This window comes from Rutidosis leptorrhynchoides, chromosome 6, assembly GCF_046630445.1.
Source record: "Rutidosis leptorrhynchoides isolate AG116_Rl617_1_P2 chromosome 6, CSIRO_AGI_Rlap_v1, whole genome shotgun sequence".
NCBI lineage: Eukaryota > Viridiplantae > Streptophyta > Magnoliopsida > Asterales > Asteraceae > Rutidosis > Rutidosis leptorrhynchoides.
In genome coordinates, this window is record NC_092338.1 from 404,300,216 (window position 1) to 404,372,304 (window position 72,089).

At 34.6% G+C, this 72,089-nt stretch overlaps 6 protein-coding genes and 1 pseudogene across 8 annotated transcripts; 3 read left to right on the forward strand and 4 right to left on the reverse strand.

Annotated features, from left to right (window-relative positions):
• The first annotated feature begins 17,599 nt into the window (after positions 1-17,599).
• LOC139851427 (RGG repeats nuclear RNA binding protein A-like) lies at positions 17,600-21,780 on the forward strand. Its single transcript, XM_071840461.1, has 7 exons — positions 17,600-17,987; positions 18,335-18,674; positions 18,773-18,838; positions 18,937-19,066; positions 19,857-20,015; positions 20,100-20,156; positions 21,362-21,780. The coding sequence occupies exons 1-7, from the start codon at positions 17,807-17,809 to the stop codon at positions 21,542-21,544; spliced, it is 1,116 nt and encodes a 371-aa protein (XP_071696562.1). The 5' UTR covers positions 17,600-17,806; the 3' UTR covers positions 21,545-21,780.
• A 1,837-nt stretch (positions 21,781-23,617) lies between these two features.
• LOC139851339 (pentatricopeptide repeat-containing protein At4g16835, mitochondrial) lies at positions 23,618-25,740 on the forward strand. The gene has a single exon (XM_071840355.1). The coding sequence runs from the start codon at positions 23,634-23,636 to the stop codon at positions 25,593-25,595; it is 1,962 nt and encodes a 653-aa protein (XP_071696456.1). The 5' UTR covers positions 23,618-23,633; the 3' UTR covers positions 25,596-25,740.
• A 1,030-nt stretch (positions 25,741-26,770) lies between these two features.
• LOC139851340 (monooxygenase 2-like) lies at positions 26,771-30,560 on the reverse strand. 2 transcript variants are annotated; one of them, XR_011760596.1, is made up of 7 exons: positions 30,249-30,560; positions 29,997-30,143; positions 29,401-29,466; positions 29,147-29,309; positions 28,817-29,045; positions 27,789-28,368; positions 26,771-27,004 (listed from the first exon to the last, which is right to left on the reverse strand). XR_011760596.1 is itself a non-coding variant. In XM_071840356.1 (6 exons), exons 1-6 carry the CDS (start codon positions 30,467-30,469, stop codon positions 27,848-27,850), a joined length of 1,347 nt encoding a protein of 448 aa, XP_071696457.1. In that variant the 5' UTR covers positions 30,470-30,560; the 3' UTR covers positions 27,634-27,847. The 2 variants fall into 2 exon arrangements, 1 of the variants encoding a protein (XP_071696457.1); XM_071840356.1 differs by lacking the exon at positions 26,771-27,004 and having other exon boundaries at positions 27,634-28,368.
• Positions 30,561-31,815: 1,255 nt separating this feature from the next.
• On the forward strand, positions 31,816-39,681 carry LOC139855075 (pentatricopeptide repeat-containing protein At4g16835, mitochondrial-like; annotated as a pseudogene).
• A 233-nt stretch (positions 39,682-39,914) lies between these two features.
• Positions 39,915-42,474, reverse strand: LOC139851706 (monooxygenase 2-like). Its single transcript, XM_071840841.1, has 6 exons — positions 42,159-42,474; positions 41,897-42,043; positions 41,682-41,747; positions 41,431-41,593; positions 41,102-41,330; positions 39,915-40,679 (listed from the first exon to the last, which is right to left on the reverse strand). The coding sequence occupies exons 1-6, from the start codon at positions 42,377-42,379 to the stop codon at positions 40,159-40,161; spliced, it is 1,347 nt and encodes a 448-aa protein (XP_071696942.1). The 5' UTR covers positions 42,380-42,474; the 3' UTR covers positions 39,915-40,158.
• Positions 42,475-43,093: 619 nt separating this feature from the next.
• On the reverse strand, positions 43,094-46,371 carry LOC139851373 (monooxygenase 2-like). Of its 2 annotated transcripts, XM_071840400.1 has the most exons (6): positions 46,294-46,371; positions 46,034-46,204; positions 45,220-45,285; positions 44,972-45,134; positions 44,660-44,888; positions 43,094-43,724 (listed from the first exon to the last, which is right to left on the reverse strand). In XM_071840400.1, exons 2-6 carry the CDS (start codon positions 46,078-46,080, stop codon positions 43,204-43,206), a joined length of 1,026 nt encoding a protein of 341 aa, XP_071696501.1. In that variant the 5' UTR covers positions 46,081-46,204; positions 46,294-46,371; the 3' UTR covers positions 43,094-43,203. The 2 variants fall into 2 exon arrangements, with proteins under 2 accessions (XP_071696501.1, XP_071696500.1); XM_071840399.1 differs by lacking the exon at positions 46,294-46,371 and having other exon boundaries at positions 46,034-46,227.
• A 1,506-nt stretch (positions 46,372-47,877) lies between these two features.
• LOC139851372 (putative glycerol-3-phosphate transporter 4) lies at positions 47,878-56,296 on the reverse strand. Its single transcript, XM_071840398.1, has 5 exons — positions 55,977-56,296; positions 53,523-53,526; positions 50,364-51,072; positions 48,925-49,464; positions 47,878-47,918 (listed from the first exon to the last, which is right to left on the reverse strand). The coding sequence occupies exons 1-5, from the start codon at positions 56,294-56,296 to the stop codon at positions 47,878-47,880; spliced, it is 1,614 nt and encodes a 537-aa protein (XP_071696499.1).
• Positions 56,297-72,089: the final 15,793 nt, after the last annotated feature.

Sequence of the window (72,089 nt, forward strand, 5' to 3'; positions counted from 1 at the left end):
TGGATGTATACTACACTAGACCGTTTGAGGAGTTTCTACTCTCAATATTCGCGATTAACTGCAACACCCTCGTAAACATCAATCCTAGGATTCAATACTTTGAGGTACACAAAATTATTGTTGGAGATTCATCTCATCTGGAGTCGACCATTCTTTATAACCCATGATTCGCGTTCTTTTCGTCCGCACATAAATTTAAGAATATGGATGAATCCTAGATTTCCTCGCTCATTGTACCAGGAAGTTCACTCTCGTTGAAATATCACGCCTTTCGTACGTCTTCCTTTCGGAAATGTAATGAAAATTTACTTTGAAGTCCATGATTCTCCTTATCTCCTTTGAGAGAATTGCCTTAAATATCTATGCCACCGATGTGACTACTCGATATATTTCTTCTTTCATTGTTGCAACTATATTTCATTCATCCCAGTTTGTCCCCTTGGGGAGCTCCTATTTTGTTTGTTAAGAAGAAAGATGGTTCGTTCCGATGGTGTATTGATTATCGCGAGTTGAACAAGCTCACTGTTAAAAAAAAAAAAAAACCGTTACCCTCTTCCTAGAATTGATAATCTGTTCGATCAGCTTCAAGGTTCGTCTATTTATTCTAAAATCGATCTTCGTTCCGGTTATCATCAACTGCGTGTTAAAGAATCTGATGTTCCGAAAACTGCCTTCCGCACCCGTTATGGTCACTACGAATTCCTTGTTATGCCGTTCGGATTGACAAATACACCTGTTGTGTTCATGGACCTCATGAACCGTGTGTGTAGACCCTATCTGGACAAATTCGTCGTTGTTTTCATCGATGACATCCTTTTTTATTCCAAGAGTGTTGAAGAGCACGAGGAACATTTGAAGTTGGTGCTTGATTTATTGAGGAAAGAAGAGTTGTTCGCTAAGTTCTCTAAGTGTGCTTTCTAGTTAGGAGAAGTTCAATTCCTTGGACATGTTGTAAGTAAACAAAGAATAAAGGTTGATCCTGCCAAGATTGAGGCAATTGTGAAGTGGGAAATTTCGAAGACTCCTACTCAGATTCGTCAGTTTCTAGGGTTGGCAGGTTACTACAGAAGGTTCATTCAAGATTTCTCCCGTATAGCAAAATCTCTGACTGCTTTAACGCACAAGGGGAAGAAGTATGAGTGGAAGGATGAACAAGAGACTGCTTTTCAAACTCTGAAGAAGAAGCTGACTACCGCTCCAATATTGCCACTACCTGTGGGTAATGATGATTTTGTTGTTTATTGTGATGCTTCGCGTGATGCAGTGAAAGAAAGTCATTGCTTACGCGTCACGTCAGTTGAAGATTCACGAGCAGAATTATACAATCCATGATTTAGAGTTGGGAGCTATTGTGTTTGTACTCAAGACTTAGAGATATTATCTTTATGGGGTCAAAAGTACAGAGTACACTGATCACAAAAGTCTTCAACATATTATTGATCAGAAACAGTTGAATATGAGGCAACGAAGATGGGTTGAGACATTGAATGATTATGATTGCGAACTTTTATATCATCCGGGAAAGGCCAATGTTGTGGCTGATGCGTTAAGTCGTAAAGAAAGGGGCTGAACCTCGCAGGTTTAGGGCCTTGATTATGACAATTCGAACAAACCTCGCTAAGCAGATTCTTGAGGCATAACAAGAAGCCTTGAAGGAGGAGAATTTTGTAACGGGAAGGTCCGAGGCTTGAGTAAACAGTTATAGGTACGAACCGATGGTACTCGGTATTTTGCGGGGCGCCTTTGGGTTCCGAAGTTTGGTGATCTGCGACAACTTGTTCTAGAGGAGGCTCATAGGTCTAGGTACTCTATTCATCCTGGTTCAGGAAAGATGTATCATGATCTTAAGGAGCTGTATTGGGGGCCTCATTTGAAGGCTGATGTGGCTACGTATGTGGCTAAGTGTTTGACCAGTGCTAAGGTTAAAGCTAAACATCAGAACAGTCAGGACTTTTGGTGCAACCTGAAATTCCCGAGTGGAAGTGGGAAGGTATTACGATGGACTTAATTACGAAGTTACCAAGAGCTGTGGGTGGTTATGATACCATTTGGGTGATTGTTGACCGACTCACCAAGTCAACTCATTTCTTGCCAATTAAGGAAATAGATTCAATGAAGAAGCTTATTCTTTTGTATTTGAAGGAGATTGTTTCGAGACATGGTGTTCCCGTATCAATTATTTCGGACCGAGACAGTTAATTTACATCGAGGTTTTGGCAGTCCTTACAAGATGCTTTGGGAACTAAGTTGGATATGAGCACCGCTTATCATCCTCAAACGGATGGCCAGAGTGAAAGGACCATTCAAATGTTAGAAGACATGTTACGAGCGTGTGTTATTGATTTTGGTAATGGGTGGGATAGGTATTTGCCACTAGCTGAATTTTCTTATAATAACAGCTATCAAGCAAGTATTAAAGCCGCACCGTTTGAAGCTCTGTATGGTAGAAAGTGTAGGTCTCATGTCTGTTGGAATGAGGTTGGGGATGCTCAACTCGCAGGCCCAGAGATTATTCATAAGACTACCGAGAAGGTCGTACAGATTAAAGAGAGATTGAGAACCGCCAGAAGTAGGCAAAGGAGTTATGCCAATAAGAGAAGGAACGATATTGAATTGTAGTTCGTTGATCGGGTTATGTTAAAGGTATCACCTTGGAAGGGCGTGATACGTTTTGGTAAAAGGGGAAAGTTGAATCCTCGTTTTGTTGGACCGTTTGAAATTAGTGAGAGGGTTGGACCCGTGGCTTATCGTTTGAAATTACCACAAGAACTCAGTGCTGTTCACGATGTTTTTCATGTGTCGAATTTGAAGAAGTGTTTGGCCGAGGTCGATGAGACCATTCCTCTTGAGGAGCTGCATGTTGATAAATAACTCCATTTTATCGAGGAACTTGTTGAGATTATGGATCGAGAAGTTAAGACTCTCAGGTAGAGTAGAATTCCTATCGTCCAAGTTCGATGGAACGCCAGACACGGTCCCGAGTTCACTTGGGAGCGTAAAGATCAGATGAGGTAGAAGTACCCGCATTTTTTCCCAGATGCCGAGTCAACCCCTGCACCTGCTTAAATTTCGGGACGAAATTTCCGTAACGGGAAGGTACTGTAACGACCCTACTTTTTCCGTTATCTTTTACCGTTAATTATTTAACGTCTGTTAATTGTTATTCGTGCCACGTCATTTCTATGACCTATATTATTATTTTTGTAATAATATATTAATTATTTTGTGTCGTATGAATATTTGTGTTCATATTTTAAGTTATACGTTTCTACGTGTCGCGGATTTCTATCCGGCGAATCTTTTCAGTTTTCAAACCAACGGTCAAGCTTTTAGGATTTTTAAATCTCAATTATTTTAAATATGATATTTTTATGTCATATGTTTATATATAGTATTTATATATTTTATTTGTCGCGTATATGTTATCTCTCCGAATATTTAATCGCGTAGCGGTGTTTTCGCGTTTCGGGTTTCGTTCGAGCGTTCGGGCCACAAGGTTTCTTTCATTTGTCAACTTAGACCACTAAGGGGCCCACCCCATGCCTAATTCAACCGAAATTCCCATGGGGGGGGATTGGTTTTTCCATTTTGTCAAATTAATCATCCTTAATTGCATTTTTAGACTACAAAACCTAGAACCTAATTACATTTCATTATTTTTCCACTTCTCCTTCTCCTCCCTTTCTCCTTGGACGTCACCTACAGCACCAACATCACCATTATTCATCAAAAATGGTTGTTTGGAATTTAGGGCTTTCAACATAATCGGATTCATCTCTTCGATCTCTACGCGTTCATACTAATCAATTCTTGATTAGGGTATAAACCCTAACCCTAGCTTTTTCAATTTTTATTATTTTTACTGATTTTTATATGTATGATGATGTTATAGTACTTGTGTATTGTTGTATTGGTGATTTGATGCGTAGAAATACTCGATTTGTTATGTTTTCGGTTTGATTTGATTGGGACAGCAGCCTTTTCATGCAATTCTGATATTTTGACTGTTATAAATGTTAAAATAAAGTGGTTATATGAGTTCCTCTCATCAAGACATTAATTTTAGACTCCGGATTCATATCGTTTCGATTTTCGGAGCCCTAGATATGATCAAAATGGTATTTTGTTAAGATTGAAATGGGATATTGGTATGAACCAGGTTTGGTCCGACTTTGTGACCATATTTGGTGACTTTAGGGTGTGTTAGTGTGTTAGGTTTGATGGTGAGACGAACTTTCATGTTCGGGTCATCTAAAATCGAGCCACGAATCACCCGTTATGTCTAAAACACGATTTTGATTGAATTGAAGTTCCAAGTGGTGTCATGTCTGATCACCACTGTAGTGACCCGAACTTTTCCATGTTTATATATATTAATTGAGATTGATATTTACATGATTAAATGTTTCCAACATGTTAAGCAATCAAACTTGTTAAGACTTGATTAATTGAAATATGTTTCATATAGACAATTGACCACCCAAGTTGACCGGTGATTCACGAACGTTAAAACTTGTAAAAACTATATGATGACATATATATGGATATATATATATAGTTAACATGATACTATGATAAGTAAACATATCATTAAGTATATTAACAATGAACTACATATGTAAAAACAAGACTACTAACTTAATGATTTTTAAACGAGACATATATGTAACGATTATCGTTGTAAAGACATTTAATGTATATATATCATATTAAGAGATATTCATACATGATAATATCATGATAATATAATAATTTAAAATCTCATTTGATATTATAAATATTGGGTTAACAACATTTAACAAGATCGTTAACCTAAAGGTTTCAAAACAACACTTACATGTAACGACTAACGATGACTTAACGACTCAGTTAAAATGTATATACATGTAGTGTTTTAATATGTATTTATACACTTTTGAAAGACTTCAATACACTTATCAAAATACTTCTACTTAACAAAAATGCTTACAATTACATCCTCGTTCAGTTTCATCAACAATTCTACTCGTATGCACCCGTATTCGTACTCGTACAATACACAGCTTTTAGATGTATGTACTATTGGTATATACACTCCAATGATCAGCTCTTAGCAGCCCATGTGAGTCACCTAACACATGTTGGAACCATCATTTGGCAACTAGCATGAAATATCTCATAAAATTACAAAAATATGAGTAATCATTCATGACTTATTTACATGAAAACAAAATTACATATCCTTTATATCTAATCCATACACCAACGACCAAAAACACCTACAAACACTTTCATTCTTCAATTTTCTTCATCTAATTGATCTCTCTCAAGTTCTATCTTCAAGTTCTAAGTGTTCTTCATAAATTCTACAAGTTCTAGTTACATAAAATCAAGAATACTTTCAAGTTTGCTAGCTCACTTCCAATCTTATAAGGTGATCATCCAACCTCAAGAAATCTTTGTTTCTTACAGTAGGTTATCATTCTAATACAAGGTAATAATCATATTCAAACTTTGGTTCAATTTCTATAACTATAACAATCTTATTTCAAGTGATGATCTTACTTGAACTTGTTTTCGTGTCATGATTTTGCTTCAAGAACTTCGAGCCATCCAAGGATCCGTTGAAGCTAGATCCATTTTTCTCTTTTCCAGTAGGTTTATCCAAGGAACTTAAGGTAGTAATGATGTTCATAACATCATTCGATTCATACATATAAAGCTATCTTATTCGAAGGTTTAAACTTGTAATCACTAGAACATAGTTTAGTTAATTCTAAACTTGTTCGCAAACAAAAGTTAATCCTTCTAACTTGACTTTTAAAATCAACTAAACACATGTTCTATATCTATATGATATGCTAACTTAATGATTTAAAACCTGGAAACACGAAAAACACCGTAAAACCGGATTTACGCTGTCGTAGTAACACCGCGGGCTGTTTTGGGTTAGCTAATTAAAAACTATGATAAACTTTGATTTAAAAGTTGTTATTCTGAGAAAATGATTTTTATTATGAACATGAAACTATATCCAAAAATTATGGTTAAACTCAAAGTGGAAGTATGTTTTCTAAAATGGTCATCTAGACGTCGTTCTTTCGACTGAAATGACTACCTTTACAAAAATGACTTGTAACTTATTTTTCCGACTATAAAACTATACTTTTTCTGTTTAGATTCATAAAATAGAGTTCAATATGAAACCATAGCAATTTGATTCACTCAAAACGGATTTAAAATGAAGAAGTTATGGGTAAAACAAGATTGGATAATTTTTCTCATTTTAGCTACGTGAAAATTGGAAACAAATCTATTCCAACCATAACTTAATCAACTTGTATTGTATATTATGTAATCTTAAGATACCATAGACACGTATACAATGTTTCGACCTATCATGTCGACACATCTATATATATTTCGGAACAACCATAGACACTCTATATGTGAATGTTGGAGTTAGCTATACAGGGTTGAGGTTGATTCCAAAATATATATAGTTTGAGTTGTGATCAATACTGAGATATGTATACACTGGGTCGTGGATTGATTCAAGATAATATTTATCGATTTATTTATGTACATCTAACTGTGGACAACTAGTTGTAGGTTACTAACGAGGACAGCTGACTTAATAAACTTAAAACATCAAAATATATTAAAAGTGTTGTAAATATATTTTGAACATACTTTGATATATATGTATATATTGTTATAGGTTCGTGAATCAACCAGTGGCCAAGTCTTACTTCCCGACGAAGTAAAAATCTGTGAAAGTTAGTTATAGTCCCACTTTTAAAATCTAATATTTTTGGGATGAGAATACATGCAGGTTTTATAAATGATTTACAAAATAGACACAAGTACGTGAAACTACATTCTATGGTTGAATTATCGAAATCGAATATGCCCCTTTTTATTAAGTCTGGTAATCTAAGAATTAGGGAACAGACACTCTAATTGATGCGAATCCTAAAGATAGATCTATTGGGCCTAACAAACCCCATCCAAAGTATTGGATGCTTTAGTACTTCGAAATTTATATCATATTCGAAGGGTGTCCCGGAATGATGGGGATATTCTTATATATGCATCTTGTTAATGTCGGTTACCAGGTGTTCACCATATGAATGATTTTTATCTCTATGTATGGGATGTGTATTGAAATATGAAATCTTGTGGTCTATTATTATGATTTGATATATATAGGTTAAACCTATAACTCACCAACATTTTTGTTGACGTTTTAAGCATGTTTATTCTCAGGTGATTATTAAGAGCTTCCGCTGTCGCATACTTAAATATGGACGAGATTTGGAGTCCATGCTTGTATGATATTGTGTAAAAACTGCATTCAAGAAACTTATTTTGTTGTAACATATTTGTATTGTAAACCATTATGTAATGGTCATGTGTAAACAGGATATTTTAGATTATTATTATTTGATAATCTACGTAAAGCTTTTTAAACCTTTATTGATGAAATAAAGGTTATGATTTGTTTTAAAATGAATGCAGTCTTTGAAAAACGTCTCATATAGAGGTCAAAACCTCGCAACGAAATCAATTAATATGGAACATTTTTAATCAATAAGAACGGGACATTTCAACCACGACTTGTGGACTGTTCTTGGTGTGTTCTTGAGTGTACCAATGTGTCGGGTGGTTTGATTAGGCGGAGATATATATAAAACTCGCCGAAAACCGACACCCGGGGCTCAAGATACGACCCGATGAACTTTTGATTTAAAACTTATGATTAATTATTAAACTTATGATATAAATAATGACTTTCATTATTATTTAATTACTTATGATATAAAAAGTAATTATTATTATTTAAGACTTATGATATGTATTTATTATATCATTTATTAATTAATCATTATTCAATTAAACTTTAATTAAACTTATGGTTAATAATACTTTTATTATTAATGAAAAATACTTATGATAAGTATTAAACTTATATTATGAGATTTTTATTATAAGACTTATAATAAGGATTAATTAATTATTTAATTATTATAAGGCTTATTTATTATTTAATTATGATTTAATTATTAAATATTTATGATTTAATAATTATAATTAGAAACTTAGGATATGATTAATAATTCATTGTTAATTAATAATACTTATGATATGATTTAAAATTTATTATTAATTAATAATACTTATATTATGACTAATATTTAATTAATTAATTAAATACTTATGTTATAATAATTATATCAATTAAACTTATGTTAACTTTAATAATTCATTTTAACTTAATTAAACTTATGTTATGACATAATTATACATGTTTAACTTTAATTAACATTATAACCTATGTTATTATTACAACTTACACTTTTAAAATTTATGTTGACTATGTTTGACCAAGGTTGACTTTTGAGTTGACTTTCGGTTGACTTTGACTTTCAATTGACTTTTGTTGACTTTCTAATTAAGGAAATTTTCCTAACTTATAAACTTTCCAAAAATAGCAACTTTCTAAAAATAGAAACTTTCCTAAAATAGAAACTTTCCAAAAATAGAAACTTTCCAAAAATGGAAACCAGCTAAAAATAGAAACTTTCCAAAAATAGAAACCTGCTAAAAATAGAAACTTTCCAAAAATGGAAACCTGCTAAAAATAGAAACTTTCCAAAAATGGAAACCTGCTAAAAATAGAAACTTTCTAAAAATAGAAAGTACGTGTCCTTACGCTGTTCCGATCAAACCGAAGCATACTGAGTGTTGTTCTATGTCTACTTGCAACAAGTACTATAGCTATCATACTAAGACTTGACCTAAGTTAGTTATTTATATCGACCTGCTTTATTTATAGGTCGGTGTTGTGATCATTCTTGATCACTTTACTTCACTTGCTGTTCGCATATTTGTCTGGTTACTTCATTTGCTTTAAGGTGAGTTATAGTCCCATTTTTCTATTTTTAATCTTTGAGATGAGAATACATGCAATTTATTTTATATTTTGGACAAGTGGAAGTTGGTTTAAATTATTCATTGTGAGTTGAACAAAAATATTCCCTAGTCTGGTAACTGTAATCACTGGTTTCTACTGGCGAACGCGAATCCTACGGATAGATCTATCGGGTTTGACAACCCCATTTCGAGCTAGTCGCGCTAGCAATTTATAATCGGAATGTTTAGTACTTCGCATTTTGTTGTAGATACACTTGTTCGGTGTATATTATTTATTGTGTTTGGCAAGGGTAAATAAATGGTTAAGTGGTTACCAGGTGGCTCACGGAAAATGGAATAATGTTTTATTATATGTTTTCTAGCATATAATTTTTTGGTCCAAAAAGGAGTTTTTATGTTTGCAAACATAAATTTTTATTGTTTAAATTAAATATTGTTTGCAATATTAAACCTATAATTCACTCAACATTTTTGTTGACAGTTACTCGCATGTTTTATTCTCAGGTTCATGATTGATTGCTTCCGCTGTGCTTAGAGAGTCTGCATATTTATGATGGCAGCTTTTGTTAAACAATAACTTGCATTCTATTTTGATACATTTAATAGTGGATGTTGTTGACTTTGTTTTGGTCAACTGTTGGTTAAGTAATAATGTATGGTTTTTCTAAACTTACATATTTTGGTAGATTTCCTTTATAGGAAATCATTTTTAAACAAAGAATGCAAGGTTATTTATTAAATTCATATAGAGTTATGATCAAGCTGTGGGACCAAGATAACAATGGTCGTCAAGTGTACTTTGACGGGTCGTTAAAATTTATTAGCTCACACGCACGGTTGGACACCTCACCCGTACGGGTGAGTGTCTCACTCGCACGGTTGAGCAAGAACAGCAGCATAACTGCAATTCTAGCTTTTTCCATCCAACATAAAGTTTGATTTAGTCTTTTAAAACCTTATCATTAGAAGCTACTCCTCAATACAATTCCAACGATAGTTGATTCATCAAAAACGGAGTTACGGTTTGAAAGTTATGACCAAAACAAGTTTCCACAATTCTGACTGGTGGTCACACGTGTGGCTGAGGCCTCACTCGTGCGAGTGAGTCCTCACACGTGTGGTTGACCCTCAAAAGTGTGGTCACTCGTGCGGGTGACCTGTCACTCGCGTGGGAGCTGAAGAACAGCTCCAGCACGCTGTTTTTCGCGTTTTTGACCCAAAAATTCGATTTTTGCTTGTTTTGGTCGATCCAAAGGCTCAATAATATCACATAACACTTATGTAAACTATTCCTAACATCAATCAAGCAAAACAAACACATATACTCAAGAATCAAACTCAAAATTCATCAAAACCCATTTTAACCCAAAACCCACTTTTAAATTCATCAAATTCAAAGATATTTACCTTGTTTGATTACTTGAAATCACTACAATCTGATGAACGAAATTACTAGCTTCGATTTGAACTTCTTGATTTTAAGGATTTGAGAGCAAAAAGGGTGTTTAGGGTTAAGTTCTTGCTAAAAATGTCAAGGAAATGAACGTACAGTACATATATGTTTAATTTAGGTTTCTTCACACTAAGGTAAGCTCTTCCGTCTAACACACGGGTATTTACCAGTTATCTAAAACCCAAAATCTTTAATAACTTATTCATTCTAAGTCCAATTCACAAAAGGAAATATATTATGTGACCCTTGTCACAAAACGCACATTATCCCATACACAATAATTATAAAACACATAATTATTAAAATCACTATATTAACCCGCAAGGGTAAATGTGTCATTTCTACTCGGCCCAAAGCGAGGCTATTACAATTTTAAATGTGTGTCTTTCAAATAATATGTTACATCATATTTTGACTACCACAAATAACAAAGAAGAATCAATAAGACTAGAATGAAATGGACAAATAAGTGTTGGAACCAAGTTCATAATTTAGAGGTTAGAGAAGTACAGTTGGTCACATTCATACTTTAGAAGTTCGAGAAGGAACATACATGTATTTTATGATGCAGATTTATAAACCACTCTTATCAACCTTCTCCAACAAACAAATTTTGTATAAAATTTCTTCTTTGACGTTATATCTCCACAAACAAATTATGTACTCCCTGCGTCCCAATTCTTTTCACTTTAATTACAATAAATAAATAAACAAATCTTTAATTAATGGTTGTTCTTAGAAATAAAAACGTCCACGTGTCACCGTTTTCAATGTGCTCGGACGATCGTCGAAAGCTCTTAAAAATGACGCATTTCTAGTATGTTAGTATGTTTCGTTGGCAAAACGCGACTATAAATACATACATGTTTCATATTGCGTGTAGTTGCAACAATAAAAAATTGCTCGAGTTCTATCAGATTTTAGAAATCGGTTTAATATAATTATGTAATGTCATAATTTTACTAATACAGAGTAATACGTTACGATTCCCTCAAAATTAGTATTAAAAATTGTTTGGTAGCTTTTCTTATGATTTTATATGAACAAATGTGTGTATGAATATACTATAATAATAGGACATGTGTGTATGAAAAAATGTGTGTAATTTTTCTGATGATCGTAGTAGTATATAGGAGTATGGATGAAATATGAATTAATTTGTGTATAATTGGGTTTAGTGAATTTTCTAAATTAAATGGGTACATATGGTAGTTTTAGTATTTAAATTGGGTATATATGATATTATGTGATTTACTTGGGTAAATATGTGATTTACTTGGGTAAATATGTGATTTTAAAGGTTGATAACGGTATATATGAATAATTGTGACATGTGAAAATTACACTTAGCTTAATATGCAATATTTAAGGAGCTAGTGATATTTAAGCTAATCAAACTTTACCTATTATTTCGTAACCATATCACCACGGCTACGAAATAATAGCTAATCAAACCTCCGAAAAATACCATTATACCAGTTACAATGTGACGTCAACAGGCTCTGGTGACGGCGACGTAGAGCGGGTGACGCCGGCTAACGCCGCTAACGTGGCGTCAACGGTGACGTAAGGCCGGCGTTAGTCAGTTGCGAAACAGAAAAAACAGCGGTGTCAGATGTGATGTGTCGGCTTCTTATTGGTTTGATTGGTGTAAATGAGTATGACTTGATTTGATTTCATTCGTGTTTGATTTATTTTAGAAAATAATGGTGAAATATGATGTTTATAAGAAAAAATGGTGAGTAGGAAGTCTCGAAAAAAATCATGGATGAAGAACAAGAAAAATAAAAGCTACTATCGCAAAAATAATGGTATTTGGGTTTTTTTAGGTAAAAAAATTTTGAATTATAAAAGTAAATAAAATTATAAAACCTACATGAACAATGTAACTAACTTAATTTTATAATGTGTTTAATTTAATGTAATGTAATGAACCCATCCTTGTGGTCCAGTGGTTCACCCCTTTGCACTTGTGCATTGGGATGGGGGTGTGGAGGTCTCAAGTTCGAGTCCGTCATCTTAAAAATATTCGTGTGATTTATTTCCTGAAAGCCGAATTGCCCCAGGAAGGTTTTACCGATCCGTATTCAGGATTCAGGTCCAACCCCCTGCTCCTCGGGATGGTATAAGGTTCAGACCCTGTAATGCGGTTCGGGTTTCCTGCCCGAAAGCGCGTGCGTGCGTGGCAAATGAGAGTATTCGATGCCAACAACTTGCCTTTCAAAAAAAAAAAAATTGATGTAATGTAATTAACAATATAATTCAATCAATTAAACAAATAAAAACCCAAAATTTGTGAGTTCTTTTTGGCATTTACTCACTAAGATATCCCAACTTAGACATTTGCCACCTTACAGTAAGTAGTTCAAAAAGTATACTCTTCGACTCTCGTTAGCGTCAACAGGCTACACTGTTGGGAATGGTTTTAGGGGCACATTGCCAATTATTAGAAAGGTATATTTGAGACGACCCATCCTAATCCATAAGGACGAATACAATAACATATGATTACATCGCGAGGTACTTGACCTCTATATGATACATTTTACAAACATTGCATTCGTTTTTTAAAAAAAGACAAACTTTAATTACATCGAAAGTTGACGACATGCATACCATTTTATAATATATCCAATTATAATTGACTTGGTAATAATCTTGATGAACTCAACGACTCGAAAGCAACGTCTTTTGAAATATGTCATGAATGACTCCAAGTAATATCTCTAAAATGAGCAAATGCACAGCGGGAGATTTCTTTCATACCTGAGAATAAACATGCTTTAAAGTATCAACCAAAAGGTTGGTGAGTTCATTAGTTTAACATAAATAATCATTTCCATCATTTTAATAGACCACAAGAATTTCATTTTCAGTTCTTATAAATATACGTCCCATGCATAGAGACAAAATTTATTCATATGGTGAACACCTGGTAACCGACATTAACTAGATGCATATAAGAATATCCCCTATCATTCCGGGACATCCATCGAACATGATAAAACAACTCGAAGTACTAAAGCTTCCGCTACAACGGATGGGGTTCGTTAGGCCCAATAGATCTATCTTTAGGATTCGCGTCAATTAGTAGACTGGTTTACTAATTCTTAGGTTACCAAGCAAAAAGGGGTATATTCGGCTTCGATCATTCAACCATATAATGTAGTTTTGATTACTTGTGTCTATTTTGTAAAACAGTTATAAAAGCAGCGCATGTATTCTCAGTCCCAAAAGTATATATATTGCAAAAGCATTTAAAAATGGAGTAATGAAACTCACAATACTGTATTTCGTAGTAAAAATACATATGACGTCATTGAACAAGTGCAAGGTTGGCCTCAGATTCACGAACCTATATCATTTGTATATTTATTAATATACATAGTTGTAATCGAACAATATATACAGATTTGTTAGTTATATACTTTTTATATTAATAATATATATATTTCATATATTTATTTTGTTATATAAAATATTACTTTTTGTTATGTTATATGTATTAAATATATTTTTATATATGTATATATTATTTGTTTGTTAAAAAATAGTAATTTTAGTAATACTACGATAAAAATGATAATAATCTTAATACTTAATATTACTAAATAAGGTATTATTGTTAATAATTTTATTAATGATATTAATAATGATAGTTATAATAATAACTGTAAAATATAAATTTTTTGGTTAATGATACTTAGGATAATGACTTTAGTAATTTATATATTTAGTAGTACTCATTATTATAAATAATCTTACTTATAATGATAATAATAATAATAACAATGATTATGATACTTATAATGATAATTGTAATACTAATAATAATTATAGTACTAGTAATAATACTAATAACAATGTTATCATTTATAAAATGATACAAGTATTAATTTTACTGAAACTAATAATAAATTTTATTATTTTCATAGAACTATTAATGATAGTAATAATAATCATAATCCTAATATTGATAATAATACGATATTAACATTAATAATAATAATAATAATAATAATAAAAATAATAATAATAATAATAATAATAATAATAATAATAATAATAATAATAATAATAATAATAATAATAATAATAATAATAATAATATAAATGATACTTATTAATACTAATGATAATAATATTTGTAATACTTATAAATATAAATGTGATAATAATAATGCTAATAATAACCATACCAATTATACTAACAACAATATTAATAATAATAATAATAAAAATTTAAAAATGAAAACTACCTCAATTTGATAGGATTAAATAAAAATATGCCACCAGTAGGGCTCGAACCCGAGACCTCTCGATAACCCAAACAATACGTCCAACCATCCCTCTACCATCTCATTTCTGTTTTAAACCCGAATTATAACTATATATCCTATTTCGTCTGCCTTTCCTCAAGCTTCCATCATCCCATCATTATATCACGATCACTTTATCATCATTTTTAACGTTTTCAGTTTCATCATCATCATTCTTATTCCACAATCATCATCTTACACTTCATTATCAATCTATCATCATTTCATGTAATCATTTCATCATCATATATTATAATTATGTATCATATCATCCTAATATCATCTACATCCTACGTTCATCACATCATCATCTAATTATCATCAAACTATCATCGATCTTAACATTAGTTTCTAATCATCTTGGCCATCGTTCTTCATAACAACAAAAGAGGTTATAGCTTTTGAACACCAAATCATTTGAGACTCATTCCCAAGCAAAGCCCAAGATACAAAGTTACTTAGCCCAACTTGTAAAATCAAATACCCATAAATTGGAACTCTTAAACTCGTGGTCTGTAGCCCAATAACAATTTAATCATGTCCAACCGAATTAATATCTAGTATATGGTTCGTTTAAATGAAAACAATGATGATGGAATAAGGATGTATGTGGGACAAGAAGGTCGACCAAATAAATAAAAAATATATATATAACAGTCGACTATCTAGCTGGTAACCATTCAATTCCAAACCCATCATGTATTATAACTCTCTAGTCACTTTATTGTTTCCCTTTATTTACGGTTTCTAGAAGAAAAAAAATAGAATACACCTTGCAGCAGAATTTCGTATGTTTTGTGTTTAAACAATCATGATATTGAGCTGTAACAGGAGGCGTATAGCATCAATTTAAATCGAATTCGATGGTTGCAATGTTGGCTCGAAACATGAACAGAAAATAGAATAGTAATGGTAGCAACAAGAACAACGAAGAGAGAAAGAAAAAAAAATATAGGAGGTGGTGATGTTCGTTTAAATGGGTCTCGATGGGGTGATTCGGTTAAGGGTGTATATTGGGTTCACGATAACGAAACAGAAAAATAGGGAAGAGATAGGTGATGGGTGGTGGGTTAATGTTTAGAAGGCGATGGTTTATAAGTGTGGTGAAGGTGTGGTAGTTAAATGTATCGGTGGTGGAGATGATGATGGGTGAGATGGTTGTGATGGTGTCCGTAAGATGATTCAATGGGTCTTGAAACCGAAGACATAAGTTGGTGCAGTGGTAACTTTGGTTTAGTAGAGCAAACATCAAATGGGTTTTACAATAAGAGGTGATTGTGGGTTTGGTGAGTGATTAAACGAAGATGGTGATTGTGGTTGTCGGGTGATGTTTGATGGTGGAGTTCGGCTTATGATTATAACAGAATGATAGTATACAAACTTGCATTAGCAGCGTGACAGTTTTTCTTGTTTGGGTTTGATTTCTCTCAAACGAGAGAAAAATTTGATTGGTGATAATCATTGTAGATGATGATGTCGAGCAGAATAGTTATCAGAAAAGAGATGAACAATGGTTATGGTATTATGGTTGTTTGAATAAGAAAGAAGCATAAAACAATCTGAGTTGCATAGAGACGCTTGTGGAGATTGTTTGATATCGGTGATGGTTGATAAATAAACAAGAAGAAAAATAGTGTTGGATTTCAATATAAGCATGCAGTGTATAAACATGTATGTGCTCCCATTATAACGTGTAGCTATATCTTTTATACATCGAGATAGAGATATAGATATTTGATGGTTCACAAACAAACACAGGATATATATATATATATATATATATATATATATATATATATATATATATATATAATATTCAGAAACAAGTAGTGGATAGGAATTGAGAAAAGGAAAGGAAACGGAATTCATAAGTGGGTGTAATGAAACAAAATAGAAAAGTAGTAATAGGTACAATCAAGCATAGTAATATAATTGAATCACGTAAATTAACCGGTTTATATTCTACCGACAGTTTTCACGGATTATTATTTTGTACTCCGTTGTTACTCAGTGGCGAATAAAAAGTATTCAGAAAAATCCCATATTTTTAAATTAACTATATTTATTTATTTTAGTCATTATGGTATAAAATTTGATTATTAATCACTAAATAAAAATTACATTAATTATTCACTCCTAACCCCAAGTAAAATATAAAAAGTTTTAAAATTTAACAAATAGCTCCTAAATACATTTTTTAGTAAGCCTAAAAATTATAGAACTCATTTTCGGATCACCATTTATTTTAAAATCATATAAGTTCGAATTAACTTCTCTAAATAATAATCGAAACGTCCAACGAGTATTACAATTATTAAATAATTATATTTGATATACCCTCTCTATATATTTTAATAACAATTATATTGAATATTATTTTATATTTTCAGTTCTAACGATTAAAGCGTATATTATTATTTTAAGTTAATATATATATATATATATATATATATATATATATATATATATATATATATTTATATTTATGTGTATACACATTTATTTACAATTAATGGTTCGTGAATCGTCGGAGAGAGTTGAAGGGTAATTGCATATGTGAAACAGTTCAAAATTTTCAAGACTCAACATTACATACTTTGCTTATCGTGTCGAAATTATATAAAGATTAAGTTTAAATTTGGTCGGAAATTTCCGAGTCGTCACAATATTTGTTTGATTTATATGAATAGACGCCTTATATCCATTTCGTGGGATTAGTTGGTTCATGTTTTTGTTTCGCATCATTTCAAGAAAAAAAAAATAAACTTTTCATTATGTGACTACAATGGGCTGGACTTATTCACTTGGCCCAATAATTTAAGCTTCAGAATCCAAATACAACCCAACCCACAAATTTTACAAAACCTTCTTGTAGGGTTTTAAAACCAACATTTACACTCTAATTTCATTTCATCTCTGCCGCTTTGGCTAGGGTTTTTAATTCACACCGAAGAAACACAATACATAAAATAGTTAGCATCCAGTCACTAGTTTTACATACATCTGTTGTTAATCAGTTAATTCAATTCATGGACGCTAAGATCAGTTTATAGGTTTTCGATTTTGTTATTCGTTAATTTTTGGTTACTGATATTCATTTTCATCGTTTTTTGTTGAAATGGCATCATCGAATCCGTTTAATCTTTTGGTTGATGATGATAATGATGACCCTAGCCAGCTCATCTCTAAGTTGCCGGAGATTGCCGCTGCTGCTCCGGGGAGTAAGAAGTTGCCGGCCGGTGGTTTGACTAAGCCTGCCGCTAAACTTCCGTCCAAACCGCTTCCACCTGCTCAGGCTGGTAAAACGTTTTTTAAATTTAGTTGCCTTCAATTAATTTTATTAATTATTAAATATTAAATATATTTAAAGGATGTGGATAAGGTTCTAGTTGTTGCTTACTAGTGATTATGTGTATGCATGATTAATATGTTCCGATTTAATAATTTATAGTTCGAATTTTGTGATGAAATGTTTTGGAGAGTGCTTTTCAGATTACTTAATTTATATGTGGTTTTTTTGGATTTTATGATTTGTTATAAACCGAGGAATGTATGATTGAATATGTATTCTTATAATTTGTTAACATATGGATTATGTGTATGGTTATGTTGGATGTTTGGCATTACGTGTTGGTTTTCTTTTTAGTGCAAGAGGCCAAGGCTGATGGTCAGAGGGGAGGTGGTCGTTTTGGTGGTCGTGGTGCTAATGGTGGTGGTCGTGGTGCTAATGGTGGTGGTCGTGGTGGACGTGGCTTCAACCGGGATTTCACTAACAGGGAGAACTCGAATGGATCCAACAACGGTTTCAATAGAGGTTACAAACCATCAGAAGATGGGGAGTCTGAGAGGTCCTTTAGTCGTGAATTTATTAGTGGGCCCCGTGGTGGTGGATATCGCGGTGTCCGTCGTGGTGGTTACTCTAATGGGGATGAAGAAGGTGAACGCCCGAGAAGGGTGTATGATCGTCATAGCGGGACTGGTCGTGGGTAAGCAATTACATTCATATGCTCATTTTTATCTAATGTATAAAAGAAACCCATTATTTATTGATTGCTTATTTACTTGTATTCTTTTTCGTATGCAGTAATGAGTTTAAGAAGGATGGTGCTGGTCGTGGCAATTGGGGAACTGCCACTGATGAGGTTCCTTTGTAAGTTGTAGTTTTTAGTTTTCATATTTATAGTCTTTTACTCTTTACTTATTTTATTTTTATTAAATTAATTTTTTTTTTCTGTTTTCTTAATCTAGGGAACCTGAAGAACCTGTGGTGGATGGTGAGAAGAAAATGGAGTCAGAGAAGCCAGCTGGACAGGAAGACGGAATTGACACCAAGGAGAATCCCGCAACTGAGGCAGAGGAAAAAGAGCCCGAAGTAGAGGTGACTATCTATTAGCTTATAATATGTTCTTTTCTGATTATCTTTTTTTTCCATGTATAGCTATTGCACATTATGTCAAAACACTAGCTGGTTAACTGTATTTTAGTGGGTGTATGATATGTTTGCATAATGATATATGAGTTTTGTTTAATTCATAGGTGGTGTTTGTTTTTCAGTCTGCAGATCTTATTATGTCTTGTGTCTGCGGGCGGCGCGCATACATTTTTAGTGCAGACTGTATTGTTTTGAAGACATAAGATAAAATATGGAGTAATGTCTTATTCTGTCTGCAGTCTCGTAGAATTAGAAATATGTTTTTAAGTGTTGCAGACGGGATTAACTTATTTTGCAGACATAAAAACAAACGGTCTTCAGTATTCAATATACAGACCTTTGACCTTCACAACTTCTTTACAGAAAAACATCTTAAAAAACTAACAACACTCTGCTATTAAGAGTATTAGATCGTCTATGAGATAACATTGATTATCTCATTAGTTTATGGTGAAATCGTGTTTTCTTGACGATTATCTAAAATTACCTTTCTCGAAACAGACAATTACATAATGCATCGTCGCTTTATGCTGCATTCTCAAACCTTTGTTTATTCGACTTCGTCAGCCTCATCTCTTGTCGAGATGAAGATTCATGTGACAATATAATATTTGATTAGGTAGATGGATGATTTTTTCATAATTTCTAAAGTGGTCAAATGCTTATTTGAGATCTAGTTATGCTGGTGTGAGGTTTGGTTCTAAATGGTTCATTGGCTGTTATCTGTATGCTACAGGAAATGACTCTGGAAGAGTATGAGAAGGTGCTTGAAGAGAAGAGAAAAGCTTTGCTGGCACTCAAGTCGGAGGAAAGAAAGGTCGGACTGGATAAAGATTTAGCGAAAATGCAGTTGCTCTCGAACAAGAAGAGTGAAGAGGACATATTTGTGAAACTGGTAGATATTCGTTTGCACTGCGTTATCTTTTATGGTTATGTTTTTTGTTGTTTGGTATGTAACTGTTATATATTTCACGATTAGGGTTCTGAGAAGGATAAGCGCAAAGAGGCTACTGACAAGGAAGAAAAAGCTAAGAAGGTGAGTTTACAAATTAGTTCAATTTTTTATTCTTATTACCATGTGCATAAAGGCTGCAAATTGCTCGTGATGGCCTGTTTGTGATACAAGTCAATTTTTGATTTTCCTTACAGTAAACATTTGATTTTTTTAATATCTGGGTCTCCCTAAAACATACATTCATGCTTCTTAATGCGATATGCTGAGTGATTGCAAAAGTGTGTTTTTCTTAATTTAATTTTTGGTTAAACGTACTGGCTGGCTGAGTTCTACATTTTTTTCTTATCTACTCGTGTCTTGAAATTTAATTGACTCTATTCTCTATGTTCAGTTCCTTTAACTAAAAACCTGATTATTTCTGATTAATTTTTGATTAATCCCCGATTACTTCTTTTTAAGAACAGACCAAACCAATTTACTAAAATCCTTTATTCAAAATTTAATTTGTTGGTCAAAGTTGTCAAATTCAAAGTTGTTCAACATTTTAACACGAGTATAAACTAGAATTTTAGAGTTTTTGAGAAAATGGACAATTAAGTTTATGCTATTAAACAATTATTTTAAAGTTCATGTTTATGGGTTTCTTTTATTTCTACACATAATTTTGAAATTTATTATTGTAAATGTATATAAAAAGTCCAATCCGATTAATACTTGAATTGCTGATTACTCCCTCCAAAGTCTATACCCGAGTACTCCCCGAGTAGCGAGTTTTGCAGCCATGCTTAAGTTACTTGTGTAAGTTTGTATTGACAAATCGTGACTATTGTCTTAGACCAGCTGATGGGCCCTATTTTTTTCGTTTTTGTTTGTAGAGATTAATTATGACTAGCAGCGACGGAGCTTGAACGTCAAAAATGAGGGGGCCATAATAATTAAAAAAAAAAATCGTATACAGTATGCTAGCGAGGTTGGTGGGGCCAATACTTAAATTTACCATGTCTAGTCCCTAAAACTATAGAATTTGCTATTAAGGACATATTGTTTTGGGGGGACCATGGCACCCCCCTGCCCTACAGAAGCTCCGTCGCTGATGACTAGTCTTTTCATTCGTAATTAATTGGGTCATTATTGCCACCCAATTGAGAACATTAAATTTTTTCCTACACCGTATAAATTAGTTTGTTGGTTTATTTCTTGTTTGTGTGCAAAATGATAAATACCAATAGACTCATGTATTTATGTTTCTGGAGAAGTTTCTTATTGGTTTACATTTATTACAACAGTCCCTAAGCATCAATGAGTTTCTGAAGCCAGCTGATGGGGAAAAGTACTACAGTGGCGGTGGCCGAGGTAGGGGCCGTGGCCGTGGGTCTAGAGGAGGATATGGTGGTGGAAACCGAATTAATAACGTTGCTGCACCTGCCATTGAGGATGTGGGCCAGTTCCCATTGTTGGGGGTCAAGTGAGTTAGACATTTAGTGTGGGTTGTCGATGATGTTTCTTTTTATCTACAAACTTAAAATGGTGTTATGTTTAACTTGTGTAAATTGTCTCTTATGGCCTTGGTTGCCTTTTTGAATCATGACTTGGTTTTGTTCACCATTTGGTGAATATTGTAGGTCATTTTGAGGTTACCATTTTTATAGCCTTGAATACTTCGAGTTTTTACTCAATTATCAGTTTTGATATGGTCGTTTTGGTACCCCTTATGTTTTTGAAACTAGTTATCTACTGTCTTCTGCATGCATACTTCTAAGAATCATAGGATCTTATTAGAAGTCAGTATGATATATGATGTCTGGCTGCTGTCGTGCTGTCTATTGGATATCACCTGTTTATTCATTTCATCTGGAACGAATTAGCTGCTGCTTCTATTCTGCAAAACTTACTGTTGAGCTACACGTTAGTTCTGTAGACGAGGCCTGCGCAAGTTCTGTAGACGAGGCCTGCGCATTGTTGAACACTCTTGACAACCTCATATATAACGATATTTCAAAAGTTATTGTAAAGAAACTGAAAATTTGAGTTCAAACGAGGCGAGCATTGTTGAACAACCTTGACCACCTCATATATAACGAAATTTCCAAGCCATCTGACAGTTTTTTAAAGTTCACAGCATACTATTGATATTTTTGAGCATCTCCAGAAAACCATACAATTCTAGATGTTTAGATTGTAAATATTGATGATGATATGCTTATTCGATCCGTATCAAATAAGTCTTATTTGTATAAGACTTGTGTAGTTGTGTGCATTTAAACAAACAAAATCCTCTCCACGTTTAAGGAGCCGTGACCAGTTAGAAGCAAGATCCGTGGTGAAAAGAACACAAGACAAAAACAAATCGGTACTATAACCGTCTACTGGATAGAAGACACGGGCCGTTTAGAAGTTAACCTGACAGATAGTATCAAATAAAGCTGCGACGTATATATCGTCTAGAAGATTATCCGAATTGAGGATGCTGTGAAGAAGCACTTAAAGACTTAAGCCTGTGTTCGCATATAAGTCAAACAAAGTCGCGAATTATATGACGTCTAAAAGATTATTCGAATGGAGGATACTGTGAAGAAATGCGTAAAAGATTTAAGGTTGTGTTCACACATAGGCCCTTTGAACTTAACAAAGTGTGTAGGCTACCCGATAGTCTGCACACGAACATCAGGATATCTGGGCCATAACACACAAGTGGTGTGTCCACGTCACGTCAGCCCATGATTTTAGGAAAGTTTGTTACGCCAGTTTGTTACAACAAAGTTTGTTACGCCAGTTTGTTACAACCATGAAAGGAACATGTGTCACGTCATCATTCCCTCTAACAAACTTTTGATACCTATAAATACACCCGTCGAGTCATCCATTAAAAACGACACAAACACAACATTACTCTACTAAAATGACATCAGACAACTAACTGTCAGTAACACTTCGATTGAATCCGGTCAATCACCGGAGTTCAATCCTCTTAGATATTAGTTTACTCAATTCAATTGATTAAATTAATTCGATTGATCGTTTTACACCCCCCGTGAATTCAAATTCCAATCGAGTTTGTATGACTGACGAAGTTAAAACGATCTATCACTCACTTTTTTCCCAAATGAAGCGCTCAAACTTTTTACTATCAGTTTTAGGTTTGATCATTGGACATATTGAATTTTTGATTTTGCAAATACTTGTGTCGATTGTAAGTGAAACACTTTTACAAAAGTTGTTTAAACTTTGATATTGGTTTTACGTAATATGATTTACTCCTCCTAAATCGTCTTCTGAAGTTATCTTTCAACTACGTTGCAAATCATTCATGATTGGCGACGGCCACCCGATCTCTAGCTATAAATCTTTTGGCGCTCTTGGTCCTAAAGGTTCAGCCTTCATCTTGTAAACTTTTAATCTTATTCAGCGTATCAATAAGATTGATATAAGCCATTATTGCTTTGATTTCTTCGGTAATGAATTCGTCGATAGAATCATTACATTTAAAAAGATGTAAACTGTGAATTAAAGGGAGGATTGTTAACACGTTTCACTATCAAACAATATAAAAGCTTTAGCATGATTCAATGCCGTAGAATACATCACGTGTTTCCATTTCTCAATGTTATCTTGCAACCATTGCATAGTTTGTTTCCCACTTCGACAAGATTAAGTCACGTGATTACACATTTGAAATCTAAACCATTTCCCTTAAATGTAACAAACCGTTTTTACTCAACTGAGTTTGACTCGGTTAAGTTACAGAACAGGTTAATTAATAATTACATCCGTCAAGGTGATCTTAATTCAGCTTACAATGTATTTGAAAGCATGTCAATCAAGACTACTGTTACCTGGAATTCAATGCTAGCTGGATATACAAAGGTATCGGGGAATGTTAAACATGCACGCCAACTGTTCGATAAAATACCTGAACCAGATATTGTTTCGTATAACACTATGTTGAATTGTTATATGCATAACTGTGGTATCAAAGCTGGTCAGGAGTTCTTTGATCAAATGTTAGTTAAAGATACCGCGTCTTGGAATACAATGATCTCGGGGTTTTGTCAAAACGGGATGATGGATAAAGCTTACGAGTTCTTCGAAAAGATGACGGAGAAAAATAATGTTACATGGAACGTGATGATATCGGGTTTTGTTGGTGTTGGTGATTTGATTTCGGCGGGAAAGTTGTTTAACGATGCTCCTGTTAAAAGTGTGGTTGCTTGGACGGCAATGGTAACAGGTTATATGAAGTCTAGGAAGGTTGATTTGGCGGAGAAAGTGTTCGATGAAATGCCTGAGAGAAATCTTGTGACGTGGAATACCATGGTGTCGGGGTATGTAGAAAACGGACGAGCGGGTGATGGTTTGAAACTTTTTAGGACGATGGTTGAAACAGGGGTTAAGCCCAACCCGTCAACTATGAGTAGTGTGCTACTTGGTTGTAGTAATCTTTCTTCGTTAAAATTAGGTAAGCAAGTTCATAACTTTATGATAAAATCTCCACTTTCGTTACATACTATGGTTAATACATCGTTAATTAGCATGTACTGTAAGTGCGGTGAGTTAGATGCAGCCCGGGAATTGTTTCTTGAAATGTCACGTAAAGATGTCGTTACATGGAACGCAATGATTTCGGGGTATGCTCAACATGGTGAAGGTAAAAAAGCTCTTTTATTATTTGATAATATGAAAAAAGATGGAGTTAAACCAGATTGGATCACATTTATAGGAGTTTTAACGGCTTGTAACCATGCTGGATTTGTTAATCTTGGGATTAAGTACTTTGACTCGATGCAAAAAGTCTACATGATCAAACCCAAGCCCGATCACTATACTTGTATGGTTGATCTTCTTGGTCGAGCAGGTAAGCTTCTTGATGCTTTAGAAATTATAAATAGTATGCCTTTTAAGCCCCACCCGGCTATATTTGGAACCCTTTTAGGCGCATGTAGGGTCCACAAGAACTTAGAACTAGCTGAATATGCTGCTAGAAATTTGCTAGTTTGTGACGCGTCAAGTGCAGCTGCATATGTTCAACTTGCTAATGTATATGCAGCTATGAGTAAATGGGAGTCTGTTTCTAAAGTTAAAAGATTAATGAAGGATAATAAAGTTATTAAGTTTCCAGGGTATAGTTGGATTGAAATAAAGAATTGTGTACATGAGTTTAGATCAGGAGATAGAATTCACCCTGAATTGGGATTAGTTCATGAAAAATTGAACCAACTGGAGAAGAAAATGAAACTAGCAGGTTATGTTCCTGTTCTTGAATTTGCATTACATGATGTGGGTGATAAACAAAAGGAAAAACTTCTGCTATGGCATAGTGAGAAATTGGCGATTGCGTATGGTTTGATTAAAATGGCAATAGGGATTCCAATTAGGGTTTTCAAGAACTTAAGGGTTTGTGGTGATTGTCATGAGGCCACCAAATATATATCCGCAATAGAGAAAAGGGAAATTATTATGAGAGATAACTCGCGGTTTCATCATTTTAAGGATGGAAAATGCTCTTGTGGTGATTATTGGTGAACTTGAAGCTCACAACTGCCTCTGTTTTCTGCCTTTCAAGCCACCCAATTTCAGATATCCATATGATGATTCGACCGTTGTAAACAGACTGATGATTGCTGGAGATCCAAGAATCGTCAATGTTTGTTACATCGTAGTGTGGTCAACGTGCATCCAACTGCCTTCACTTCCTCAAAAACCGCCGATCAAAGTAAGTGGATACAGTCTCGTTGTTGCACTTTGACTGAATGATTTATAAAAGTATTGACAATCAGTACTTTATCAAGTCTAAGCAATCAATACATTTCTCCGGCCTGGAACTAGTCAAAATTGTCTCAACTAGATACAAAACATTAGCATCATAAATTAGACTAAGTTAGATCAAGACCATTACAAATGTAGATAGAGACTTTTAATTATGAACAGATGAAGGTGTCATATTCAGCAAGTAAATTGCAGTTAAGACAGCATTCAGTTAGACTAAAATTTGAGGCACACAGTATCCATATTCAGACCATCTCTACTCATTTTGTTAAGATCGACCCAAGTCCATCTGGGCCTCCCCTACAACTGAGGGTGCGCAACGTCGCACCGTGCGCTCAGGGGTGCGCCCTACTGCGCCGTCCACCACATCGGGGCTATGACCTATCTCTGATACCATTTGTTAAGATCGATAGCCAAACACAATGTCCTGCAATATAAGCCCAAGAGTCCATCCTTTTCTAAAACCAATTGGTGATAGAGGGACTTCCCCTTAGAATTATATACATACATTTGTTTTATCCCATGACCGATGTGGGACTTTGGTTTGCACCCTTACACATTTAGACTAAAATCTGACTTTTGCTGCTTTTCCTGAACCAAATCTTTATCTTACTATATTCTATCCATATTGTTTAAAACGTTACCTAAGTATTTGTCATAGGATGATAATTAATTAAATAGTTTTGGTTTCATTATTATTTGTCGTTCTTTACTTAATTATTTCATCATCGCGGGTATTACCTAAATAAATTGCAGTATGCAATTTTACATGAACAAAACAAAAACGCCTATTAATATTAATTACACATATTAAGGAATTGGTAATTATACAATACGAGCTGTTGATTATGTGTACTAATTATTCAGCGCGAACTGTTTTTTTTTTTTTTTTTTTCTTTTGAACGGCAGTATCGACATCACCCGGAGGGAACTTAACCACCTTCGCGATCATATGCCACCCACACACGTGTTAGGAGGAAACCTAAAGCGCAACAACCCTGGCAGTACGGTTGAAGGTTGGGAAAACCCCCTCCGAGAAGCTAATTGCTGGCGGTACCGATTAAATCCCGGCCCTTGGAATCGAACCTGCACCTACTCGTTGATGATAAACAGGCTGCCCCCTCGTATACTACTCAAGCAATGCCTCAGTTGTTATACAATACGAGCTGTTGATTATGAGTACTAATTAAAACGAATATGATCCTCAACAAGTATATTCATCAATTACTCTTTTGTACATTCTTGTATCAAAGGGTCTTTGTCTACCGATATATGTGATTTATGTTTGTGTATATTTAAGATATAAGTTATTTATATAATAAAGATAGTAAATAGTAAAATGGACAGAACTAACATATTGAGTCAGGGGAGGTATTCACATTATTATTATTATTATTATATTATTTCTTACCATATTAAGATTCACAATTACTTGTGTATGAAAAAAAATAAAATTACTAGATTACTAACCATCACCCATGAGTAAAACCCCTTTAAATTTATTTGTCTGACTCTTCTTAAGATGGTAAATAAATAGTTATAGATAAAATGTAAATTATTAGACTATATGTATATGATTATATAGTTAGTTAGCAAGTCCAATATCGTTTATGTAAAGCTGCCCATGTATGAATCAATGAAAAAGGATTATTCATTGAAAAATATTCGTCTTTATGGTATTAGAGCCATAATTCTTTCTCTTGATTCCCTTTCCATAATACTTTTTCCTCATTCCTGAAACTTTCCTTAGTTTATTCTTTCTGCCTCATGGTGCAACCCTAACACCGTGTTTATAAATGACCATAATTTGTGTTAAAAATTTCTTTACCTTCTGAAAATAAGATTTGGTTTATATAATTACATTCTTTTTTTTTTTGTACAAAAAGAGATGATACAAATACTTGCTAAATGGGGTATTCTATACTTGATATAGATTATACGCTTTATTACCTGCTATATCATCAATGGCTTCCTTCTTAACCCAGAAAGAAGAGGATATATTTCATTCTTTAAATTTTAGTTTGTAGTAACGGCTCTAATTCAAAGTTGGTATGTTCCAACATTGGTCCGAGCCTAACCAACTTAGGGACAAGTACATTGTCCCTAATTGCACAAACCACTGGGTTCTCTAACTGCAAAACAGCACCAATCACATTAGCCCGTATGGTCATTGAAAAGATTCGTGTCCATCTCTCATTTTGGTACGACCTCAGGGCATCTTCAATGACTGTGGGTCCAGCCTTAAGTGCAGGCACGAGCTTTTGCACTAAAACAACGGCATCTTCTAAAGCACAACAACCACCTTGACCAAGATTAGGAGTCATTGGGTGCCATGCATCACCAACCAGAACGACCCCACCTGATGATACCGGTGGGCTCAGTCCTGGCCACAACCACCGGTCAGCTATTGGGGTCCGGATGATAGTGTCGTCTGGGGTGGCGTTGATTATATTTTGAAACTCCGAGGGCCATTTCTTGATTAGTTCCTTGGTTTGGTTCTTTAAGACTAATGGATCCGTAATCTTTGGACCTGCCACCTTATGTTTACACAACTATTAGAATAACTAAGACTGACCAGATAGAAGGGTCGGATGGGTTTGGTGATGGGCCAAAATGGGTTGGGGGTCAAACAGGTCCTTTTCTGTATGTGTTGAGACTGGCCAATTTTATTCCATTTGTTAAAAATGATTTAGTCACTAATCATGATTACAAAGACAATTCGTGTAGTAATGAGTACTTGAATCTTTGAATAGAAACTACAGTATATTTTAGGAGGTATGCATCAGAAATAGACTTTAAATTCAACTGACCCAACCCATTCGGACACATATGAACCACTCCCTTTCACATAAAACAGAACCCAAGTTGACTCATTCATAAATAAATGGGTTGAGACAGCCAGTCTAGTTATAATTGGGCACAATTCATTTCCTTTAGTGTAAAAAGACTAAACTACCCTTTATATAGTGACGTCGTACCTGGTGCTGGGCTATTGAAGCACACGAACCAATAAACTTTTGTTGGTGAAACTGGGACATAGCCAGCTCGTAAGCCTTGTCCATAAATGTAATTTACCCGCGACTCATAAGGTTGTCCATCAGGGTAGTCTGCAAGCCCACGAAACGCACAATATCCCACATATTTAGGCTCAGAAAAACCCATCCATTTAGCCACCGAAGACCGAGCTCCGTCACATCCAATTACCACCTGTTGATATAATGTTAATCAATTGATTAACTCTTTAATTCACATAAAACTTTAACACATGAAATTGTTCTTTCTGCAAAGTGTTCAAAACTAATATCTACCTTGGATGATATCCGAGTACCATTAACAAGTTCAAGCAAAGTTTCACCATTTTCATGTTTTTCAATCTTCGCCAACTTTGAGGAGTAAGAAATGGAATCAACTGGTAGTTGTTTAGCCAAAGTTTCCAAAAGGGTTCTTCTTTCAACTGCGCGAACCTCTTGACTGTTCACATATGCACCAAATACAGATTCTGGTGACATAAACATGACATTGATATATAGATATATAGAAATGATGCTGTTAATATTCGTACGTTTGATCTTCTTCTTTGAATGTGAATGAGCGTAACACTATTCCTTTTTCTGTTTTTAACTCCATCCTGCAGCGTTGATTTCATGAAAACATTCATAAAGGGAAGTAACATCAAAATCAAGCCAGAATTTAGAAGACTATGGAGGTAACTTAAACAGTGTTTTATCGAGTCAATAGCAAGCGTCGATTTATTGGCGAATTGGCTATCGCTTAGAGCATAAATTGAACTTCAGACAGGTTTAAAACACATGGAAATTTGATTATACCATTTCCATGGCGTCTCACTTTTTTTTTTTAACCTACTTATTGGTCGGAGGTCCATTCAGAAGCAATCTCTATCCGTAGAACATTGAGAGACGACTTTCTCTACTATTGGGGTATCTCACTCCGGGTGGAGGAATGACTTCTTTTTATTCTAGGATAGGGGAAAGATTGTCTACATCTTACCTTCCCATACCTCACTTACGTAGGATTGAGTTTTGTTATTGTTGTATCAATAATCAGGCTCACTTATGTAGGATTTAGTATTGTTATTGTTGTATCAATAATCAGGCAGGATATAGTAATTCAAAAAAAAGTGTTAAATTACAAACATACCCTTGAACCTCAAGGTATTGAGATCTAAGTTCATCACCAACTCCCAATGCATCCAAAATCTTCCAACCATTCTTGAACAAAGTCAGTGAAGTTCCTCCTGTTCGCAATGTCCCCGCCTGCTCCAGCACCAACGATCGGACCCCCAATCTTTACACGATAAAAAACTCTCAACGAAAGTAATAAAATTTCTTGATATCTTTTTTATATAAACAAAAAAAAAAAAAAAAAAAAAAAAAAACATAAAAAACTAACTTGTGTAAAGAAACTGCTGTGGAGAGGCCTGCGATTCCAGCTCCTATGATGACTACTTCTTCTTTTCGGATATCCGATTGTGCACTATTGATTGTTAGAGAACCTGGTTTGAATGTTTTTCGGTATCTTTTTCGAGGGTAATTGGTGAGCTGAGTATCAATGGTTTGTTGATGAAGAGATGGAGTGTGAAAAATTAAGATGGATGAAGAGATTGCAGCCATATTTGTGAGTGTCTTTTGGGATGGTTTAGAGATGAAAACTGAATCATGATTGTGTGTGTGTGTGTGTTTTGTGACCACTGAATTGAGTGGTGACAAGTTAACCAGGTGAGGAGTGGGGGTTTTCCCGGGAAACTTTATAACAGTAAATAACCGAATAGATTGTTCATTTGTTAGTAGTTATAAAAAGATGTAATTTCAAATACAGGTCATACAGGTATAGATTTTAAAGTTTCAAATAAATTTTAAAAAATTGTGTTACAAACGGTACATGCATACAATATTCGCATCACAAATTGGTGTCATTTTAACGTAGTCTCTAATCATTACATGGATGCGTCAAGATTCCATTCGAACGTAAATTAAATTTTCAAACGAAACAGATTCGGGTTTCCATTTCGAAACCCTAGATCTACTTCAACAGTACCCGGATATAGCCCAAACATATTGTTTCACAAAATTCAAGATATAAGAACCCTAATTTCAATCCCAAACTCTAATTTCAAAATCGAACGAAACAAGCGATGATAAAATGAAAAAACAACTACTATAAATGAATAACAGTCCCCGCAGCTTTGGCTCAGTGGACATGTGGTGGTGCCTAGCACCCCCGCCGGGCTAGAGGTCTCAGGTTCGAGCCTCGTCACCTACAAAGGATATTATTTGAAAGAAATTCCTTGAGGGTGGCCCAAAGGGAAGGTTTTACCGACCCGCTCCGGGACTAAGGTCCGGCCCGCCTGCCCCGTATGGGATGGTTTAAGGGTCGGATCCCCTGAGTGTGGTTCGGGTTTCCTGCCCGAACGCTTGTGTGTGTGCAAATGATGACTAGGCTTCGGTCCGGACTGATGCAAGCTTGCCGTTCAAAAAAAAAAAAATGAATAACACCACTTCTGTCGAATCAATTTAAGTTCACACGCACAACACTTACACCCCTTAACTACTAAACTAGATAAACTTGACCCTCCAACTTAAGTATAAATACAACACATCCCAAAAATAACATGAAACAACCAAACAAAATAACTAACTATGAACTTTAACAATACATAATTAGATTGATATATTTAACAACAAGATTATATGCTTTACCTGCCACACCATCAAGGGCTAATTTGCAGTAACGGCTAGAATTCAGAGTTGGTATATTCCAACATTGGTCCGAGCCTAATCAACTTAGGGACAAGCACATGGTCCCTAATTGCACAAGCCACTGGGTTCTCTAAGTGCAAAACAGCACAAGTCACATTAGCCCGTACGGTCATTGAAAAGACTCGTGTCCATATCTCATTTCGGTATGACCTAAGCAAGTTCATCAAGTTCTGAAAAAATCTCCGCTTTCGTTGCATACCATGGTGAATACATCGTTAATTAGCATGTACTGCAAGTGTGGTGACTTGGATGCAGCGTGGGAATTGTTTCTTGAAATGTCACATAAAGATCTCGTCACATGGAACACAATGATTTCGGGGTACGTTCAACATGGTGAAGGTAAAAAAGCTCTTTTATTGTTTGATAATATGAAAAACGATGGGGTTAAACCAGTTTGGATCACATTCATATGAGTTTTGTGTTGGAAAATTTGGTTGGAAAAGTATGTTCCACCAATTTTTGGACACAAATTAATATATAATAAAGTGATATATATTAACACCTATGTAGTGGGTTTTGTAGCCACTAATGAGAGCTTTAAAAACGAACTAAAGTGTGTCCAAAAACGGGTTAATGGTGAATGAGATATCGCGTCTCAAAGTTGTTAGTTTAAGTGCAAAGTAAGAAAATATTTGATTTATCAACCAAGTATTTTGTAAATCTTTTCTTAGATTTTGTCAATCTTTTCTTTTCCTTCTAAGATCCTAAAAGATTTGACTTGTGATTTTGTAAATCTTTTGTTATCAATTTAGATTATGTTTGCACTATAAATACCATACTTTGGTATTTAGAAAATATGAATCAACTAACAAACACCTTTCCATAACCTTGGAGCTTCTTCTTCTACAACTTCGGTCACCCCGCTTCCGGTTACCTTTCAGGCAAGTGTTCAAGTCCGGTAGTACGTTGCTTCGGACCGGTGTACCCTGGGAACAGACGTCGAATCTGTTTAAGGGAATTGTGTCAAACACAAGCCTGGTTCAACCTTCAATTCGGTTAGATCGTTCTATCTTTTCATTCTTATTATGATTACATGATCGTTATATGAATATTATGTTTGTGTAATCTATATGTTTCAGTTTCGTATATGCAAATATTCCTACAAACTTAAACAGATTCGATATACGAAATTAATATGTTAATAATCCGATCATGAAACTGATTAGTAATCTTGTTATTATTGTTTATACGGAATAATATTCCTGCTAGTTGATATGTTATATTTGGTGGCACATATAATCAAATTAGTGATTTTTATTTTTTTTTGATGACACGCATGCATATGTTCTTGTATTCATTTACTAATCTTGTATACCAATGCTCAAGATATATTTTTTTAAATAAAGAATAGTGGATCTTGTTTAACTCTCATGAAGACTAACCCAATCGTTTATGTTACTCCGTAATAAATTAGGAATATCAAATAATTTTTCTGACTAATGGGGCAAATACAGAATATGTTATGGTGTGTTGGAGATTCCTTTCCTAATTTAAATATGGGGCCATATAACATATTGTGGAGAGCATATATTATTATAATACATGTTATGTGTCAATGTGTCATATGCTGTATGTGATGCTATGTGTGTGCTATTAATTTGTTACTTTACAAACTGATTATGATAAAAGCTACATACATACATATTATAATTTGGTGGCATAATTTTGCTGAAATCAATGTGTTATTCATAATATTCTTGTTCTGAATGCGGCTATGAACAACTTGTAAGATCGCATAGCCCAAACACAATGTCCTGCAATATAAGCCCAAGAGTCCATCCTTTTCTAAAATCAATTGGTATTAGAGGGACTTCCCCTTAGACTTATATACATACATTTGTTTTTGTCTCCCTCCTATGTGGGATAGGTTTGCACCCCCAACACAACTTATATGTGTTGAGTTTATAATATGTTTGTGTTCAGAGTTTAAATAAGCTAATGATAACTGACGTGTTCTTTAAATCCTTTTATAGAAGTGATGCATATTTATTTTGTGTGTAATTGCTATATCAATTTGATTGTGGTTTCTGTTAAATATTAATTGTTTGATACAAGTGCCATAAAAACCTTAAAGCACTTTAAATATTATCTCGATCGATCAAATAAGTAGAGCGTTGGCCTGAGTTACACTTTGACTAGTTCAAACCCCACTTTGACCAACACTTATATTATATGGATATTTTATTTAACCATCTCGAAGTCCTGAAATAGCTTAGTAATTGTGTTTTAATATGTTGATAGTAGAAAACACTTGCTATTGATGCTATGTAAACGGATTGCCTTTTCTGGATATTTATAAGGCTACTGGTATTGTTTTGTTAATGATTCATGTAAGTTTATATCTATGAAGTATGTATGCTCCGTAGCCATGAGATATAAGTTCATAGAGTAATTTTGGTGCAATTGGTAACGGATCTTATCGGTCATATTTATATAATGATGAGATTCCATTTAATTATTGGATATTGGATAATGGCCTAATGGAAGTAGTTGTTATTTAATGGGAGTAGTTGTTATGCATGAAAATATATGATTTACTAAATTCGTTGATTTGAATGTATATTGAAATTTAATACTTTATGATGATATATATATGCATAATTGAATTGATTATGATAATGACCTTTTTAGTTTAAAATAAATAAATGTACATTTAACTGTATGGCTAGTAGATATTTGATCTAAAGGTGTAATTGTATATATGCATAGCTATTTGGTGCTCAGAGACTTTAGTCTTATTGACTATTGGTGAATATATACATGATATTTAAATATTTGGTACATGTTTATCGTTTGCGATATACTCCGTAATAAACTCGGTTATTAGTTTTATATGCGATATATATTTTGTTAATTATTCTGAAGTTCTGAATAATTAAATTTCTTATCCTTTTGGAGCATGGACTGTTGTTATGATTTATTTCTAACACGTATTGAATTACGGAGTACTACTTCATATTAATTTGCATGACATGAATTAAATATATTGGGATGTTGCTTATATGAACTAAGTGATACTTGGTCAAAATTTGCAATTTTATATTACGTGATTTATAGTTGTTGCAAATTTTGTTATTTAATTCGTTGTTGAATTCAGATGCAGAGAAACCTGAAAAGTTCACGTGTGTGAACTTTAAGCATTGGAAATAAAAGATATTCTTTTATCTGACCACGCTGAACCTTGCGGGGTTCTTGACTAAAACCACTTTTCACGTTGCTGATGGGAACGTCATGCGGTTCTTACACAGGCTGAAAGACTTGAGAAGTACACAATTGTGAACTTTATACGTTGGTAAAAAAAAAAAAAAAAAAAAAAAAATTCTTTTGTCTGACCATGCTGAACCTTGCGCGGTTCTTGACTGAACCTTGCGAGGTTTTTGGCTGAAACCACTCCCAAGTTGCTGAAGGGGAATATGATGCTCAAATTGAGAGCGCGGTTCAGGTTTGGAATCATTCAGATTACTTGTGCGCAAGTCGATCGTTCTATAACGTGTTTTCGAATAGTCTTCGGACCGTTTCTGGACTGAATTCGAACTGTATTTCGATCTGTTTCCAGACAGTATTCGACACTGGTTATAGACTATCTTCGGGACAATATTTGGACAGTTTTAGACTGTTATTAAACCGGATTTAAACTTGTTTGTTTAACAGATGGGCTTAAACATGTTTGGTTTAATCGGTTTTATTGAAACGGTTTAGTTTAATCGTTTAGTATAAATCTTTTGGTTTTTTACATGTTCGGTTTAACCGTTTGAGTTGAAACGGTTTTTAAGGTGATACCTGTTTGGTTACCCGTTTGAGTTTAAACCTATTAGGTTAAACCTGCTCGGTTTACCTATTTGGTTGAAACCTGATTGGTTTAATCTAGTTGAGTTGAAACATGTTTGGTTTAACTCAGTTTGTTGAGCACGAAGTATTGTTATGTTTACTTGTTTTAAAGTAAAGATGAAGCAATTGAGAAGTTTATTGTTTTATAAAACGAAGTTGAGAATCAACTTGAATGAAAAATCAAGGTTGTTCGTAGTGATAGAGGTGGTGAATATATCACACAGTTTGCTGAATTTTGTTCACAAAATGGCATTAGATATGAATTCATTGCACCTTACTCACCTCAATCGAATGAGACTATTGAACGAAAGAATAGAACCTTGAAAGAAATGGTGAATGCCATGTTGATGAGTTTTAGTGTAAGCCAGTCAATGTGGGGGGAAGTCATCCTATCGGCAAACTATCTTTTAAATAAGATACCCTAAAAGAATAGGGATGAAACCCCATATGAGTTATGGTGGAAAAGAAAACCATCCTATGAGTACCTCAAATTGTGGGGTTACCTAGCAACGGTAGTTGTTCCCTACCTAAGGCACAAAAGATAGGATCAAAGACTGTTGACTGCATATTTATCGGATGTGTAAACACAGTAGTGCTTATCGCTTCCTTGTGTATGAATCCAAGATTTCGGATATACACAAACGTTCGATAATGGAATCGGGAAAGGTTCATTCTTTGAAAAGGCATTTCCATGCAATACAAAGGAATGTGAAAGTTCGTCTACGATAGACAATGAATATTTATTTTGTGATAATAAACTGAATCATTTGATATGAACCCGAGGGATTTCTAAAGAAAATTCTATTTATACAGAATTGAAGGAACTTTCTCCTTATAGAGGAACTACTATTGAATGTATAAAAGGATATACATGATATTTTTAAACCCTCTTCAAATGTATATTTAATGCGGTGTTTAAGTATATGAAGTGTTTTTGTCATGATACAAGAGATATGGTATGACATTTCTTGTGAAAAAAGCTATAGAGAATATGAATGATGCGTCTTTTATTCTAATGCTTTGGACATAAAGTCTATGGAGTGCTAGACTTGGACTTGTTAATGATGATTATATGCAGAGATCAATTAACAACTAATATTTCATTGTGTTGAATATATTTAAAGACAAAATCGCTTTCATTCAGTAATAGAAGGATTTGGTATATTGTGAACATCATTGATGATGTGAATTATTCACATATTATGTGAATTATGATATTGAAGATAATTATAAACATAAAGATGTCAATCTTTATTATTTTATTATCTTGAGATTTGAATTGCCTAATCAGAATTCAGATGTGAAAATATAATTTGAGTGCGAGAACTTTGTTAAGTTTTCTAAATTCAACGTCTCTAGGTCAAACCTAGAATATGACTAAGAATTGCTCAAATGTGCTAAAATACAAATCACAAAAGATGCATATCTTATGTGTAAGCATTTGAACGCTTCATTGATTAGAATCATATTAGATATATGATTATGATATCAAGTTGCAAGACATGTGGGGGAAGCTTTGATAAGTAGTAACTCTTGGGGGTGTCTTGTATTTTGATATCAAGAACATGATATATGATAATGCTTTCTAATGTATCTAATGAGTTGTACTCGATCCGAATTAGCATATGCTGTAAGTAAGCTGAGTAGATACAAGAGTAATCCAAGTACATCTCATTGGAGTTGTATGATTCCAGAGCGACAAGTGGATATGTATTCACACTTGAAAGTGCTGCTATTTCGTGAAAATCGTGTAAACAAACGATTATTGCTAGATCCACGATGGAATCAGAATTTATCGCTTTAGATAAAGCTGGTGAAGAGGCAGAATGTCTATGTCAATTCGTTAAGGATATACCAATATGGCCTAAGCAGGTGCCGGCCATATGTATATATTGTAATAGCCAATCGGTGATTGGTAGAGCTCATATTACAATGTGTAATGGTATGAATAAACATATGGTATGAATAAACATATGAGACGTAGACATAATAAAGTACGACAACTAATCTCTAGGGGAATTATCACTATTGACTATGTGAAGTCAAAGGATAATGTTGCGGATCCACTGATAAAAGGCTTAAGCAGAGAGTTAGTGTATGAGTCGTGCACGAGAATGAGACTGAAGCTCCTGAAAGGCTAAGTTTATATGAAGGAAAACCTAACTCAGTTGACTGGAGATCCCAAGATCTGAGTTCAATAGGACAACCTACTTGTATGAACTGGCGAAAGTCACTGTGGGGGAGTTAATTACTAAACTAGCAACCCCTACAATTTTAAAGGGAGTTTACTAATTATGAGTAGACTTCCTAGTTCATTCCTAAAAGTGACATGTAAGAGGATAAGCCCATGGCTTTTAATGATTCAACTGAAATAATCATGCGTGGTTAATCAGTAGCCATTCGGTGGTGAATCACCTATGTGAGAGAGAAGTGGGGTCGCTTCGAAGGGTATTGTTGGGGCACAATACTTGATAAGATCTCGCACAACCAGGCTAATGTTCATGACCATAACGAACATAACTATGAGGACTTGAGATTGTCAGGGAGAGTCTTGTGTGAAGCGTATTGTCGCCTACACAAACGGCAGACGAGTTCAAAGACATCGACGTCTACTCAGAGCCAGTAGACTAAGTGCGTTTTCACAAGCGAAAGTTCAAAGGGTAACACCTATTTATCGTATGCAAGATTCAACCGCTGAAATTTAATAGGAAGATAGTTGTTACTAAGAAGCGATCTCCATTCATGTGGGGGATTGTTGAAAAATTTGGTTGAAAAAGTATGTTCCACCAATTTTTGGACACAAATTAATATATAATAAAGTGATATATATTAACACCTATTTAGTGGGTTTTGTAGCCACTAATGAGAGCTTTAAAAACGAACTAAAGTGTGTCCAAAAACGGGTTAATGGTGAATGAGATATCGCGTCTCAAAGTTGTTAGTTTAAGTGCAAAGTAAGAAAATATTTGATTTATCAACCAAGTATTTTGTAAATCTTTTCTTAGATTTTGTCAATCTTTTCTTTTCCTTCTAAGATCCTAAAAGATTTGACTTGTGATTTTGTAAATCTTTTGTTATCAATTTAGATTATGTTTGCACTATAAATACCATACTTTGGTATTTAGAAAATATGAATCAACTAACAAACACCTTTCCATAACCTTGGAGCTTCTTCTTCTACAACTTCGGTCACCCCGCTTCCGGTTACCTTTCAGACAAGTGTTCAAGTCCGGTAGTACGCTGCTTCGGACCGGTGTACCCTGGGAACAGACGTCGAATCTGTTTAAGGGAATTGTGTCAAACACAAGCCCGGTTCAACCTTCAATTCGGTTAGATCGTTCTATCTTTTCATTCTTATTATGATTACATGATCGTTATATGAATATTATGTTTGTGTAATCTATATGTTTCAGTTTCGTATATGCAAATATTCCTACATTTTGACGGCTTGTAACCATGCTGGATTTGTCAATCTTGGGATTAAGTACTTTGACTTGATGCAAAAAGACTACATGATCAAACCCAAGCCCGATCACTATACTTGTATGGTTGATCTTCTTGGTCGAGCAGGTAAGCTTCTTGATGCTTTAGAAATTATAAAAAGTATGCCTTTTAAGCCCTATCCGGCTATTTTTGGAACCCTTTTAGGCGCATGTAGGGTCCACAAGAACTTAGAACTAGCTGAATATGCTGCTAGGAATTTGCTCGATTGTGACGCGTCAAGTGCAGCAGCATACGTTCAACTTGCTAATGTATATGCAGCCATGAGTAAATGGGATTCTGTTTCTAAGGTTAAAAGATTAATGAAGGATAATAAAGTTATAAAGTTTCCCGGGTATAGTGGGATTGAAATAAAGAATTGTGTACACGAGTTTAGATCAGGAGATAGAATTCATCCCTAATTGGGATTAGTTCATGAAAAATTGAACCAATTGGAGAAGAAAATGAAACTAGCAGGGTATGTTCCTGTTCTTGAATTTGCATTACATGATGTGGGTGATAAACAAAAGGAAAAACTTTTGCTATGGCATAGTGAGAAATTGGCGATTGCGTATGGTTTGATTAAAATGGCAATAGGGGTTCCAATTCGGGTTTTCAAGAATTTAAGGGTTTGTGGTGATTGTCATGAGGCTACCAAATATATATCCGCAATAGAGGAAAGCGAAATCATCATGAGAGATAACTCGCGGTTTCATCATTTTAAGGATGGAAAATGCTCTTGTGGTGATTATTGGTGAACTTGAAGCTTACAACTTCCTCTGTTTGTTCGCCTTTCAAGCCACCCAAGTTCAGATATCAATGAGCGGGAAGGGCCCGAGCGTTGCTGCAGGAAATGGTTAAGCTTTATGCCTAAAACCTTTGTAAAAAATATGTCAGAAAAATGACCAGAATACCCTCACCGGTGATCAGTAAAACCTGGGCATTTTGGTCATTTAACGATGGTCATTTTTAGTATGTCGAAGTAATATGATGATTTAACCGTTGCAAACAGATTAATGATTATTGGCAATCCGAAAATTATCAATGTTACAACAAAAGATGGTAAAATGGACAGGGGAGCTCTTACTATTTATTTTCATAGACTATTACATATGCTTTACTCTATTAAAAAACATTACTGGTTTATGAAAAAAAAAAAAAACATTACATTTGCTGCCACATCATCACACAGGCTTCCTTCCTGTCCGAAAATGAAAAGGATATTTTTTCATTCTTTAAATCTTAGTTTGCAGTAATGGCTCAAATTCAAAGTTGGTATGTTCCAACATTGTTCCGAGCCTAACCAACTTAGGGACAAGTACGTTGTCCCTAATTGCACAAACCACTGGGTTCTCTGACTGCAAAACAGCACCAAACAAGTTAGCCTTTATAGTTATTGAAAAGATTCGAGACCATCTCTCATTTTCGTACGACCTCATGGCATTTTCAATGACTGTTGGTCCAGCCTTAAGTGCAGGTGCGAGCTTTTCCACTAGAATGAGGGCATCTTCTAAAGCACTACAAGCACCCTGACCAAGATTAGGAGTCATTGGGTGCCATGCATCACCAACCAGAACGACCCCACCTGATGATGCCCGTGGGCTCAGTCCTGGCCACAACCACCGGTCAGCTATTGGGGTCCGGATTATAGTGTCGTCTGGGGTGGCGTCAATTATATTTTGCAACTCCGAGGGCCATTTCTTGATTAGTTCCTTGGTTTGGTTCTTTAAGACTAATGGATCGGTAATCCTTGGACCTGCAAGCTTACATTTACACAACTATTAGAATAACCAAGACTGACTAGATAGAAGGGTAGTATGGGTTTGGTGATGGGTCAAAATGGGTTAGGGTTCAAACGGGTCCTTTTTTGTATGTGTTGAGACTGGCCAAATTTTATTCCATTTGTTAAAAGTTATCTAGTCACTAATCATGATTACAAAGACAATTCGTGTAGTAATGAGAACTTGAATCTTTGAGTAGAAACTATATTTTAGGACGTATGCATCAAATATAGACGAGCGACTTTAAATCCAACTGACCCAACCCATTCGGACACATATGAACCACTCCCTTTCACATAAAACAGAACCCAAGTTGGCTCATTCATAATAAATGGGTCACAAGTCATTTTCTTAAGTGTAAAAAGACTAAACTACCCTTTATATAGTGGCGTCGTACCTGGTTCAGGGCTATTGAAGATCACGAACCAATAAACTTTTGTTTTTGAAGCTGGGGCAAAGCCGGCACGTACACCTTGCCCATAAATGTAAGTTACCCGCCGCACATATGGTTGTCCATTAGGGTAGTCTGCAAGCCCACGAAACGCACAATATCCCACATAGTTAGGCTCCGAAAATCCCATCCATTTAGCCACCGAAGAACGAACTCCGTCACATCCAATTACCACCTGTTGATATAATGTTAAACAATTGGTTAGCTCTAATTTACATTATATTTTAACACATGAAATTTGTTCTTTCTGCAGGGTGTTCAAAACAAGTATCTACCTTGGATGATATCTTAGTACCATTAGCAAGTTCTAGCAAAGTTTCGCCATTTTCATGTTTTTCAATCTTCGCCAACTTTGAAGAGTAAGAAATGGAATCTGCCGGTAGTTTTTTAGCCAAAGTTTCCAAAAGGATTCCTCTTTCAACTGTACGAACCTCTTGACTGTTCACATATGCACCAAATACAGATTTTGGTGACATAAACATGAAATTGATATATATATAGAAAATGATGCTATTAATATTCGTACGTTGGATCATCTTCTTTAAATTCGAATGAGCGTAACACTCTTTCTGAATCTGTTTTCATCTCCATCCTGCACCGTTGATTTCATGAAAACATTCAAACAGGGAAGCAACATCAAAATCAAGCCCAAATTTACAAGATCATAGAGGTAACTTAAACAGTGTTTTGTACGGAGTATGATATAGTAATTCAAAGAGAAGTGTTAAATTACAAACATACCCTTGAACCTCAAAGTATTGAGATCTAAGTTCATCACCAACTCCCATTTCATCCAAAATCTTCCAACCATTCTTGAACAAAGTCAGTGAAGTTCCTCCTGTTCGCAATGTCTCCGCCTGCTCCAGCACCAACGATCCGACCCCTAATCTTTACACGATAAAAAACTCTCAACGTAAGTAATAAAATTTCTTGATATCTTTTTTTTTATATAAACAAAAAAAAAACATAAAAAAAAAAAAAAAAAAAAAAAAAAAAAAAAAACTTGTTTAAAGAAACTGCTGTGGCGAGGCCTGCGATTCCAGCTCCTACAATGACGATTTCTTCTTTTCGGATATCCGATTGTGCACTGTTGATTGTTAGAGAACCTCGTTTGAATGTTTTTCGGTAATTTTTTCGAGGGTTATTGGTGAGCTGAGTAGCAATGGTTTGTTGATGAAGACATGGAGTGTGAAAAATTAAGAAAGATGAAGAGATTGTAGCCATTTTTGTGAGTGTGTTTTGGGATGATGTTTCAGAGATGAAAACTGAATCATGAAACCTGAATCATGTGTGTGTGTTTTGTGATCCCACTGAATTGAGTGGTGGAGAAGTTAACCATGTGAGGAGTGGGGTTCTCCCCGGGAAAATTTATAACCACAAATAACCGAACAATGATTGTTAGTAATTTGTTAGTAGTTAAATTTACTATAAAAAGATGTAATTTTAAATACAGGTCATACAGCTATAGATTTTACAGTTCAAATAAATTTTAAAAATTGTGTTACGAACAGTACATGCATAAAATATTCGCGTCACGCATGCATACAATATGCGCATCACACATGCATATAATATGACGTAGTTTCTAATCATTACATGGATGCGTCATGATTCCATTCGAACCTAAATGAGATTTTCAAACGAGATAGATTCGGGTTTCCATTTTGAAACCCTAGATCTACTTCAACAGTACCCGGATATAGCCAAAACACGTTGTTTCACGAGATTCAAGATCTAAGAACCCTAATTTCAATTGCAAATACTAACTTCAAAATCGAACGAAACAAGCGATAATAATCGAGCAATCTTAGTTCGAATAACATGAAGAAACTTATAATAAAATGAAAAAAAAACAACTACAAAAAATGAATAACATTACTTATGTTGAATAATAAAATCAAGTTCTACACGCACAATGAATAAGATACTAAGACGCACAATGAATAACAAAACCAATCAACTGTTTGATACTAAGACGAGAATAAACCACACACAACACTTACACCCCTTAACTACTAAACTAGATAAATGCTTTACCTGCCACACCATCAAGGGCTAATTTGCAGTAATGGATCGAATTCAAAGTTGGTATATTCCAACATTGGTCCGAGCCTAATCAACTTAGGGACAAGCACATGGTCCCTAATTGCACAAGCCACTGGGTTCTCTAAGTGCAAAACAGCACAAGTCACATTAGCCCGTACGGTCATTGAAAAGACTCGTGTCCATCTCTCATTTCGGTATGACCTCAGCGCATCTTCAATGAATGTGGGTCCAGCATTAAGTGCAGGCGCGAGCTTTTGCACTAAAACAACGACATCTTCTAAAGCACAACAACCACCTTGACCAATATTAGGAGTCATTGGGTGCCACGCATCACCAACCAAAACGACCCCACCTGATGAGGCCGATGGGCTCAGTCCTGGCCACGACCACCTGTCAGCTACTGGGGTCCGGATGATAGTGTCTTCTGGGGTGGCATCTATAACATTTCGAAACTCCAAAGGCCAATTCTTTATTAGTTCTTTTGTTTGTTTCTTCAAGACAAATGGATCTGTAATCTTTGGACCTGCCACCTTACATTTACACAACTATTAGAATAACTAAGGGTGTGTTTGATTAAACATAATGATTAAGCGTTGAACGATTCATAATCTGAATGATTTAGATGTTCTGAATGAAAGTGATCGTGAATGACAATAAGTTGTTTAATAATCTTTGTGAATCAGCAATATGAATGAGATACAATTACCTTATTAACGTTTTAAATGAATAAAAAATCAATATACTTGCTTGATAAGTGCAGGATATGATTTAAGTAGGATATTACAGAAAATGAAGGTGCTTAATGATTAAGAGATTGTTTCAACTCTGAAAGGTTCGGGAGCTGAACGATAAAAGTCAGTGACGGAAGATTATAAGGTTATGATTCTGGGGTCTAAATACGTCAAGTTTCAACCTTGATCCCTCCAAATTAAAATTAGAACATCAGCGGCTTATTAAATTCTAGGTTATCATACAGCATGATGTGTCATTCGGATTTCAAAAACAAAAGTCTTGAATGCTGAATGGTTCATCATTCAACGCCGAATCATTCAATTAAGAGGTAAACAAACACATTCTAAGACTGACTAGATAGACGGGTCGGATGGGTTCGGTGATGGGTCAAAACGAGTTTGAGTTTAATTGGGTCCTTTCTGTATAAACAAATTGTGCGCTACTTATGCCTACAAAGACAAATTTTATATAATACTAATAATTTGAATCTTTGAATAGAAACAATCCTTTAATAAGTATGCATAAAACTAGAATTTGAGCGATTTTAAATCTAACTGACCTAACACTTCCAACCCATACGAACCAACCCGTTTCACATAAAATACAACCTAAGTCGGCTTATTCATAAATAGATTGACCTAAGCTGCCAGTCTAGTTATTATGGGTCAAAACTCACTTCCTTAATGTAAAAAGACTAAACAGCTCTTTATATAGTGACGTCCGTACCTGGTACAGGGCTATTGAAGCACACGAACCAATATACTTTTGTTGGAGAAACTGGGATATAGGCGGCACGTATGCCTCGTCCATAAATGTAATTTACCAGTGACTCATAAGGTTGTCCATCAGGGTAATTTGCAAGCCCACGAAACGAACAATATCCCACATATTTAGGCTCAGAAAAACCCATCCATTTAGCCACCGAAGAGCGAACTCCATCACATCCAATTACCACCTGTTAATATAATGATGATAAGTTTGTTAACTCTACAACTATTGTTACATGAAATTGTTCTTTCTGCAGAGACTAATATCTACCTTGGATGATATTTGAGTACCATTAGCAAGTTGTAGCAAGGTTTCACCATTTTCATTTTTTTCGATCTTTGACAACTTTGAGGAATAAGAAATGGAATCTACAGGTAGTTGTTTAGCCAGAGTTTCCAAAAGAGCTTTTCTTTCAACTACGCGAACCTCTTGACTGTTCACGTATGCACCAAATACAAATTTCGGTGACATAAAGTTGACATGGATAAATAAAGAAATGAGGCTAATAATATACGTACGTTTGATCTTCTTCTTTGAATGTGAATGAGCGTAGAACTCTTCCATTTTCTGTTTTAATCACCATCCTGCATCGTTGATTTGATCAAAAACAATCAGAAAAGGGAGCAACATCAAAATCAAACAAAAATTTAGAACATGGAAGTAACTTAATGTTTTGTTAAATCAAAATCCAGAATAAAGGGTAAATGTCACTAAAAAGGTTACTCATGGCGTATAAATGAGTCACATTTAAACATTACATCGTCTGTAACAACCGGTTGAAAAGGGTCATGGGTCAAACAGGTAAATGGGTCCAAACGGGTCATCTACTTATTACGTTTTACGTCTATATTTTACGATTTATATATATAAGAAAATATAAATGTACATATTTGTGATTGCTTTGATAAATGTCTGACGAATGAAACTTGTTGTGCTCGACCCATTTGACCCATTCACAAGAACCATTTGACCCATCTCTAGTTATTAGCTTTAGGAATTGATACCCATTGGACCCGTTTCTTTAATTTTGGTATAGGACCCAATAGGTTGGTAGGAAACTAGGAACCCTTTAGACCTTTTCTAAGTTTTGGTTTACATTGTCATACCTAATTTCTCTCAAGACCCGCATGACCCAATTGACTCAAATTTAAGAGTATGGGTCTCAATTGTCATGTATAGAAACAACTAAAGTTCCAAATCAGGATAACTAACTAGCAACACTAGATGCAGGGATAATCAATTTGTGCAATGGTGAAACACAATTGAAACCTAGGATCCAAAAAAGAGGTAAGCCAGAGTAATTTAAAGAAAAGTGTTAAATTACAAACATACCCTTGAACCTCAAGGTATTGAGATCTAAGTTCATCACCAACTCCCATTGCATCCAAAATCTTCCAACCATTCTTGAACAAAGTCAGCGAAATTCCTCCGGTTCGCAATGAATCCCCTTGCTCCAGCACCAACGATCGAACCCCCAATCTTTACACCACAAAAACTCTCATCCTAAGTAATAAATTTTCTATCTTTTCGATAGAATGTAAACGAAATAAAATTAAAAATAATAATAGTAAAAAAAAAAAAAAAAAAGATACTTGTGTAAAAAAACTGCAGTGGAGAGGCCTGCGACTCCAGCTCCTACGATGACAACTTGTTCCTTTCGAATATCAGATTGTGCACTGCTGCTGCTGCTGATTGTTAGACATCCTGGTTTGGTTGTCGTTTTTGGGTATTTTGTTGAAGAGTAATTGGTGAGGTGATTATGAGTTGTTTTTAGTTGATGATGAAGATATGGACTTGTTGTGTGAAAAGATAAGAAAGATGAATTGATTGCCGACATTGTTGTGAGTCTGTTTGTGACCACTGTCACAAGTTAAATTGGAATTTTCCCGGGAAATTTTATGACCGTACACAACCTAATTATGGTTTAAAAGTTTTTTTAATCTTTTTCAAATATAAATCACCAAATTACCTTCAAAGTTGTATTTAATTTGGTATTTCATTAAATCAATTTTATGTTTACCAAAAGTTATTGGCCTAGCGGTATCGAGGTGCCCCTTTAACCTTAAGATCATAGATTCGATTCATGGGGTGGACATTGGTGTGAAAAGTCTTGTTTGATGTGTGCGTTTGCTTCATTTAGTTCATGTTTTAGTATATGAGGTAATTCTTTAGGTGGAAATATATGATGTTACACATTACATCAAAGCTTTATTGTTATTCTTAACAATATTATATTATATTTGTATATTTGATATTGGTCTAATTTTAATGGTATCCCCACACCTTGTGTGTGGGACTTGGGTTAGATCATGAGTTCGATTCGAGCCTCGCTCTGTCCATCCTATTAATCAATCTGTCTAAAAGATGGAGCTCAAGATTGACCTCGTGAGGGTTTTCTTCAGGATTCAAACCCAGTCCGCCTGCCCCTCGAGATGGTTTAAGGATCGGGTTCCTGCAATGTGATTCGGGTTTTCTCCCAAAAGCGCGTGCGTGCGTGGTAAATTAGAGTATTTGATACCGACTACTTGCCTTAAAAAAAATTACCAGATTGCAAAAAAAAAAAAAATAATAATTTATAATAATAATAATTTTTCGATGAATTAATAGAAAGATAAAGTATTGTTTACATTCAAAAATATATTTCATATTTTCTGTTGGACGGTGGGTAAATTTGCACATGTTTAAACTGTTTTTGGGGCTGCTAGTCATGGATGCTCCCATCCTTGTATTTGTGATTATAATTATAAAAGTTTTGCTTTTCAAAAAAAAAAAAAAAAAATTGCACATGTAATGTGTATGACTTTTGGAGCCAAAGATGTCAACATTACTATTCTATTTTTTTGTAGCCACCTACCAAGCATGTATGACCACATGTTTTTTTGATGTCATGGCAACAACTTCATTTTAATCAACGCATTACTTACTTGAAAGAGTTTAAAAAACTCAATGAAATGTATTGTAGAAGAATAAGAGTATAGATTTGTTAATCAAAATCTTATAAGAACGAGTTAGGAGGGAACTGTTATAATCTAGTGAGTGGACTAAAATACTTTGATAGTATTTTCGAAGCCTAGATTGAGTGATACATTTTTTTTTCGAACGGCTATCTTCTCGTTCTATCTTCTTTGTAATTTGTTCTTGACATCCCAAAAAGAGTCGGTAATGCTCGCTTTAGACTACCTCCTCCCCTCACGTAAAAGTGATTGAGATAAAGGAGCTGCAATTGGCGAAACAACTTAAATAAGTTAAAACGAAAAGTAACAAATGCTCCCTAATGCAACACACAGATCCCAAAATATCTTTCATATTATGCATTTATTAAGATATTTGACAGATTATAGGATGATTTTATATAATGGGGTGTTTGGGCGTGCATTTTTTGAAAGTCGTTATGTAAAACTCTGTATCTAATAATAAAAACAGATAATCAACTGTAACAAAACATACTTAAACAGCTATAGATACTCGTTATTCGGGGGATTACTCTGTCGGGACTTTGGAGGGAGTAATCTGCAATTCGAGGATTAACCGGGGACTAATAGGATTGTACTTTTTATATCTTTAAATAATAAATTTCAGCAGATAACCGGTAACGAAATGTTGACATTGGTACACTTTTTGAAAGTATATAGCCGACAGTGAGATGCAAATGGGTATATGGGCGACATCGGGACATTTGAGAAAATATATAGCCTATTTGTAGCTTTAACCCGAAAAATAAATTTCAACTTTAATATAATTGTCTAAAAACATAAACATAATCGTTCATTTGTTAAAAAAAGCTCTTACTATTTAGTTTAAAATACATGTTAAAATGTTGACCAATTTTGACTTTGATTGACTTTGACAAAAAAAACCGATTTTGACCCACTAACCGACGTTAACCGATTAACTAAAAGAATTTTGGAAAATCGGAACAGTCTGTTCTTAAAATGAGTAACTGGGATTAATCGGGGCTTTTTACAACATTGCTACAGATGTAGTGTTTGGATGTGGTATTGTTGTTTAAAGCTTATAACAACTAGATAATCAGATGTGTAACTGTGCAAATGTCAGATAGGTAAACAAGTAAACGGATAAAGGAGGAATTCTGAGTGTAACGAGGCCTTATCTGGGTTATCTTATGACCATTTCCGACCCATATTTATACGAAATATCTATCATCATCTAATTGACCCTTATTTACATATATACATTTACAAAAAAAAAAAAAGGATACATACCTTCACCACTGTTCCGTCTACGAGGGCTAATTAAGGAAGTTCTTTCAGTGAGTTCAGTACACACCAAACGACTTAAAAGTAAACCCGCAATGCAAGCACCAATCATAAGCATTGCAAAAACTGCATCCCATCCCTTTGTTGATAAAAAACCGGTCAAAAGCGGGCCCAAAGCCGCCCCAATCGAACCGGTACCATCAATAATAGCGGTTACTGTAGCCAGGGCTCGTGAATCGCCTTTCAACGAACTATGTGTACCAAGATCTGCAGATACTGCAGTTGTAATAAGTGCGTATGGACCGTTTACAAATAAGCCAACAATAATCATGAGTATAATATTCATGGTTTTTGATATGTTCCCGTATGAACGATACAGAAGCATTGATGGTATTGCAGCGTACATAAAGCTGGCTGCTGTGGTGGCCCGCGCTTTGAGTTTATCTGATATGAATCCGGCTAAAATTCCGCCAAAAATCCCGCCTACATCAAATAACGTTGATAGGTTTCCTGCAGATTTTACTGACATACGCTCTCCGCCAATTTCTGCATAATTACCAATAAAAAGATGAAAACTTTAATTTGTACTTATTAAAATGAATTCAGATGTGTTAAAACATACATAAAAGTATTTTATCCATCACCCCTCAGATAATAAAAATGAAGAAGATGATACACCAATGTTGCGTTTGATAAAACATAATGAGTAAGCACTAAATGGTTCAATATATGAATAATTATGGAGGTGCTGAATGGTTAAGTGAGTATTTTACTCTAAATGGTTCAGCACAAATTGTTGAACAGTTCGGCATCATTTGTCACTCAGTTGTTAGTAGCAAACGCGCTGAATGTTGAACGGTTCAACATTCAGTATTGAACCATTCAATTACGAGGCAATCAAAGGCACTCCAAAAAAATCTCAATAAAACCCATTAGAGAACAAGAATAGGTTACTTAAAGTAACTAGATGAGTCAATTTTGACTTTTAAGGGTCAGTCCATATAGCTAAAAAGGAAACAATTCAAACATGTCAAAAATCACCCAAAGGGAATTGTCAACGTAAAAAAAGTTAGAAGATTTTTCATGTTCGGGCTACCCGGGAGGGCAAGTAATCCGACACCATACTCTCTACTCCATGGTTGTTTCCAACCCATCCCTGGCAACCACTATATATTCGGTTTGGACGGGATTCGAACCTAAGACCTTTTGCAAGGAACTCGTGGCTCCGACCACTTGGGAATTGTCAACGTATAAACCCAAATATAAAAAATGAAGACAAATAGTATTACAAGTTACCCAACCCGTATAAAACTTAACTGTTTGACCTGTTACAACAAGCAATTTATGCATTTATAGCCTTACAATAAAACTACAATTTAAGTTAGAGTACAGATAAGTTGCATTGTAACGCGAATGAAATCATATAAATCGCGTGAAGAAGGTACCTGTTTGACTTAAATAAAACGGCAACCAAAAGAGGAACGTGTAAGCCACAAGTTTCGAAAAGAACAAACACAACGCAAACGGAATAACACCAGGTATAAAACAAGCTCCAATAAATCCAACCCCTTTTCGATTCACAGACGAAATTCTAGGAACAGGAGCTTCTTCATCATTCGAAGTACAACCTTCATCCCACAAACTATCATCACGAATCGACCCTCTTGCGTTCGGAGAAGAATCACTCGGATACGGAAACCCGACATCTTCAGGATACGCAGCTAAGAACAAATAAACGAAAATCCCTGCAACAACAATAAAACCTCCCGGTAAAATAAACGACCACCCCCAACCATAATCCAAAACACTTGCAGCAAGAAGGGACCCACTAATATTCCCAACGGACGTATGCGCGTTCCAAATCCCCATAATCAACCCTCTTCTTCGTTTTCCAAACCAATTTCCAATAACTGCAACAACTGACGGCCACCCTGTCGCTTGAAACAATCCCGCCAACATTTGCATAGATAAAAAGTACCAAAAACGATGCACGTCCCAAAAGTAACCCATCCCGAATAACGCAACGAATATCCCACTTCCGATCATTCCGGTTGTTAAAAACAACCTAAGATCCAAAGTATCACCTAAATGTCCAGCAACATACATCCCTAACGAATAAACAGCAAGAAATGCAACATCAATTTCCCCTAATTTCTGTTGGAAATAGGAGGTTATGTATATTATTTGTGGAAGAGATGATTGATGATTTAGAAGTTTGATTGATCTTGAAGGCTTTGTTTATTACTTGATTTGCTTATTGAATTGCTTTGTTGCTTGATTACAAATGAGGGGTGAAGCCCTCTATTTATACTACTCAATGGAGTAGTCTAGATCACTCCATCATCTACTACTATCTAGATATTTCCTAGTATTTCTAGACCTAGATATTTTACAAGATTATTCTACACACATTCTACACACTTTCACTACTACATATTACAAGAAGCTTCTACATAATGGGCTATAATCTTGATCCAAAATATTTGTATACTTGCAAGCCCAAATCTAAAACACATAGCCCAAAATCAAGTTTAGTTTCCAACAGCCCCCCTTAAACTTGATTTCGTCACTCCGAGCATATTCCGCAATCTCTTAAATGTCTCGTGTTTTAGGGGCTTTGTGAAAATATCAGCAACTTGGTCAAGTGACTTCGCGTACTTTATCTGCACCTCTTTATTTGTAACACACTCCCTTATGTAATGGTATTTTGTATCGATGTGTTTGCTTCGATCATGGAAGACTGGATTCTTTGCTAGAGCAATCGCAGACTTGTTATCCACATATATCTCTGTAGGTTCCTTTTGAAAAAACTTAAGCTCATTTAGTAACTTCCTGAGCCATATTGCATGACAGGTGCACGATGTTGCTGCAACAAACTCGGCTTCACACGTTGACAGAGTCACAATGGGTTGCTTCTTCGAGCTCCATGTGAACGCCGTATCTCCCATATAGAACACGAAACCACTCGTACTCTTACGATCATCTTTGTCTCCAGCCCAATCACTATCACTGTATCCAACTAGCTTGAAGTGATTAGAAGGCGAATAAAACAGGCCATAGTCAATCGTACCTTTGATGTAGCGAAGTATCCTCTTGGCTGCCTTCAAGTGATTTATTGTAGGTGCTTCCATGTATCGACTTACTAGTCCAACTCCGTAGAGAATATCTGGCCTCGTGCAGGTTAGGTATCTCAGACTTCCAACCAAACTCTTGTATTGTGTTGGGTCCACCAAGTATCCTTTATCATCTTTTGACAATTTGAGATTGCAATCCACCGGTGTGTTCATTGTCTTGCATTCATTCATCTTAAACTTCTTGAGCACCTCACTCGCATAACCTTCTTGGGATATGAATATTCCTTCTTTCTTTTGTTTTACCTCGATCCCAAGATAGTAAGCCATAAGTCCAATGTCGGTCATCTCGAACTCCCGAACCATTGCTTTCTTGAACTCCTCAAACATTTTGGGATTACTGCCAGTGAATATCAAGTCATCCACATATAGGCACACAATCATAACATCTCCTTCCTTGCTTACTTTGGTATAGAGAGCATGCTCATGTGGGCATTTTGTAAAGCCATTCTGTTGGAAATACTTGTCTATCCTGCTATTCCATGCTCGAGGCGCTTGCTTCAACCCATATAAGGCCCTTTTCAATTTCAGCACCTTATTCTCTTGGCCTTTCACGATGTATCCCAAAGGTTGTTCTATATAGACTTCTTCTTCTAAGTGGCCATTAAGGAACGCGGATTTGACATCCATTTGATAAATCTTCCAATTATGCTGAGCCGCAAGTGAGATTATTAATCTTATAGTTTCTAGACGAGCGACGGGAGCAAATACTTCTTCATAGTCTATGCCAGCTCGTTGACTATATCCCTTCGCCACCAACCTTGCCTTGTATCTTTCAACTTCACCTTTGGAATTCTTCTTAGCCTTGTACACCCACTTTACACCAATAGCCTTATGCCCTTTTGGAAGTGTAGCAAGATCCCACGTATCATTCTTCTCGATTGCTTGAATCTCCTCGTCCATGGAACGTTTCCACTTTTGGCTTTTTGCTGCATCTTCGTAACTTATTGGCTCACAATCGGCAAGAAGGCTGAACAATGTTAGATCCTCCATAGGTTGAGTTACCTCGTACAACTCCTCAATGCTCCTTGTGTGATGTTGTAGCCTACTTGATTTTCCTCCTGATGTTGGTGTCACTTCATTAGGTGTAGTGGTTGGAGTATGTGGAGAGTGCGGAGATGGTGTACTAGAAGGTTTTTGAACTTCTAGATATTCTTCGTTCTTTGCAGTACTCTCGAATGGATAAGGGAGAAAGTCGTAGTTCTCCTCTTCGGGAACATTCCAATCCCATGTTGCTTCTTCATCGAACACCACGTCTCGACTTGAGATTACTTTACCATTCTTGGGATTGTATAGCTTGTAACCCTTCGAACTTGAGTCATAACCCACGAATATGAGTTTCTCGCTTTTATCATCGAGCTTCGTCCTCTTCTGATCTGGCACATGAGCATATGCCACACTTCCGAACACTCGAAGGTGTGAGATGCCGGGCTTCCTTCCACTCCAAGCTTCAATGGGCGTTTTGTTCTTGACACTTCTAGTGGGCGAGCGATTTGATAGATAGATCGCACAGTCCACTGCCTCAGCCCAAAACTCCTTAGGCATCCTTTTGCTCTTTAACATACTCCGGGCCATATCAAGAATGGTCCTATTTTTTCTTTCCGCAACACCATTTTGTTGAGGTGAATACGGAAGAGTTATAGGACGTCGTAACCCGTTGTTGTCACAAAATTTCTTGAATTCCTTGGATGTGAACTCTCCTCCACGATCGGATCTCAACGCCTTTATGGTGAGACCACTTTGATTCTCCACAAATGCTTTAAACTTCTTGAACATTCCAAAAGCTTCCGACTTCTCTTTTAGAAAATAGACCCATGTTTTTCGACTAAAATCATCAATGAATAGAAGAAAATATCTATTTTTACCAAAAGACGGTGGGATGATGGGTCCACACACATCCGTGTGAATAAGTTCTAGAGGTTTCTTCGCTCTACTAGAAGCTTCTGTTGGAAAACTGTTTCGAAAATGCTTTCCTAGAAGGCATCCCTCACATATTTGATCCGGATGATTAATTGGAGGCAAACCCTTCACCATTCCTTTACTCGATAATAATTTTAAGCCTCCAAAATTTAAGTGCCCGTATCTCATGTGCCAAAGCCAAGAATTATCTTTGAAACATTCTTTTAAACATCTTGGAATGTCATGTTGAATATTTAGCATGAACATCCTATTCGTTGACATTGGCACCTTAGCAATCAAACCTCCTTCTTGGTTTCTTAAAGAAAGGGTACGATTTATCATGTGAATATCATAGCCTTTCTCCAAGAGTTGTCCAATACTCAGTATATTCGTCTTCATATTGGGCACATAATACACGTTAGAGATAAATTGATGCCTTCCATTTTTCAAGCGGATGAGAATCTTACCTTTGCCTTTAACCGGGACTTTAGAGGAATCTCCGAAGGTGATATTTCCACTAATTACCTCGTCTAACTCCACAAACATGTTTTTGTCACCGCACATATGGTTGCTTGCACCCGTGTCGAGATACCACAAATTTGATTCTCTGTTATCTTCACCTTTGCATGCTAGTAACAAAGTGTTTTCCACGGCTTCAGTATCTTCTTGTGCAAAATTTGCTCTTTCTTGCACGTAATTGTTTGACTTCTCGCATTCCGAAGCATAGTGGCCAAATTTATGACAATTATAGCATTTGGTTTGAGAATTGTCATACCTTGGCTTTCTACTTGTGTAACCTCTCCCACGACCTCTTGTCGGGTGAAAATCTTGACTTCTTTCTTCATTTTTGTAAGAACTATAACCTCCACGTTTGATATATCCTTGCCCTCGTCCTCGGCCACGTACTTGACCACGACCTCGTTGACTCGTTTGATGAGTCTTTTCACTGTTCTCTTCCTTGAAAGAGAGTTTTGCTTGTAAAGCTTGCTCCAAAGGCTCCTTATTTTTCTTATTGAACCTCTCTTCATGGGCTTGTAGTGAACCCATGAGTTCATCGATAGTCATTGATTCTAGATCTTTAGATTCTTCAATGGCTACGACTATATAGTCGAATTTTGAATCTAATGATCTAAGAATTTTCTCAATGACCCTCACATCACTTAAAGTTTCGCCATTCCTCTTTAATTGATTGACAACCGCCAAGACTCTTGTAAAATAATCAGAAATTGATTCTGAGTCTTTCTTATTTAAGGATTCGAACTCACCTCGTAGTGTTTGTAGTCGAACCTTTTTCACCTTATCAACTCCCTTATAAGAATTCTCCAAGATCTCCCATGCTTTCTTGGCGGTGGTTGCACTTGCAATTTTCTCAAAAGCTCCATCATCTACACTTTGTTGGATGATGGAAAGAGCCTTTTGATCGTTCGTCTTCATTAATTTTTTCTCCTTGCCGAGAGGACCTTTTTCTGCAGGTTCCTCATAGCCTTCCTCCACAATCTCCCATAAATCTTGTCCACCTAGGAAGGTCTTCATTTGGATGCTCCATCGATCATAATTATCCTTTGTGAGGCGAGGAAACGTGATGACATTGTTGGACATCATCTTGTCGAACCAAGCTCTTGATACCAATTTGTTGGAAATAGGAGGTTATGTATATTATTTGTGGAAGAGATGATTGATGATTTAGAAGTTTGATTGATCTTGAAGGCTTTGTTTATTACTTGATTTGCTTATTGAATTGCTTTGTTGCTTGATTACAAATGAGGGGTGAAGCCCTCTATTTATACTACTCAATGGAGTAGTCTAGATCACTCCATCATCTACTACTATCTAGATATTTCCTAGTATTTCTAGACCTAGATATTTTACAAGATTATTCTACACACATTCTACACACTTTCACTACTACATATTACAAGAAGCTTCTACATAATGGGCTATAATCTTGATCCAAAATATTTGTATACTTGCAAGCCCAAATCTAAAACACATAGCCCAAAATCAAGTTTAGTTTCCAACAATTTCGACGTCCCGTATTTCCCGTTAAACGGGACCCATCCATCATTCTCATATGAATCCACCTTAAGAGTATCATTAATTCCAGATTTTATAAATAGGTCTCCTAAAGGCCATGGAAGATGACCATTCATAGAATCATTAAATTTATTAGGGTGTGGATCTAATACACTTTTAACAATGCTACTAGGTTTTCGAGAAGCATGATATGCAGTATAAGCAATAAAAGTAACAAACAGAATTATATATCTATACGTTTTCAAGCTCCAATCTTTACCTCTGATTTTTCTAATTAACAAAATTCCAGGAGGTATTCCTCTCATCCGACTCATAATTTATGAATCTAAATGAATAAATAGAATGTAAACCCTAATTTTATAGGAATTACAAATCTATACGTATAAAAAATGATAGAATTGTACGAACAAAGATTTGTTGCATGGTGAAATCAAACGAATGATGAAAAGTAAATGGGATTAGAATGTGTTTGTGTGTTGTGTGTGAAGGGCGAATTTGGCGGAAAGAAACCGAATTTGGCGGGAGAAGAATGGGGTTGGTTTTGATGAGAGGAATACAATTGGATAGCGAAATTTAGTTTGCTAGTTTTTGTTACACTAAAATCTACTCATACTAGTGTCTTCCGTCACTAATTTAAATTAGTCAACTATTTTATTTTAAAATGTTTTAAATTAATTGTTAACTTTCATTTCATAAATAAATATACAGCAAAATAATAAATAAATAATTATTTTTATTCATAAATAAATATATAGAAAAAAATAAAAAGAAGTTAAAATTTATTGTATGTTAATATAATTAAAGGGAAGAAAAAAGATAAGAGTAAAACTGGAGAGTAACAGAAACAACAAAACTTTTATAACATTTTCTTAAACTATTTATTTTTTCTAGTAACAATAAATATGAAACGAAGTGAGTACATTTTTATAAATTTTTTGTAATGCCTTCATAAAAACATGCAAGACAACCAAAGATCATAATGCCATCTAGATTTTTTTTTGTCACCTCTACATATATACAGTAGTCTTTATTCATAAATTATATTCGTATTTAATATCGCTTTAATTATTTGTTTGACTCCTAAAAATATGTATATTTTTTTTATAGTTTTTGGCCTAATTACATATTTTTAATTCTGATACTAAATTACAATTTTATAAATTAGTAAAAACTATCTTTCCTTTAGACTCTAAAAAGAAGAAAAGTATCCAGTTAAAACTTGAAGTTGCAGCATTATAAGTTAGATTTGCCTAATTATCTATAAGAGGTTTAAACAATTACTAAGTTATGTAAAAGCCTACAAGAAACTAAGAAACTGATAGGCCGAAAGTGTACTCTTTGTTGAATGATTGATTCGTCGTATATTAACTCTTTGAGTTTCAAGAATAGAAAAGTATTCTCATCAATGAAAATTGTTATAACAAGACTTTGTAGCACAATGAGTTACAATTATATATATATATATATATATATATATATATATATATATATATATATATATATATATATATATATATATATATATATATATATATATATATTGTAGCACAATGAGTTACAATTTTCTTAAGAAGTGTCTGATTTTTTATATTAAGGGGGTATTGTAGAAAGATTTTTTTTACCTTTGAGATAACAGATGATTTTACTTTCAAGAAACGTAGACGTGTTCGAGTTCGAATGTTTAAGGTAGTTTTTAAAATAGCTTGCTTCTAATGTATGTTTTATACTGGTATATATGTATCTTATGCAATTGTTTAATAAAATTATTACATAGGTTATATAATGTGACTATGGATCGATGTAGTTGAAATTAATCTATTTTTAAAAAAATTAGTTTTTGAAAACTTATTTGTGAAGTATTACTATAATTCGAATATTTTATATCTAAAATTTCTCGTTTTCAGTTTTAGCAATACTTCTTTCAACTTATATTAATAGTCATATTTTGAATTTAGAAGTTTTGTTTTTTTTAACATTGACTTTAAATTATTTTTTATGTGCTATATAATATTTAATGAACATTATATTAGTAAAATACATTTGAATATTAATCTATTTATATAAATTATATCGAATAATATTTAATATAAATAAAAATATTTAAAGTTAGACCGTCTCTAACGCACCCGTGTTGCACGGTTTTTGTAACCAACACGCCACCCAACACGGGTTAGCGCGGCGTGTTGGTGGTGTTTGTGGCACGCGTGCTAGAAGTTAGCACACAACAAATGAACACGTGTTTGAACCAAATTGCCGACGTGTACTCACCCCACCCACACATGCATGCAACGGAAACTTTTTTGTTTTGATTTATAGCCGTATATATACATATATACATAACATAAATATACACTATATTAAATCAAACACTGTGATGACCCAGAAATTTCGACTAAATTTAAACTTAATCTTTGTATGATTAACATTTCCGACACGATAAGCAAAGTCTGTAAAACTGAATCTCAAAATTTTTGAATTACTTTTATATATTTAAATACTCTTCGGTTGTTTTCGACGATTCGCGAACAATTATATGTAAATAGATACATATATACTATAACATGAAAAGGTAACAATGTATTAATTGTTTGATACCGTACATTAAACTTATTGGTTTAAATATCTATTTGAATGTATATGATAAGTTGAAATATTTATTATTAAAATTTATTTATAAATAACTTCCAATGTGTATTTAAAAAATGATTTATGTATATTAAAAAGATATATACATATATATAATAAACGATAGTAACATTCGTTTATTGATTCAATTGATATTTAGATAAGTTAACTAAAGCGCTTAAGATGAATCAGTTAAACACTAATTTGCTACAGTGTTTTCAAATTGCCACATTACTCAAAATGCTACAGTGTTTTCGAAAATCACTTTTGCTACAGTGAAATTGCCTTTGCTACAGTGATTTGCTACAGTAACTTTGCTACAGTAAAACACTATTTCAAAATGAAAATGTATATATTATATGTATATATTAACAAATAGCGAGACGATGATTTATAGAAGTAAATGACCAAAACATTTGAAAGTTTAAGTTATACTATGAGTGGTATAGTTTATGAATAATTTAAGGCTATATTTTGACAAAGGTACGTGACACGAAACGTAAAATGAAAGTGTTCTAAAGGTACGAAAGGACATTCGAAAAACCGGAACCGGGACATAAGTCGAGTGATGACGTACGACTTATCGGAACAAAAATTACAAGTCAACTATGCACGTAAATTTAATATAATATATAATTAATTATATAAATTATATAAATTATATTTATATTAATTTAATATTATGTCGACAAACAAGAAAACAAAAATTTGTGAGCTGGAATCTGAGGCCATGCGATCGCATGGCCACAAGCCTATAAATCCATGCGATCGCATGGAGGCAAAAGTCTGGCCTGATGCTATAAAATGGCATTTTGCTCGACACATTAACACACACACATACATATTACTCCGTATTTATTTTATTATTATTATTATTATTATTATTATTATTATTATTATTATTATTATTATTATTGTTGTTATTATTATTATTATTATTATTAAGATTAATATTAATAATAATCTTATTATTATTATTAATTAGTATTATACATAAAATACTACGACGAGGTTATGAGCTTGTCACTTTCAAAATGGTTTCCAAGCGAGCTAGAACTAAGAAAATTATGGGTTATTGCCAAGAAAATTATGGGTAATGTTCGGGGGTATTTTTGTGAATCAAACCTCGTGTTTATCATCTCCGATGCGTCTACGTGCTTTCCTACAATATTGTATATCAATATTAAACAGTGAGTTCATTGATCCCTTTTTATACATATTTTTGGGCTGAGAATACATGCGCTGTTTTATAAAATGAATACAAAAACTAAAACTGATTTGAGTGAGTTTCATATGCTCCCTTTTTAATTGCTTTTGCAATCTATATTTTTGGGCTGAGAATACATGCACTTAATTTTAAACGCAATGGATACAAGTACATGCTAAATTCTACACTGAGTTTGAACCGAAAATCCCTTAGCTTTGGTAACTAGTAACTGCCGGTTATAAGCACTGGTGGGCGCGAATAGTTGTATATGGATCCATAGGGCTTGACATCCCCGTCCGAGCTAGAGCACTAGCCTTTTAACGGACGTATGCTATTTGAGAAGCGTACACGTTGGTTTGCGTGTATTATTAAGATGATTATACAAAGGGTACAAATTATATAAATGTTAAAGTTTAGTTACCAGGGTGCTCAATTTTGTAGAACCGATTGATAAACGTTTCGGATGAAACAACTGAAATCTTGTGATCCACCTTTTATGTAAAACCTATTGATAAACGTTTTGAATAAAACAACTGAACTTTTGTAATCCACATTGATATACGAATTATGTGTAATATTAAAACTATGAACTCACCAACCTTTGTGTTGACACTTAAAGCATGTTTATTCTCAGGATTCTAGAAGTCTTCCGCTGTTTGCTTATACGTGATACAAGATATGTGCTTGGAGTCATACATGCTATATACAAGAAACTTGCATTCACCAAACCATTACCATGTATCTTATTTTGACTGTATTGTCAACAGATGTATTATTGTAAACCATTTAAATGGTGATTGTCTATACGTAGGAATCATCAGATGTTAAAAACCTGAAATTTATATATTCATTTATGAAATACCTTTTCAAACGAATACAATGTTACAAAATGTATCACATAGAGGTCAAATACCTCACAAGGAAATCAATGAATGACGTGTTCGTCCATATGGATTTGGAGCGATCGTCACAAACACACATATTCACTTTAATCAAACACAACTCAAAAACACATCATCAAAATCAAACACAAACAATGTCTCATCCGAATGAGTGGTCGATTTATAACAATATTATGACCGGCACCGGTGAACCGACTACTCCGGGCTCATCATCTTCATCTCGACCTTCTTCTCTTGGTTATGCCAACCATACCACTAGCTCGTTTAATATGAGTCAACAAGAACTTGAGCAACAAATCCAAAGATTACAACAAATCCAAAAATTACAAGAGATTCAAAGAGAGCTCGGTCTTAGCCCGCAACAACTCCCACAACTTGACTCTCAAACACAACCAGAAACTCAACCAGAAACTCAACCACAAACTCAACCCGAAGTTGAGCCCGAACAACCCGGTGGCGTGAGGAGAAGAAAACACCAACGAAAAGCCAAAGATAAGGTACGGGAACCAATCCAAAAAAGAGTTTAGACATCGGCCGAAGAGGTTTGGTTGGCGAGATGTTGGCTTGATGAGTCCGAAAATTTGATTGTCGGAAACTCTCAAAAATATCAATCTTTGTGGCACACTGTAATGAACAAATTCAACAATAACGAGCACGGATGGTATCAAAATGAGGATGCGTTATCGGGGAAATGGCATTATGTGGACAGGGGGTGTAAAGCTTTTCAAGGTTATTATGAGGCGGAAAAATGCAATCTAAGGCGTAGTGGGAAAACCGAACAATGCTTTTACGAGGGTGCGGTAAATGTAGTGACCCGAACTTTTCCATGTTTATATATATTAATTGAGATTGATATTTACATGATTAAATGTTTCCAACATGTTAATCAATCAAACTTGTTAAGACTTGATTAATTGAAATATGTTTCATATAGACAATTGACCACCCAAGTTGACCGGTGATTCACGAACGTTAAAACTTGTAAAAACTATATGATGACATATATATGGATATATATATATAGTTAACATGATACTATGATAAGTAAACATATCATTAAGTATATTAACAATGAACTACATATGTAAAAACAAGACTACTAACTTAATGATTTTTAAACGAGACATATATGTAACGATTATCGTTGTAAAGACATTTAATGTATATATATCATATAAAGAGATATTCATACATGATAATATCATGATAATATAATAATTTAAAATCTCATTTGATATTATAAACATTGGGTTAACAACATTTAACAAGATCGTTAACCTAAAGGTTTCAAAACAACACTTACATGTAACGACTAACGATGACTTAACGACTCAGTTAAAATGTATATACATGTAGTGTTTTAATATGTATTTATACACTTTTGAAAGACTTAAATACACTTATCAAAATACTTCTACTTAACAAAAATGCTTACAATTACATCCTCGTTCAGTTTCATCAACAATTCTACCCGTATGCACCCGTATTCGTACTCGTACAATACACAGCTTTTAGATGTATGTACTATTGGTATATACACTCCAATGATCAGCTCTTAGTAGCCCATGTGAGTCACCTAACACATGTGAGAACCATCATTTGGCAACTAGCATGAAATATCTCATAAAATTACAAAAATATGAGTAATCATTCATGACTTATTTACATGAAAACAAAATTACATATCCTTTATATCTAATCCATACACCAACGACCAAAAACACCTACAAACACTTTAATTCTTCAATTTTCTTCATCTAATTGATCTCTCTCAAGTTCTATCTTCAAGTTCTAAGTGTTCTTCATAAATTCTACAAGTTCTAGTTACATAAAATCAAGAATACTTTCAAGTTTGCTAGCTCACTTCCAATCTTGTAAGGTGATCATCCAACCTCAAGAAATCTTTGTTTCTTACAGTAGGTTATCACTCTAATACAAGGTAATAATCATATTCAAACTTTGGTTCAATTTCTATAACTATAACAATCTTATTTCAAGTGATGATCTTACTTGAACTTGTTTTCGTGTCATGATTCTGCTTCAAGAACTTCGAGCCATCCAAGGATCCGTTGAAGCTAGATCAATTTTTTCTCTTTTCCAGTAGGTTTATCCAAGGAATTTAAGGTAGTAATTATGTTCATAACATCATTCGATTCATACATATAAAGCTATCTTATTCGAAGGTTTAAACTTGTAATCACTAGAACATAGTTTAGTTAATTCTAAACTTGTTCGCAAACAAAAGTTAATCCTTCTAACTTGACTTTTAAAATCAACTAAACACATGTTCTATATCTATATGATATGCTAACTTAATGATTTAAAACCTGGAAACACGAAAAACACCGTAAAACCGGATTTACGCCGTCGTAGTAACACCGCGGGCTGTTTTGGGTTAGTTAATTAAAAACTATGATAAACTTTGATTTAAAAGTTGTTATTCTAAGAAAATGAGTTTTATTATGAACATGAAACTATATCCAAAAATTATGATTAAACTCAAAGTGAAAGTATGTTTTCTAAAATGGTCATCTAGACGTCGTTCTTTCGACTGAAATGACTACCTTTACAAAAACGACTTGTAACTTATTTTTACGACTATAAACCTATACTTTTTCTGTTTAGATTCATAAAATAGAGTTCAATATGAAACCATAGCAATTTGATTCACTCAAAACGGATTTAAAATGAAGAAGTTATGGGTAAAACAAGATTGGATAATTTTTCTCATTTTAGCTACGTGAAAATTGGTAACAAATCTATTCCAACCATAACTTAATCAACTTGTATTGTATATTATGTAATCTTGAGATACCATAGACACGTATACAATGTTTCGACCTATCATGTCGACACATCTATATATATTTCGGAACAACCATAGACACTCTATATGTGAATGTTGGAGTTAGCTATACAGGGTTGAGGTTGATTCCAAAATATATATAGTTTGAGTTGTGATCAATACTGAGATACGTATACACTGGGTCGTGGATTGATTCAAGATAATATTTATCGATTTATTTCTGTACATCTAACTGTGGACAACTAGCTGTAGGTTACTAACGAGGACAGCTAACTTAATAAACTTAAAACATCAAAATATATTAAAAGTGTTGTAAATATATTTTGAACATACTTTGATATATATGTATATATTTTTATAGGTTCGTGAATCAACCAGTGGCCAAGTCTTACTTCCTGACGAAGTAAAAATCTGTGAAAGTGAGTTATAGTCCCACTTTTAAAATCTAATATTTTTGGGATGAGAATACATGCAGGTTTTATAAATGATTTACAAAATAGACACAAGTACGTGAAACTACATTCTATGGTTGAATTATCGAAATCGAATATGCCCCTTTTTATTAAGTCTGGTAATCTAAGAGTTAGGGAACAGACACCCTAATTGACGCGAATCCTAAAGATAGATCTATTGGGCCTAACAAACCCCATCCAAAGTACCGGATGCTTTAGTACTTCGAAATTTATATCATATCCGAAGGGTGTCCCGGAATGATGGGGATATTCTTATATATGCATCTTGTTAATGTCGGTTACCAGGTGTTCACCATATGAATGATTTTTATCTCTATGTATGGGATGTGTATTGAAATATGAAATCTTGTGGTCTATTATTATGATTTGATATATATAGGTTAAACCTATAACTCACCAACATTTTTGTTGACGTTTTAAGCATGTTTATTCTCAGGTGATTATTAAGAGCTTCCGCTGTCGCATACTTAAATAAGGACGAGATTTGGAGTCCATGCTTGTATGATATTGTGTAAAAACTGCATTCAAGAAACTTATTTTGTTGTAACATATTTGTATTGTAAACTATTATGTAATGGTCGTGTGTAAACAGGATATTTTAGATTATCATTATTTGATAATCTACGTAGAGCTTTTTAAACCTTTATTGATGAAATAAAGGTTATGGTTTATTTTAAAATGAATGCAGTCTTTGAAAAATGTCTCATATAGAGGTCAAAACCTCGCAACGAAATCAATTAATATGGAACATTTTTAATCAATAAGAACGGGACATTTCAGTTGGTATCCGAGCGTTGGTCTTAGAGAACCAGAATTTTGCATTAGTGTGTCTTATCGAGTTTGTTAGGATGCATTAGTGAGTCTGGACTTCGACCGTGTTTACTTGAAAAATGATTGCTTAACAAATTTTGTTGGAAACTATATATTTTTAACATGTGAATATTATGTGATATATTAATCTCTTAACGCGTTTGATATTATGTGATAGATGTCTACCTCTAGAACAAGTCCCATTGACTCACCTAATAATAATGAAGAGTCAAATGTAAATTGGAATGATTCGTGGACTGATTCACAAGTTCCCGAAGAGGAACTGGAAGAAGAGTCGGAACCGGAAGAAGAATCAGAACCGGAAGAGGAGGAACCGGATGAAGAAATAGAACCGTTGGGGGAAATAATAAAACGGTTAAGTAAAAGAAAATCCTCAACCAACCGACCAAGGTTAATTATGGTCAATGGTGTTTCCGCCAAGGAAGCAAAATATTGGGAGGATTACCAATTCTCCGATGAATCGGATTCCGACGAGAATTTCGATGATGTTATAGAAATTACCCCAACTGAATTTAAAAAGGCAAAAGAAAATAATAAGGGAAAGGGCATAAAAATAGAGAAATCTAATTCCAACCCCGATGAACCTTATATGTATCGTCAACCCCCGAAGTCCTTAAGTTGTAACAATGACCCGGGAACCTCTAAACCACCAGGTTTTTCTAAACCAATGTGGAAAATTACGGCTCGTATTAGGGGAACATCATATATCCCTAGAAACTTGGCAAAACGAACCAAAACCGAAGAAGAAGAAACAAGCGAGTCGGAATAAGATAGTTGTATTCGTGTGGTGTAATATATGTAATATAGTGTGCTTATGCTTTATGATATATGTAAAAATTGCTTGTACTAATAAGTATTTTTTTTTATGAATCTAACTCTTGTCTATTTTACAGTATAAAAACACAAAATGGATAGACAACCCAATATTTTAAGAGACCTACCCGGAGACATGATTGATGAAATCTTGTCTAGAGTCGGTCAGAATTCTTCGGCACAACTATTTAAGGCGAGATCAGTTTGTAAGACATTCGAAGAACGTTCCAAGAATGCCTTGGTTTATAAAAGGCTTTCGTTCGAAAGATGGGGGATATCACATTGGGAAATCCATAAGTTACGATGTGTTTACTTTGACGCATATATTGCGGGGAACCCAAATGCTATTTTACGCAATGGGTTAAGAAATTATTTTGACTCAATATATCCGAATATTGGACTTCGTGATTTAGAAAAAGCGGCTAACATGCAACATAAAGAAGCATGTTATGCTTACGGATTAGTAATGTTCGCTTCTCACCAAAGTGAGAACAAGAACATCGGGCTACAACTATTAAACAAAACGTTCCCACAAGTGACGGAGTCGGTAATTGGGGTAAGAAATGAGGTTTTTAGATTGTTACGGGATTGTTGGACATTACGTAACCCTCGTCCCTTTGACGACGTTACAACACGCTGTCTTATCAACGGCCATAACGGTTATGTTCCACAAGACCAAGGATGGGAAGTAATCCTAGTAAAACCAGAATGCATGACTTGTTTCTGGACGTATGAATTACGTGTCTTTATTGCCTTTGTTGAACGACTTGTGTACTAGCTAGAATTATCTTCACAACCATCTTGTATCAAATTTATTGTGTGCTATATTTCATGCTATATGTAAAATAAGCGGTATTGCAAGTTTGTAAAATATTGTGTAAAAGTTTGAACGCGAAATATTATTATAATCAGTTTTTCATATAGAATTGTAGTAGTTGAATTGTATATTAGCTACTAAGTATGAACTTAACGGGTAGGTACTACCCGAATTTAAACTTATAAAACGCTAATATGAAGAAAAAGCTTTTATAAATGAGTTCATATTATGCTACGAAATACTATTAACTACTCTTAATATTCTGTATGATTAACTTGTTCCATATGACTATTTTGAAGGAAATGGCACCGACTACTAGACACACCGTGAATATGAATGAGGAGGAATTCCGTACTTTTCTAGCTTCGAACATAGCCGCAGTACAGACTGCGCTACATACCAACAATAACCTTGGATCTAGCAGTACAGGAAATCGTGTAGGATGCACCTACAAAGAATTCACTGCCTGCAAACCTTTGGAATTTGATGGAACCGAAGGACCGATCGGATTGAAACGGTGGACCGAGAAGGTCGAATCGGTGTTTGCCATAAGTAAGTGTACTGAAGAGGACAAAGTGAAGTACGCTACGCATACCTTCACAGGTTCTGCGTTAACATGGTGGAATACCTATCTAGAGCAAGTGGGATAAGATGATGCGTACGCACTACTGTGGTCAGCATTCAAGCACTTGATGAACGAGAAGTACCGTCCCAGAACCGAGGTCAATAAGCTCAAGACAGAACTTAGAGGGTTACGAACCCAAGGATTTGATATTACCACGTACGAAAGACGATTCACAGAATTGTGCCTATTGTGTCCGGGAGCATTCGAAGATGAGGAAGAGAAGATCGACGCGTTTGTGAAAGGATTACCTGAAAGAATCCAAGAAGATATAAGTTCACACGAGCCCGTCTCCATACAACAGGCATGTAGAATGGCTCACAAACTAGTGAACCAGATTGAAGAAAGAATTAAAGAACAGACTGCTGAAGAGGCCAATGTGAAGCAAGTCAAAAGAAAGTGGGAGGAAAACGGTGATAAGAATCACCAATACAACAACAACAGCAATTACAATAATAATCGCAACAATTATCCCAACAATCGCAATATCAATCGCAACTACAACAAATGGCCCAACAACAATAACAAAAACAACAACAACAACAACAACAACAACTACAACAATCATCCCAACAACAATAACAACCGCAACAACAACAACAACAATCAGAAGCAGCTATGCCAAAGGTGTGAAAAGTATCACTCGGGGTTCTGCACCAAATTTTGCAACAAGTGTAAAAGAAATGGTCATAGCGCGGCGAAGTGTGAGGTCTACGGACCAGGGGTTAACAGAACGAAAGGAACAAATGGTGTCGGAACGAGTAATGGCGGAGCAAGTAGTGTCGGAGCAAGTTATGCCAATGTAGTTTGTTATAAGTGTGGAAAACCGGGCCACATTATTAGAAATTTCCCGAACCAGGAGAACACGAATGGACAAGGCCGCGGAAGAGTTTTCAATATTAATGCGGCAGAGGCACAGGAAGACCCGGAGCTTGTTACGGGTACGTTTCTTATTGACAATAAATCTGCTTACGTTTTATTTGATTCGGGTGCGGATAGAAGCTATATGAGTAGAGATTTTTGTGCTAAATTAAGTTGTCCATTGACGCCTTTGGATAGTAAATTTTTACTCGAATTAGCAAATGGTAAATTAATTTCAGCAGATAATATATGTCGGAATCGAGAAATTAAACTGGTTAGCGAAACATTTAAGATTGATTTGATACCAGTAGAGTTAGGGAGTTTTGATGTGATAATCGGTATGGACTGGTTGAAAGAAGTGAAAGCAGAGATCGTTTGTTACAAAAATGTAATTCGCATTATACGAGAAAAAGGAAAACCCTTAATGGTGTACGGAGAAAAGGGCAACACGAAGCTACATCTTATTAGTAATTTGAAGGCACAAAAACTAATAAGAAAAGGTTGCTATGCTGTTCTAGCACACGTCGAGAAAGTACAAACTGAAGAAAAGAGCATCAATGATGTTCCCGTCACAAAAGAATTTCCCGATGTATTTCCGAAAGAATTACCGGGATTACCCCCACATCGATCCGTTGAATTTCAAATAGATCTTGTACCAGGAGCTGCACCAATAGCTCGTGCTCCTTACAGACTCGCACCCAGCGAGATGAAAGAACTGCAAAGCCAATTACAAGAACTTTTAGAGCGTGGTTTCATTCGACCAAGCACATCACCGTGGGGAGCTCCTGTTTTGTTTGTCAAGAAGAAAGATGGTACATTCATGTAACGACCCGGAAATTCCCGACCAAATTTAAACTTTAATCTTTATATGTTTCCGACACAATAAGCAAAATTTGTAATATTGAGTCTCGAAAGTTTTGAAATCTATATTCATGTGATTAATTACCCTTTGACCATGCCTGACGATTCACGAACTATTATGTACATTAGATATATAATACTTTATATGGATGTATTTTATTTTAATTAACGAGATTAAATGATAATATAATCAGATATTTTGATTACGAGTCATTATTATGAGGTCCACTTTGAATTAGGAAACCCTTACTTTTAACGATATCCGGAATATTTGGTAAAGTGATTATGTGTAAGAACAAAAGTGTTATTATTGAGGATTAGACAGAGGTTAGCGGAGAGTCTCGTTTAAATTTCAAAAGCGTACCTTGCAATGATTGACTTGTGTCACTTGATAGGCTAATTATTTAGTTTTCTTAATATTGAAAACATTTTACGATGTATATGAAACCTTTTAAAGAATGATTTTGAATATAACTAATCCTGGAAAACTAAATTATATTTATTCAATTTAGTACGAACACATTTTTCGATATAATAGAATTTGATTATAAAATATTTTTATGGATTTTCAATGATATAAAAATAAAAATAAAGATAAAATAAAGATTTCTAATGAGCACCAAAAGACTACAACATTTCATCACAAGATTGTAAGTTAAAATGTTGGAAATCACTAAACCTGCGCACTTGCACGAGAAAAATCATAACTAATTCATACTGACTCGAAAAAGGGTGATTCTGGTGTCCAAACGACCGTAACTCAAAACTCTACAACTTTCGTGAAGACACCTTACGCGGATCGCGTACCTATCTACGCGAAACGCGTAATGTTTTGTCGACATAAAAAAGGTGATGGCAACTTGGACGACAAAATTTCTTTAAATATCGAATTCTGGTTCCATTTTTTTTATTCTTTCACTCATATTACTCCGTAACATATTATTAATTATAATTATTATTATTATTATTAAAATTATTATTATTTAGATTAATATTATTATTAATCTTAGGATTAGGAGTATTATTAGTACTAAATATACATAAAATACTATGACGAGGTTCTGCCCAAATGTTTTCAAAACAAGTTTCATGAGTGAGATAGAATTATTGAGATTATGGGTTATAGCTATGGAGGTTATGGGTAATGTTCGGGGGTTTTGCTCGTGAGATAAACTAGTGTTTATCATCTCCGTTGCGCCTATGTACTTTCCTGCAATATTGAATCTCAATATTGATACGTGAGCACTTATAACTTAACTTTTATTTATTAATAATGTATCACTGACTAGTGCTCGAGAATTTAGGATTATACATGCTGGTATGTTTAATTTTGTCAAAATATATTTTAGGATAGAATTTGAATTAGTTACTCATGCGGTTGAGATAAGATATATGATATGCATGTTTTTGGAAAGGTGGCGAAAAACTATAAACTTTTCATTTAGATATCGAATGGATTCGACGGACGGATTAAAAGTTATAGTCAATTGAATTTTTGTATTAATTATTAAAAATGATTAATTTTATTATTACGTCGTCGTTAAAATCATCGTTATAATATTTGATTATTATCAGTAATATTAAAATTATCATTTTTATTAAAAGTATTATTTTTAATGGAAATATTATTATTATAAAATATTAACTTATCATTTTAGTATATTTTTATATAAAGTTTTATTTATTAATAAATGAATTATATTATTATTTACTCTAATAAATTTTGTAAAAATATTTGAAAATATAAAATGACGATATTTAATCATGTGTAAATTTTGGAAATCATTTTGAGTCAAATTCATTTTTGTTAACTGTCGCATATTAGTCTCGAGCATTAGGATTGTGGTACACTACGACTTGACCTTAATTGTTAAACAGATATTAACCAATATATAAATATATATAATTAATTTAGGTTCGTGAATCCGAGACCAACCCCACATTTGTTCAATGACGTCTTGAGTATTTTTACTACAAAATACAGTATGGTGAGTTTCATTTGCTCCCTTTTTAATTGCTTTTGCAATATATATTTTTGGGCTGAGAATACATGCGCTGCTTTTATAAATGTTTACAAAATAGACACAAGTACTTAAAAATATATTCTACGTTGAGTTGTACCACTGGCATATTTCCCTGTAGCTTGGTAACTATTATTTACATGGGTATTGTAAACGCGAATCCTGTTGATAGATCTATCGGGCCTGACAACCCCAACCGGACTGGACGACCAGTATTCAACGGTTGCACAGTACTTCGTTTCGGTGACTACACTTGGTACAGTGTAGTGAGATTTCATAATAAAGGGAATATGCGACGTGATTAAATGTTAAGTATGGTTACCAGGTGCTCAACCACTTAGAATGCTTTACATACACTTGCGAGTGTATTATATTTATGATTATGAAATCTCGTGGTCTATTAAAAATATTGAAATGATTGTTATGATAAACCTATGAACTCACCAACCTTTTGGTTGACACTTTAAAGCATGTTTATTCTCAGGTACGAATTAAGTCTTCCGTTGTGCATTTGCTCAATTTAAGGACATTACTTGGAGTCGATCATCGCAATGGGACCAAATGTTGATGACTTCGTCCAGGTGGACAAGGACGGGTCATCACAGGTGGTATCAGAGCGGTGGTCTTAGTGAACCAGGTCTTGCATTAGTGTGTCTAACTAATAGTTGTTAGGATGCATTAGCGAGTCTGGACTTCGACCTTAGCTGCATATTATACGTATTGTTTATCATTCCTAGTGGAAAATTTCCTGCTTAGCATTCCTAAGTCTAGACACGTCTTACTGCCTCTATTGCATAGACAGGGTATAGATAAATTCATATCTTAGAATATCTGTTATTGTTACCTTTGCCTGACAGCTTCCGTAGATTCCTCCGTAACTTATGGGATTGTAGTATTATATATGCATATGTAAATTATGTATTGCAGGGTACTAATCTACATCCTATAATCTATTTTTTTTTCGAAAATCCTACATCTGATCGTACGAGATGAATTCCTCAACCAGTTCGAATTCCTCGGATTCCGACAGCTATTCCGATATGGAGGTTCACCTAAGCTCCGAAAGCAGTGTCACCAGAATGAATCAACCAATCATCCATCCCCAATTCATCTGATGGGTTCGTAGTCGACTTAATCAATGGAGACGTGTAGAAGGCGATCCCTTTCACTAATTGAATTCACCTCTTGATGAAGAACCTGAAGCACTTACCGGCGGACCTGTTTGTAACACCATTTTCACCCTCATTGCCCGAATATCTCGTCACGAT

Bases quoted from the DNA above. Each gene is read 5' to 3' on its own strand.
- LOC139851340 (XM_071840356.1), bottom strand. From the start codon at position 30,469: ATGGCTGCAATCTCTTCATCCATCTTAATTTTTCACACTCCATCTCTT. The intron at 29,310-29,400 runs GTACGAATATTA...ATATGTGAACAG, and splicing joins TTCAAAGAAGAAGATCAAAC to TCAAGAGGTTCGCGCAGTTG. The intron at 28,369-28,816 runs GTACGACGTCAC...ATAAGGTGGCAG, and splicing joins CTTCAATAGCCCAGCACCAG to GTCCAAAGATTACGGATCCA.
- LOC139851372 (XM_071840398.1), bottom strand. From the start codon at position 56,296: ATGAGTCGGATGAGAGGAATACCTCCTGGAATTTTGTTAATTAGAAAA. The intron at 49,465-50,363 runs GTACCTTCTTCA...GTAATTATGCAG, and splicing joins GTTTTATTTAAGTCAAACAG to AAATTGGCGGAGAGCGTATG. The intron at 47,919-48,924 runs GTATGTATCCTT...CGCCAATTGCAG, and splicing joins TAGACGGAACAGTGGTGAAG to CTCCTTTATCTCAATCACTT.
- LOC139851706 (XM_071840841.1), bottom strand. From the start codon at position 42,379: ATGGCTACAATCTCTTCATCTTTCTTAATTTTTCACACTCCATGTCTT. The intron at 42,044-42,158 runs GTTTTTTTTTTT...TATCGTGTAAAG, and splicing joins ACAGCAGTTTCTTTAAACAA to ATTAGGGGTCGGATCGTTGG. The intron at 41,748-41,896 runs GTATGTTTGTAA...TCAACGGTGCAG, and splicing joins CAATACTTTGAGGTTCAAGG to GATGGAGATGAAAACAGATT.
- LOC139851427 (XM_071840461.1), top strand. From the start codon at position 17,807: ATGGCATCATCGAATCCGTTTAATCTTTTGGTTGATGATGATAATGAT. The intron at 17,988-18,334 runs GTAAAACGTTTT...TTTTCTTTTTAG, and splicing joins GCTTCCACCTGCTCAGGCTG to TGCAAGAGGCCAAGGCTGAT. The intron at 19,067-19,856 runs GTGACTATCTAT...TGTATGCTACAG, and splicing joins AAAAAGAGCCCGAAGTAGAG to GAAATGACTCTGGAAGAGTA.
- LOC139851373 (XM_071840400.1), bottom strand. From the start codon at position 46,080: ATGGGAGTTGGTGATGAACTTAGATCTCAATACCTTGAGGTTCAAGG. The intron at 45,135-45,219 runs GTACGTATATTA...ATACGTGAACAG, and splicing joins TTCAAAGAAGAAGATCAAAC to TCAAGAGGTTCGCGTAGTTG. The intron at 43,725-44,659 runs GTACGGACGTCA...GTAAGGTGGCAG, and splicing joins CTTCAATAGCCCTGTACCAG to GTCCAAAGATTACAGATCCA.
- LOC139851339 (XM_071840355.1), top strand. From the start codon at position 23,634: ATGATTCAATGCCGTAGAATACATCACGTGTTTCCATTTCTCAATGTT.